Consider the following 71043-nt stretch of genomic DNA (forward strand, 5'->3'; position numbering starts at 1 on the left):
TTTTTGATCTGTTCTAAATGTACCTTAGAGGAATATTTTTCAAGTTTTTAATACTCTTATCAACATATGAGTGGACAAATATGCTTTATGCTAATGTTTATTATCATTTGAACAATGACAAATAATTCTCATGACTATTAAACATAACAACCTCTGAACATTACAAATATTCGCCTCAATTGAACCTGGAACCTCTCATACAATTGTGTGTGTGTGTGTGTGTGTGTGTGCGTGCGTGCGTGTGTGTGTGCGTGCGTGTGCGTGCGTGTGTGTGCGTGTGTGCGCGTGCGTGCGTGCATCGTTGGAGCTATGTGCAACTCAAGGCATATGCTCGAACGGGAGCTGCCTGGACGCTGCAATCATGTTGCACACTATCTGAGCTGAGTGTGCTGACTGTTCGTACAATGTCCCACTGTCTGGCTGCCTGCATAAAGTCAAGTGCTCGGCGCAGTTGTGGCGAAATGTCGCTCCTCTGTTTTCATTTAAACAGCTCCTTATATCCGTTAGCGCAGCTAGCTAGCACCAGATGCTAACAACAACAATGCAAATCTCTCTCTCGCTCGCTCGGGCCACACATACACACACCCTCCCGGTCCTCCCAATAGCCAGTCGGAGCCTGCCGGTGAGCGTGGAAGTGTGGTCTGCCACAAGCGGGCGGCAGGAACGGGGCTGTCAGCATCAGCTTGTTGATGGTATTTTAAACTCGATGCGCTCTGAAACTACGGGGCGGCCGAGGAAAAAAAAATACACATGCGTTAATCGCGTTAAAATAATTAGTGGCGTTAATTTTTATTAACGCGTTAACTTGACAGCCCTAATTATTACATTACATTACATTGCATTTAGCTGACACTTTTATCCAAAGCGACTTACAATAAGTACATTCGACCAGGAAGACACAACCTTGTAGAAAACGGAATCATATAAGTACATCAGGTTTCATAGAGCCAAACATTTCAAGTGCTACTCAACTGGCTATAGATAAGCCAGTCCTTTATTAGTATATAAGTGCTATGTTAGCAGTTCTTTGTTAGTAATTCTATCGCTCGAAGTGGAGTCGAAAGAGATGAGTTTTCAGTCTGCGCCGGAAGATGTGCAGGCTTTCTGATGTCCTGATGTCAATGGGGAGCTCATTCCACCATTTTGGAGCCAGGATAGCAAACCCACGTGTTTTTGCTGATGGGAACTTGGGTCCCCCTCGCAACGAGGGTGCAGCGAGCTGGTTGGCTGATGCAGAGCGTAGTGCACACGCTGGGGTGTACAGTTTAACCATATCCTGGATGTAGGAAGGGCCAGATCCATTCGCAGCATGGTATGCAACTACCAGTGTCTTGAAGTGGATTCTAGCAGTTACCGGAAGCCAGTGAAGGGAGCGGAGGAGCGGCGTGGTGTGGGAGAATTTAGGAAGGTTGAAGACCAGACGAGCCGCTGCATTCTGGATGAGCTGCAGAGGTCGGATGGCACATGCAGGTAGACCAGCCAGGAGGGAGTTGCAGTAGTCTAGGCATGAGGTGACGAGAGCCTGGACCAGAACCTGCGTCGCTTTCTGGGTCAGCTGGGGACGTATCCTCCTGATGTTGTAAAGCGTGTATCTGCAGCAACGGGTTGTAGCAGCGATGTTTGCAGTGAAAGACAGTTTGTTATCTAGGATCACACCCAGATTCCTTGCAGTCTGAGTCGGGGAAACAACAGAGGTGCCGATGTTGATTGTCAGGTCAAGAGTGGGACAATCTTTTCCTGGAAGGAAAAGCAGTTCAGTCTTGTCAAGTTTGAACTTGAGGTGATGAGCAGACATCCACTGAGAGATGTGTGGAGAATTGAAGATTATATCACCTGATATATAAGAAGTGTGTTACGTTTGAATGGCAGAAAGTCTTGTTGCAATTTCCAGATATGGAAGGAGGCCCCTTGAGTTTCTCTGTTAATTATCAATAGTCTGTGCAAATAACAGGGGAAGCCAAAGGGGGATTTAATGCAGTTACATTCTTGTAGTTAATGATGCATGACAGGCAGACCCATAAAAAGCCTTGAGAATTGAGTCACACAGTTAAGAGAGACAATAGTCCTTCTGAATTATCAATAAATGTATTCAGTCCAGTAAAGCAGACTCCGAGGTGAAGGGAAGTTCACAGAAGCCTTTAGGCTACAAGAACAATCAACTTCTGTTAATGATAAAGATGTGTGTGCGTTAAAGATGTTTGGGGAAGAAGTGTGTCTATTGCAGCAGCTAGATGAGATTACTGCTCAAAACGATACCTGTACTTGTGTTTTATATTGAGTTCTCGGTTTTATTCTTTCATGTGTGGGGACTAAATTGTTACAACATTATGGAGTGGTTGGCTTAATCATGTTTAATTACTCTGTATGAAATAGAAGCAGTCATGTTTTCATGACAGGAGACTAGAAATTATGGGGGAGGGGAGCAGAGAGGGAAGTCTGAAGAATGTGTGTGTGTGTACTGCAGAAATACGAGGCAGCGAACACCAGATGTTTGTCTTGCTTCAAACTAAGGGACTCTTGTTTCCAGATCATCTCGGCTGGCGAGCGCTGATACGCTACGAAAGCCCATCGTTTGTATATGGGCCAATAGATGACCTGTATGGGAGTAGCATCCACACAGCTCCTCCCGTTGTTTTTACAATATCTCCTGTTGAGTCCTTGTGTCCGGTCTCTTTTTCTCCTGCCGTCAAGATGATGAGGTTCTCCCGGCATTTGGACCAGAGCAGGGGGTGGGCCCTTTGAGAAGTGTATTGTATTCTTACCTTTTATCATTAAAACAGATTATTGTTTAACCCCTATCCTGGTTGTTTTGAGTTTTCCTTCTTTTAAAACAAACTCATATAGGATCGGCGCGGAGCAGAGATATCTGCTCCTACAGATGTCAGCTAGACAAGCAGAGATGCGTGCGACGACCTGGGTCTCTGAGCGGGGAAAGGACAGAATTAATTGGGTGTCGTCAGCTAGCAGTGGTATGAAACACCATGCGGGCTAATGACTGATCCGAGCGAGTTTGTGTACAGGGAGAAGAGGAGGGGAGAGTATTATGCTAAAAACTCAATAACTTAGATTATTATTTATAGTTTTGCTGAATAGTTTCATGTCCGCTTACCTTAGAAACGTAAAATGCGACGGCAGTGTGCAGATGGGGAGCATGTCAGCTTAGCTTGGTAGCTTCAGCTAGCTCTGGAACTTCCAGCTCGGTGGCAGCAGGTCCCGCCTCGGCTCCGCCTCTTTGCCCTTATTTGGAGCAGGCTGGAGTAGGCGGGAGTTGAACTCTGACGTCACTGTCGAGCCGTTAGTGGCCGACTCCGCCTACTCACGGCAACTCTGCAGAATCCTATGGGTGACGTCACGGACCCTACGTCCATTTATATATACAGTCTATGGTGGTAACACATCAGACATGCTCAATCATGTCTCAGTCCCCAGTGAGAGGGTTTTCTCGACGGCAGGTGACATAGTTACCGCCAACAGATCTGCCCTCACTACTGACAACGTAGACAAACTCATCTTTTTGAATAAAAACTTAAATAGAGTAAAGCTTGAGTACCTTTATTTAGGCATAATGGCCTCACACACTCACAAGTTAATTACACATGTTAGACATTGCTCCTAAAGGTACAGATTTTATTTTGTTTTATATTTATCATTGTATTTATTTTATATTTTGACATCAGCAGATGTTATACAGTTCTGTATTGCCTTTTATTGATTGTGATTCAAACACTTTCTTATTATTTATTTTAATATTTTCAAGACATTACTTTTAGTTGTACAGCTTATTTAACCTTTTTGTTTGACATCAGCCAATATAAATAATATGGCCATCTGAGTGTTACTGTTTGTGGTTTGTTTTTAACGGTTTAATACAGTTAATGATTCCAAATGTTAGAGTTCCTTATTTTCATACCAAAACTTGCACTACTGTTAAAAATAAATAACAGCAAAAAAAAATTATGCATTTGGGACTTTTTTTTGCTTTTCCTTGTTGTACTGAACCCGTACCGAACCGTGACCCCCAAACCGAGATATGAACCGAACCGTGACTTCTGTGAACCGTTACACCCCTAGCAAATATACAATAACGATGTGGAGCAGGCAATTACGAGAGGAACTCATTCAGTAAATAACACTTTAGCTGCATCTCATTAACAGAGAAACAAACCACAAATAATAAACAACATTATTTTACTCAACATCTACCTCCAGGGATTTAAGCATGCCATATTCCATTTCAGATTTCATAATGGAAGAAGTTTAGATGTGATGGTAAATGAAAATGTTATTTTCGGGAGCTTTAAATGCATCTCAAGTCTTACCCTAAAATTGGAACACATCAACAGATGGCAATTTGATAGAACCATTAAATACATTTCACATCTTATTTATGAATGCATAATCAGAATTTCTCCATTGGGTTTTCACATACAAATGTGTCTTTGTTGATCTGTGAAGCTAACTGTCCCAACTTCTTTCCAAACAACGACCAACAATTTTTCCAATGGGCTGTTTTTACATAAATCAATCAAATTGTATTCATGTAGCCCAATATCACAAATGTTACATTTGTCTCAGTGGACTTCACAGTTTGTACAGAATATCAGTATGACAATACGACACCCTCTGTCCTTAGACCCTCACATCGTACAAGGAAAAACTTCCAGAGAGAACCCCACAGTTTAAAGGTGGAAATGGGAGAAACCTCAGGGAGAGCAACAGAGGAGGGATCCCTCTCCCAGGACGGACAGACGTGCAATAGATGCCGTGTGTAAATCGAAGAGGTAATACATTTTACAGCGTAGGTAGATCAAATGTTTGGAAATGCATGTGTCTATAATAAGAAGATGAATCCACGAGGATGTCAATAATCCTGTGGGAGCCATCAGGGAAGTAGCATGGTGAGAGTCAGGCAGGACCACAGTGACAGGTTCAGCCACGACTCGAAGTCCAGGACTCAGGATCCAGGATGCAGGATCCAGGACACATGACTCAGGACCACAGCAACAGGATCAGCCACGACTCAGGATCCCGGCGTAGATAGACACCAAAAAGAAATTTGGGGGAGGCTGGGTTATGCGGAACATGAGTACACAGGTACAGACAGACAGAAGGAAGAAGTAAGGTGTCCCCCGACAGTATAGCAGCAAAACTAGGGGCTGAATCTAATCACAAATTTAGGGAGAATATCTCCTGAACTTCTCCACTCAGTCCACCAATACATGAGCAGTTGTGTAGAAGTCCAAGGCAAGGCACGGGCCGGTGCATCTCGGTCAAAGTAATCACTAGCCATCTGAACTTTGACCCTAGGAGATAGAGGACAGAGGTGGAGAGGCACAACATGTCTACGTACATGCACTCCCTAAGTAAGGGAACCCCAACATGAAAGCCCAACCCTAGCCCTAACAACTTCAGATTCAGACAAAGGTCCAATTCAAGTAGTTGTTGGATCCCACTACTTTTTATTTCATATGTCCAGTGGCACTCTTTTCCTAAATGCAAGGGAGACAAAATTGTTAGGCTTCCCGAGAAGTGACTGGAGATGAGAACCCGCTATGCAAGCACTAAAACTGAGACAGTGGTGAAGTGTAAAAAAAGGCTTTATTTTGTCCACGACACTGACAAGGAGTTGACGTTGAGCACATTGAGGGGAGACGTGGAGCTGGGCTGACCAGGAGGGAGGGCTGGACGTGGCAGGCAGAGCGGCTGGAGTATGTGGATCTGGAACAGGAAAAACAAGCAGGATAAGGAAAGAATCTCCTTTCACAAGGAGCATCAAAAAGTCCCTAGGAAAAACACTTGTAGGCCTGGACGATAGTTTACCACTGAAGAATAAACGAAGAACTGGCTAAGTCTGAGGATGGGAACCAGGGTTTTAAGCAGGTGCAGGTGAGTAGTGGCAATCAGTGAGATGAGCAGCAGCTGAGGAGGTGAGTTGGCGGGAATCGAAAGTAGGACAGCCATGCCCAGCCAGGAAGACAGACACACAGACAAACACACAAAACAAACACAGAAGGGGGAAAAGAAGGAGGTAGTACTGCAGATCCTGACAAAAATACTGAATCTGTAACATGTGTCACAACCTTAAGGAGAACCCAAATGCAGCACTCGAGAAACCAAGGAGAATTGGTAATACACTTTATTGGAGATTCCACTGGATCTGAGGAATACCAACCTAGCAGTTTAACGCACCGGAGGACAGCTGGCAGAAGGTGAGTCAGGGACAGGCAGAGAGTCAGGGAGTAAGCGAGGCGGTCAGCGTAGATACACGTAGGGTTGGATAACAGGCCAGACAAGATAGTCGAGGGACAGGCAGGATCAGGGAACAGGCAGAGCAGGCAGATCGAGGACAGGCAGGGTCGGAACCGGGTAGGCAATCTAGTATCAAACGCGGGAAAGTCAAGCATGAGGCAAAGTACAATCTGGCAAAGAGTGTGTGTAAGGTGCGGGTTTAAATACTGGCAGAAGCTAATGGGTGCAGAAGAGAAAGAGAGTGAGCTAACGAGTGGGTGTTGAAAACAGGTGAGACAGGTGAATGGAAAACTACTGGTGAATGATGGAGCAGACTATGACAGAACCCCCCCCCCTTAATGGACGGCTCCTGACGTCCCTAAATGCTAATCTACAGAGGAGGGTGGGAGGTGGGATTAATACTCATCCGAAAAAGTTCTTTCGGCCTCCCTCTCCTGCCCCCTGTGGGAATCTGCGTCCTCAACAGAAGCCGGCCCCTCGCTGTCCTCCTCTGAAGAGCTGACGGTGAGAGGAGAGACTCTCCCTGTGTCTCTGCCCGTCGACGTGACGGTCTTTGACGGTTGCTCGGGATTACGCCGATGGAACTCCCTGGTGAGCCGGGGGTCCAACACATGATGAGCTGGAACCCAAGCCCTCTCCTCAGGGCCGTAACCCTCCCAGTCCACCAGGTACTGGACTCCTCTTCCTCTGGGACAGGAACGAAGAATGTGTACGTAGGCCCGCCGTCAATCATCCGGGGGGGTGGTGGGGGAGGGACTGCAGGAACCAAGGCACTCTCTCGGACAGGTTTGATCCTGGAAACGTGGAAGGTGGGATGGATCCGCAGAGTCCGAGGCAGTCTTAGCCTTACTGCTGCGGGATTGATTATCCTGACAATCTCAAAAGGTCCAATGAATCTAGGTGCAAGCTTCTTCGAATCCACCCGTAAAGGAATATCCCGGGAGGAAAGCCATACCTTTTGGCCCACCTGGTAGACGGGTGCTTTGGAACGTCGGCGGTTGGCAGAGGAGGCGTACCGGTTGGCCGAACAAACGAGAGTTCTCCGGGCTTGATTCCAGGTCCGTCGACAACGACGGATGAAAGCCTGGATGGACGGACGGACGGGTAACCTCCCTCTCCAGGGCCGGAAACAGAGGGGGTTGAAACCCGTAAGCACACTGAAATGGGGACAGCTTGGTGGCCGAACTGACCAGAGTGTTGTGGGCGTACTCGACCCAGAGCAGTTGTTTAGCCCAGGCCGCTGGGTGCTTGGAGACTATACAGCGTAAGGTCGTCTCCATCTCCTGATTCTTTCTTTCTGTCTGACCGTTGGATTGCGGATGGAAACCGGATGACAGACTGACCGTGGCCTCAAGGAGCGTGCAGAATTCCCTCCAGAACACAGAGGTAAATTGAGGACCATGATCGGAAACCACATCAGTAGACAGCCCATGGAGCCGGAACACATGGAGCAGGACCAGCTCCGCCGTCTCTTTAGCTGAGGGGAGCTTGGGTATCGGCACAAAATGAGCCATCTTACTGAATCGGTCTACCACCGTCAAGATGGCAGTGTGTCCGTTGGACGGTGGCAGACCAGTAACAAAGTCCAAAGAAATGTGAGACCAGGGGCGATGAGGGATAGGCAGAGGTCGTAGGAGACCAGCAGGAGCTTGGTGAGAAGACTTGTTTTGATTGCAAACAGGGCAGGCATTAACAAATTCCCTGGTGTCCTCCTTAAGTGTTGCCCACCAGAACCTTTGCTGGACTACCTCCCATGTACGTTGGATCCCAGGATGGCAGGTGAGTCTGGAGTTATGAGCCCACTGGATAACATCAAACCTCAACGTCTGTGGAACGAACAGGCGGTTCGGAGGACAGGCACTGGGTCCCGGCTGGTCCTGCTGGGCGGCCTTGACCCTCTCCTCCACCTCCCAGATGAGGGCGGTGACGAGCTGAGGAGTCGGAAGGATGGTGTCCAAGCCCCTGGGAATGTTACCTCCCTCTCCAAACTGACGAGAAAGAGCGTCAGCCTTAATGTTCCGAGAACCAGGGCGGTAGGAGAGGGAGAAATTGAACCGAGTGAAGAAAAGGGCCCATCTAGCAATGAGGGATGGGCGGGGTTGTGTGCAGTGCTATTCACACGGCGCGTAATAACAGCCCTTAGCTCATTACGACCGTGTGAAGTAGGTACACCTGGGACAGAGGAAAAACCGTGTTGCCTGCTAACCGACAGGCCAGAGGCAACAGGTTTACACGTCAAGCCCCGCTGTCTAATAACCGCCTGGTTATATACAGCTGGCTTGTGCAGCGAGCCCTGCCGCCTGCTAACCGACAGGTCAGAGGCAGCCTGCTCAAACGGCAAGCCCAGCTGTCTGTTAACCGACAGGTTACAAACAGCTGGCTTATGCAGCGAACCTTGTTGTCTGTTAACCGACTGATTAACAACAACCGGCCTGACTAGTGTGGGGGAAATGTGAGAAACAGCTGCTACAGACACACTGTTGTAATTTTCAACATTTTTATTGAAAATGTACTCCCGCACATCCCCCCCAAAAAGTCACTTTCGGCTCTGCTTCCTCGGAGGCTCTCTCGGAGGAGCAGACCAGGAGCGGGGGTACTTTGTTCCTCTCCTACTCACCGCCTGTTGTGGCGGAGGAGCGGAGATATGGGATGGTGCCCCCGCAGCCGCCGAAGGGTGATTCTGGTGCCGCTGCTGATCTCGCCGCTGCCCGCGCTGCCCCTGCTGAGACTGTTGCAGGTGCTGCGGGCGCTGCTGTTGCTGCTGTTGCTGCTGTTGCTGCTGTTGCTGGGGACGTTTGACCGACTGAAGCCAGCCGACGTGACGCCGTATGTCGTCTGCTTGCTCCGATGCAGACTTCATTGACTCCACCATGGTGTGGAACTGAGGTCCAAACAATCCGTCCGGACTGATTGGAGCCTCTATCAGCTCCTTCCCTGCACCCTACGGTATAGCTCCCTGCTGCAGCCAGAGGAACCGGTGGACCTGAGTCGCCCATGTCGCAATCCGCGCCTGTGAAACTGCGACTGCCGCGCTCAGGGTGAGTGCAGTGCTGGCCGCCTTACCGATCTCCTCAGCCTCCACTGAGGACATGGTGTCGGACTGCTCAGTTATACGCACCATGGAATTCACCAGCAATGCAATGTTGTTTGCCGCCGCTGACGCCTGGTAAGCACACTGGTGCATGCTGTCGGTCTGCCGGGCGACAAACTGATCCCTAGAGGCAGTCAACATGGGTCGCCGTCCGGCAACCGTGCTGGCCTGCTTAGCTCCAACAAACGTTGTGAGACTCGGCCCAAGAGGAGGCACGGGCGGAAAACCCTTATCCGTAAATCCCTCTACCCTTGTAAGGGGAGTGTAGGTGGATATAGGGGCCCTCAATGTCCTGGGGTTCGCTGCCGCTCCCTCCTGGTATTTCCTGATGGGCGGGAAGAGTCGCCAGATCGGATCACTCTTGACCCTCTGATCCTGGGAGAACACCCCGGACATATCATCCGAATACGCGCTCTCCTGAGCTGGGGGAACGGGGAGATCTCGCCAGGCGGCCGCCTTAGCGATGATCTCCGGAAGCTCCTGGAGAATTCCGCCAATCGACGGCAGAGCCGTGACGGCGGAGAGAGAGACCACTGGTCCGTGTGCCGGACCTAGACCGGGACCCCGCTCTGCCTCCTCCGTCCGGAGGAGGGAGATGATGGGGGAACCACCTGGTGATCCATGAATGGAGGGGGCGTAGTCATCCGACTCGTGCCCTCCACACGGATCCAGGAAATCCAGGGCCTCATCCACGGAGTAAGCCTCCTGGACTGCCCAATCATCCCCGACCTCAGCTGCAGCGAGAGCGTCCGCTCTCTGCTGTCTGAGGGCCAAAGGGAGCCGGGCACATAGCGAGCATGACACCTGTGGGGAGAGAGCAGCTCTCGCATGCTTTAACCCCAAGCAGGACTCACACTGTGAGTCAAAGCTCATTATGTAGCCCGTCTCACATGAAAGGCAATTCCGGACGCAGCCCTGACTTACCTGCCCCATCTCCATCTTTCCACTAGAAACAAAGCTTTTTACGGGAGGAATCTTTGTTTTCTAATGTGCCTGCTACAGTGCTTCTGCTACTACGGAGTGCTGAAGAAAAGTGGGAGCAGTTGGACGGGCCTTCTTCCTATTTATACGGAAGTGAGGCCAGAGGTGGGGCCCACGTTATAGGTGGGCGTGGATTAAGTCTGTCAGAGCTGCACACGTGCAGTGGGATTACCCAATAGTGATAGCCTTAGAGGGCGAAGCCTCATACGAAATAGAAGGCTTTGTTACCTAATCAGAATCAGAATCAAGTTAATTTCCGGGTACGTTTACACATACAATACATTTGCTGTGGTGTCTGGTGGTGCAAACATATACAATCTGAGAAAATAAATTGCAATAGTAGGTACAAAATATAACGATATTATGAATTAACCCGGGGACAGATAATCTACCAATCACATGACTGCGGCTCATTCACTGTACAGGGCCGTTAGTTAAGGGAAAATAAATCCTTTCAAGAGTTCATTTCTTATTTAGTCGGTAATATATTTATAACTGAAGTATTGACTGTATTTTTTATAAAAGAAGAACCGAAATTTGTCAGATTATGTTCTGAAATTCTTAAAATAATTCAGATTTACAGAGCAATGAATGTGATCTAATGAATATCATTTGACAATGTAAAACAAAACTTGAACATATAAATTGCTCCTTTATTATTTAGAGATTAAAGAAAACATTTAGAAAATTGAACTACATTTTTAGATCCCTGAAATAAATACAAATGATTGCACTGCATCTTATAAATGCAACATTCAGGAACTATTAACATTGTATTTGAAGAGAAAAACATGTTATTCTAACATGGAAAATGTGTGTTCCACTGAGAACAGCTAATAATACCTGTTCATCAATGGGATAATTGAAAGCTGATCATCTCTGCAGCTTTCTTTAGAAAATATTTATTGGATTTTGTTTTCTATTTTTATATCTTTTATTTGACATTTCACTTTAACTTCTTATTAAAGTATTTTTTTGTTCTTATCTGATATCATTTACTTTATTCTATTTATTTTTATTTTATCTCTTTATGGACATTTCATTTTAACTTCTTATGTTTGTACAATTATATTTCTTTTAATGTATCTTTTTATTGCACATTCTTACTTTGACCTCACTGTTAACATAAATATGTATATTATATATATTTTTGTATTCCTTTGTTGGAGATTCTTAATTAAACTTATTATGTTTAAATAAATATTTGTATTTATGTTTTTTCCGTTTATTCTTAAATGGAGCAACTGTTACAAAACCCAATTTTCCCAATGAAAGATAAAGTATTTTGGTTCTGATTAAAAGTAACAATAAAATAACAATATCCAACTGCGCATAATAAATGCACTTATTAGTCTGAGGAGTTTCTGTTGTAAAACGCCAAAGTTTCATTTCTGCAGGTTTCCTTTGCCAACATTATAAACGTGAGATGACTGCTGCAAGCAAAATTGAACTAATACGGGATAGAAATAGGACTTTCAGTTGGTAGCAACAGTACAGTAGCTTACAATTTCAAATATAATGCTATACATTCTGAAAGAAACTACATGTATGACCCTGCTGGGAAACAAGCATTATGTATTATTTCCTTTAATCCTTAGATCAAGTGTTATTCAATCACGTTAAGTGTTAGGTTGCCAACTGTATTCTATTGTTATATTATTTCATGAATGATTAAAATAGTCGGAAGTAAACTGATGATTTATTCAATACTGGAAAAAACAATTGTCTGCAGCCTTATTTATAATGCATGATTCTATCAAAAGGCAGAAACAGAAAACATGCCCAGCACTCGGTCACAGGTGCTGGACAGGAAAGAATTTCACTTTCAGGTCCTTCATCAGCCTGACACAAGTGGCTTTTATTATTGCAACCAACTTTAAACGATGTCCTAAGAACCATTTTTCATTTGTAATCTTTTTTAAAGGATTTGAAGATATTGTTCTGGTATGAAAAAAACGAAGTTAGGACGTTTTTTGTAATGTGTTTTATTTGTATTCTTAAAAAACATTGTAAAAATTCAACATGAAAAATAAATATGGTTAAAAACACATACTGGTTGAGGGTGGCCTTATTTATTGCTTGCCGCGTAGTATATGACCACAGAGACAAATTACTTACTGAACGAATGATTCATCAATCGTGTGATCTTTCTTATAAATGCCACTGCTGTTTTGATTTACTAATATCTAAATGCCAAAGCTTTATTTATAATGAAGCCAGTTAAAATAGTTCCAAATAATGTAAACATGCAGTTGTTTATAAAACGTTTTCCTCTCTTAATACATATAATTCACAGTCCAAGAGCATAATTATGTGCAGAGTGCACACGAATGCATGCAAAGATGCACACCTTTTCACTACACTAGATATAAACAGTGTGAGTGTGTTAGGTGTGGATAGAATTAGCTATTCCTCTCTGCAGTGGCGTAAACAGCGTCTTCTTAAATCCCTGGTTAAGCCTACTAATCCATAATCCCACTGGCTCCTTTAGTCTAGGTGCAAGGCCTGTCCAACAACACACAGGTCCGGGTGTGATGCAGAGCGTAGTGTAGTTCTTAGGTTTGATTGGCTCCCCCATTGTTCTTCATATCTGGTTGGTTCATCGTCCAGCCTATAGAAATGAATGGAGAATGTTGTCAATAGCATTTAGGGAGGTGGCCAAGGTGAGTTTGTGTCCCTTATAAACAGAAAGGGTGCATGACTGGGATTAGCTTGTGAAATGCCTGAAGTCAGTGAGTCACTGTGTTATGTAAGGTGGTGTGAAACTCATTAAAATGAGACACTGCTGGATCTCCTTAAAATAAGACACTTCCGCTTTTATACATTTTGTTGACAAAATCGTTCTTGATATACTCAAAATGTACAATAATGCATTATTGACAGACATGGAAACTGCAAAATCAGTAGTGTAAAGAATGAAATACAGGGACATATCTCTTTTATCCTTGTTGTATAGTCTTTACATTTGAAGAGCATGTCATACTTCTGTCTAAATCAAGTACAGCGAAACTGTCCAATGTGCTCTTCATATGTTATGTGCACGAAGCTAAAGATAACTTCCACCAGCCCCTTGATCGGCATCAAAAGTTCATGTAGTCATTACAATTACATGTGAACTCTGTACATCAGAAATGTTTGAGGTAACTCAGCAATGTAACAGTGAGCTAGTGAAATCAACACTTTACCATACAAAAAGTTAAATAAAACCACTACAAAAGATTGAATGAGAAGTTATATTTAAGGATTTAGGAAGTGTAACATATAAACATAAACACTTACCCCTGTGAGTTTAATGATGGCTCACTCCCACAAGTCTCAGCCACCGAGATGCCTGAGGATCTTGGTGGCTGATTCAGACTTGGCCTTCGGTCCGAATGGCTACGTCGGATAAATAATCGAGGTCCTTGAGCAGACACAGGAAACCTCCCACGATTCTCAAAAGAACGTGAGAGAAAAGAAACCCTTGTAGAGGTCCACGCTTGAGGGGGATGAGGAACTGGACAAGGCTGGGCCTCAAACAGGGATGGGGATGAAGGGCCGAAGACTGAACGTGCATTACTGAGCATCCGACTACTAGTTAAATCTTCACTGCTGTTCTCCCTTGACCATCTTTGTACTTTTGGCGAAGCTGGTGGAGAAGGTGCTTTGAAAGGGTAGGAGGAGGATGAATTTGATTTAAAAAAAATCTGCTTTGTTACAGGTGGGCTGAAAAGTCTTCCCTGTGATGATGGTGGTGTATAGAGTTTCTTGTTTACAGGTGGGCTTGCTGAAGAAGGTGGAGTAGGTTGTCTTTTGACGTTATGAGGACTGGGAAGTCTTCGATGTACACTGCTTGTTGCAGAAGGTGTGGAGGGTAACATTCGCCCCCTAGACAAGGGTGGTGTTGCTGGTTGTTGGTTCCTTACCACTGTGTAAGGAGGCACTTTAGATTCAGGCACTGAAAGGTTGCCTCCATCTTGTATGTCGGCTGTTTCTTCTTGACTGGAAGATAGGTTTGTTGCTACATAATTTTTTGACAATCCTTTTGAGTCTGAAGAGTTTCTTAGGTGTACGATCTTCCTCTCTTGTTGGTACAAGGAATCCTTTTCCTTTCCCGGGTCTGCTTCCATTTGGACATCTGGCTGGCTGAACTTTGACAAAGTAGATGCATCGGGTTGATCTGGTCTATCAACTGAAATGACCTTGGAAGTTTGTGGAAGGCCTCCTTTACTTGGCAGCACTGACTGAACAGAGGCCCTCAGTCGTTGTGATAGTGGAACCCTTTTTAATGGAGGTGACTTTCCGACTTTTGTAGCGCATTCATCCGATACACCAGATGAAAGACCCTGGGCATGTTCAAAGGAATTGTCCATTAATACTTCCAGTGGAGGTGGAGGAAGGCTATCCAGATCTAAATAATTATTTTTCTCAAATGACCTGGAATCAGGTCTACAGCTGGTTATTCCGGTGCTCAGCACGGCTTCTACATTCCCTAAACCCGGTAACACAGGAACGCCACACTTCCTTACTCCTATGAGAGGCCCAAGACTTTTAAGAACTTCGAGATCCTCTATTCCTTGACTGAAGGTATCAATCAGTCTTTTCACTGACTTCCTGCCTCTGTAGAGGCCTGAAGGTGGCCGTGGTGATGCAGGAGGGCTAGGGGGTGGGGTGGCTTTTATAGGACCCTTAGATGTTTTCTTGTCCTTCAGTTTATCATCTTCCACCACACTTGCTGCCTCCAGTTTTTTACTGTTGCGCCTTGTAAGGACTGCTTTGTCATCAATTAGTTGGGAATTGCTGTTCTTTTGTAGTGAGGGATGTTTGCGATTTTTTGCTGGAGATTGTGCTGGTGAGGTTCCTTGATTTTGTTTCGGTGGGGCAGTCTTCATGTTTCCTCCTGGCTTGCTTTTACCCATTCTTTGCAACCTCTGATCTAAATCCTTCTGTGTCCTTTCTAGTTCAAGCAGAGTAGGATCTTCCGCTTTGCTCCGCAAGGATTCTTCTGATTGGGAACGTCGCTCTTTAGACACAGGGGTCTTTTTTACCGCTGCCTTCCGAGTAGGTGCTGTGGTTTGAGGCCTCCTCGGAGACCTTTCTTCGTCCGTCCACTGGCGTCTACTGTTTTTTGGGCTGCCAACTACCTTGGTTTTGGCACCAGCATTCTGCGATGGGACAAATTGTATCCTACCACTTATAGCATTTTTCATTCTTAGAGTCATTTCGACATTTTGAGGATTCTCTATTCGCTTTGGGGGTAGACGGCGTGGTTGTAGCTGTTCCCGGTTTAAAGGTGAAGAATTTGATCGCTTTCTAAATCCTACGTCTACCATGCAGCTACCTATCTGTTCATCATCATCATCATCATGATCATGATCATCATCATTGTCGTCATCCTCTCCAAAATCTAAGGAGACTGAACCTAGCAATGAGTCTCTTTTGTTATTAGCCATTATGGTACAAGTTGAACCCAGTGAGTTAAGTGATGTGAGGGAAACGCTTGGACTTATTTGACTTCCAATCTTTTGCCTGGATGCTTTGTGCCTACTGTTCATGGAGCTGTATTCCATTTGGCTGACAGGAGTCGTTCTATTTGTCCCAGATGACGCACAACTCTCTCGTCTAAGGCGTCTTTCAGATCCAGCAAGGGATTCACTCTCAGCCCCAATACCACTGTCCTCGCTAAAGAGAGCAGAATCCTCTGGCCCAGGCTTGCGCAGAGAGGCCATTTCAATACGAGACAAGACTCGCATTAGCCTGGTCTCTATTGTACGTTTAACTTTTAGTTTCTCCTCTAAAAGCTCTGAGACAGATGCAAAATATTCCACTGCCTCCTCCAAAGCAGACTCCCAAATACTGCCAACAGTCTGGCTTACATTTTGCATTCTCTGTGTAGTGTACTGAAGCAGCTGCTGCAACAAATCCGGTGGGGGCTCAATATTAGCCGAACCAGACTTTGAAGGTGGGGACAATGACAGGTTTTTAATTTGACTTGGCCAAGAAAGATGCTCTCCATTCTCTTTAAAAACTTGTTCTCCCTCATCTGCCATCTCCTCAAGACCCTGAATTATTTCCTCGTAGCGTAGAGCCATAAAAGCAACCATAGTCTGCACAGAAACCTGAGTTTGGGTTGCTTCTTCCAAAAGTCCTAGTAGAAGATCATATTTGTTTATGCTAGGATTTAAAAAGGCATAAGCAGCTTTGTGAGCTTTTACCAAAGGTTCTGGGAAGTCCACTTTCTGTTCGGTAGGTCGTTTTTCCTTGTCTTTCTTTTTAAGCCCCTTAACACCTCTGGTATTTTTCTTTTGTTTCCTGGCAGGCTTTTTTTCTGCTGCATCCTGCTTGTCAACATTTTTGTCCTTTTTCTGTGAAACTGTGTTGTTGTCCATTCCTTGACTCCCCGCTTTATCCATGTTTACTGCTTCAGGGGCTGGCTCTGTCACATATCTCTTTTTTTGTGGTGTTATACGAGCTTTTTTCTGAAGTACCTGGGTTTGTCCAGCTGCCTTTCTCTCCTTTGTATCCACATCTGTTGAACCAGTTGAATAACGCTTCTCTGCATCATCAAAGTGGGAATCTCTGGGGCTTTCTTGAGGTGCAGGGGGGAGCATTCTGCCCTTCCTCATGGGACCCAGAACCCCAAAATGGTTGCCTTTGGATGGTGAGCAGCCCATTTTGGATAACTTCAAATACAAGCCGATTTTTGTGCGTTGGATGAAACACAAACTCCGCACTGAAGTGAATGATGCAAATAATAGCCAAGGTACTTAGCCACCTGCTGTATCTGACATTTTCAGATGGCTGAGGTTGTCAAGTCCGACAAGATCCCTCTCCACTAGGATGCTACAAAAAATAAATATTGATACTTCCATTTTACAAATCTCTCCCACCTGTCAAATAGGCAAAATAAATCCAGAGCTCGATGGCCATTTTTATAAAAAAATCCACGAAGCGTGCTCTGAAACTCATCCTTCTCTGTCTTACAAAGGACACACAGCTGAACGGATTAGTGGGGCTTTCTGTGAACTCCTCAGCATGCGCATATGTCACGTTATAGCATGTAAAACTCACCTACTGGTAAGACTATAAGCTCATTTGCTTAATTAGAGCTGGCCTCAGGTGGCTTTTTATAGCCTGCAAAACAATATCTCCTTCTTTAGTTCTAGGACCATGCCAAAATAAATGTGAAAGTGTTTATTTTCAATTTCAGTGATATGCAGAAAACAGTTATGATTTAGAAAAACACATCACTGATGTTGTATTTGACAATATATCTAAAGACATTTGGTGATGTGTTGGTTTGCTTTTAATTTATACATCTAGCATTTGTTCACCAAAACAGCAAGTAATCTGTAGAAGCTACTAAAATGAAGAAATGAAAACATATAGGCCTAGTAACATTTCCTTTTGGGCCTTTTTATTTTGAAATCCTGTCACACAAATGAACAGGAAAAAAAGGAACAATTATTAAGAATATGAAAATAATAAAACATGTTTCATTGTCTACATTTTGTTTCTTTCTCACCATGAAATGCATTTTCGTTTAAGGATAACAATAAAAATGTGCTTTCTCCATTTGCAGAGGCTGCTAACTTCTATCAATATATGCTCGTTAAACACACATTCAAATCCTTACAATTCCATGGTCTATATGAAACAAATATGATAAAATATAGAACAAACTAATCCAACCAAGTGTCAACTGTTAATTAATCTGAATGATTAACATTTAAATTAGAAAAAGATAAATACTGCGTTTTTTTTCAAGACACAATTATTGCAAATTATATTAGTTTGTTATTTTAGTGTTATCTTCATCTGATTTGTGTCTATCTCATTCCTGTATTTTGTTTCATGTTCATTCATTTTAAACTGGTTTATGGTTGAGGTAGTTTCGCCATTAATTTGACGTAGAAGAAGAAGGAGAGCTACGTGATTGGTTATCACGTCTCCGCGTGCAGGTGTCCTGCTGAACGATTGGCGCGCATCCTGAAGCGCGTTACCAAACTATCATCCTCTCTGGTCCCTTTGACAACTGAGGACCAATTTATTTCTCAGTTTAGCTTTTAAACGTTGTTAGCATATTCTCCTGTACTCAGGGATATTATCTCTTGGCGCTACTCTGTTCTGCCCCGTTGTGTCACTCACACTGTTGTTAACACTGAAATCCGTCGACTTTTGATTAGTTTTCAAGTCAAGCTGACATAAGTTTATTACTAAACTCTGCTCCATTCACTGACTCCAAAAGCAATAACCGCGAAGGTAAGGACTTTGATTAGGACATTTTAAATGGTGTGTTTAACATTGAGACTGTCTTTGCCAAGGTTATTTTCCCAGAGAAAGTTCAGAAATAAAGTTTAACACGAGCTAAAGATTGAATTAGCTTCCTTCAAGCTGGAAATGGTTAGCTTTTTTGCTAGGTGGCTGACAGCTAGCTTGATATATGGGGTGAACCTCGGGATCTTGGTTAAACCTACGTAATAATCAATGGTGGAAAAAGTACTCTTGAGTCTTTACTTGAGTGAAAGTACTAATATCACACTTTAAAAATACTACATTTAAAGTAAAAGTACTGCATCAAGAGTGTTATTTAAGTGAAATTATGTAAGTTAAATTAGTTAAGGAACATGTACTTAAAGTATTACGAGTAAAAGTACTCCTGGCAGGAAAAATACAATATATAATGTTTTTATATTTTAAATCAAAAGCAGCCAAATAAATACTAGATTTTCTGTTAACCAACTCATGGCTAGTTACTTAAATATACTGTGATGTTGGATGCTTTAATCTATACCAAATAATCATATTTTGAAAGTTTTATATACATTGCTTATCAAAATCTGAATTTATAAAGCAAGTGGTAAATATATCTGTCAAACAAATGTAGTGGAGTAAAAGTTACAACATTTGCTTCAAAGATAAAGTACCATAAACTGATAATACTTTGGTAAAAGTACACATTTTGTGTACTTTTTACAGGACTTGAAGAAATGTACTTTCTACCAATGTACTTTCTACCACTGTACCTAATACATAAAACATATCATAGAGTAAGCAAATAAAATGACAAACATTAAAGGTTAAACAATGTCACACATGTTAAAATGATGTTAAAGGGTGGATATGTTCAGGTGTAGTCTGTAATGACTGCAAAAGACAACAAGCAGGAACAATATATATACTTATTAAAATAAAGAAACCATTTTAAAACGTTATTGTTTAACAGATAGAAGAAACTTTTTTTTGGTTTTATCTAAGAACAACTTTCATACTGTTAATTTTCACCTTGTACTTGTCAGAACACACCATACCACAGATGATCTGAACTAAAACATGATGAAGCACACAAGCCATTGGTGCCAGGCTACTCCATCAGTAACTGTCGGAGTCAAACCCAGCAGCACAAACTCTCTCCAAATCAGAAGAGGACTCCGTCTCAAAAGAACCAACGACCATGACGGCCAGGGCCCGCCGGAGAAAAGCCAGCCCAGCCAGCGGCGGGATGCCAAAATGGTCGTACCCCCAACTATTGTCATCCAACGGCAGGAAATGGCCTCTTTTTTTAGACTTCTTGGTAAATTAGCAGCCCAAATAAAAAACATATATTATTAATTCAGTGTTTTACTTTTAAACTGGAAATAATTAAGAATTGTAGGCATTTCGTATTGTTTTTTGTTTCTTTCCCTCCATTTTCAATTTTTTTCACTTTTTATATTAAAAAGATTATGATTTTTTTTTTACAGATGACAACGTGATCCATGACTTTCTGTGTATGGACTGTTGCTGTAAAATGGCTGACAAGGTACATTCTCATGTACATTTTTTTTTGTAAAAGTGACAAAATATCTCTATAGCTTTAAGAGGCTTACAATGAACTGCCTACAACTTTTCTCCCTAATTCCTCAGTACCTTCTAGCCATGACATTTGTGTACTTCAAACGGGCTCACTTTACCATTTCTGAATACACCAGGAAGAACTTTTTCATTGCACTGTAAGTTTCAAAAGAAAAACCAACACAATTAGTTTTTTTATCTTGTTATTCTCATATAAAAGTGAACACGCTCATGTGCTCCTTCTCTAGGTATCTTGCCAACACCATGGAGGAGGATGAAGAGGAGAGTAAATATGAGATTTTTCCATGGGCGCTGGGCAAGAACTGGAGGAAGCAGTTTCCTCGCTTCCTCAAGCAGCGAGACAGGCTGTGGGCTCGCGTGGAGTACAGAGCTGCCGTCAGCAGGCGCTGCTGCGAAGAGGTACACCAGTGTAATTGCCTGAGGAGAGTGATAGATGGGCTTTCTCCGGGAATCTTTTAAGGGTCTTGTTTTTGCTGTGCAGTGCAATTTTTATAGCTTTGGTTTAAAGCCAGAAGCTCAATCTCAGTTTTTTCTGATGGAGCTGTATTTATGTTTTTGTGTCTCCCCATCTTTGTCCTTCAGGTGATGGCCATCGTGTCCGCTCACTGTGTGTGGAAGCGCGAGCGGTCAGAGCACCACAGCGGGGCCCAGCGGCAGTACGGGGACCGAGGCCTGACCCGGATCCCCCGTGGGCCCTCCTCCTCCCCGTTCTCCTGTGCCCTCTGTGACCGCGGCGCCAGGTTAGATCCAGGCCCAGGAGCCTCTTCTCCTTTCAGAGCGTCTTCTGCACAGTCCCCAAAGCCCGCCTTACCACACCCATTCACCACGGCTCTGAGTCTGGAGATCACCCCCCCCAGGGCGGCCGGCTCTTGCAGGAAGGCGATGGAGACCAAGGTCCAGGCGCAGCATTCCTTCTGCTGCTGTGCGGAGGAGGTTCCCAGTAGGTATTTATTTTCCCAAAAAGCGAAATGATAAGTTAAACTAAAGCTAAGGATCTCGGGAACATTCTCAAATGTAAGAGTTTTCTCCCAAAATAATTGTACATTAAAAAGAATTGCTGATTTTATATGTAATTTTCTAGGGTTTAGAAATGATTTATTTAATGGAGCTTGTGTATTGCATATCTAGACGAGTAAACTTACAATTTTTCAAATGAATCGTTTAAGAATGTAAAAAAGAGATTACTGGTATAATAACTCACACATTTCGGTTTGCGCGAGGGCTTTGGAGGGACACACATTTTGTGTAGATCATACTTGTCGATCAACTGTCTATCAACTAGTTATTCCTGGTGAGTCAACACAGCTGACTTCTCATCCGTCTGCTCGTGTCTCTCTAATTTTGGGAAGAAACAAATGTACACATGCATGTGGCACTTCATAGTTCTAAGGTAATACATACGTGTGTTTTTAAATAATGTATTAAGTAGCTCATACATGTTTCATCAATCATTTTGCTCATGTTTAAAACTTTGTGCAAATCTAAGTGGTCTCTGAAAAGAAGTAAGTTAATAAGAATGAACTCATGATATTGCAACAGAAAAGTCAAAATATAGAATAAAGTCTTCATTTAAATAAGAATCGACTGGTGAGATGTAGAGAATCATCTGTAAGCGGCTCTTTATCAGATGTGGAAAACCTAAACCAACTATAAACCTATAAATCATATTATTTAAACTTTTCACCCCTGAAAAATGAAATGTGAGCGAGCTGGACAAAGTCAAACTGGGAAAGATGGTGATTTAGTACGCACTGTATATACCATGTTATATTGCTTTAATATTGACTCCTTCTAATACAATTTGAGGTTGATTTTGTTTCATTTCCTTCCTTCTCTATTAGGAGTTGAGTCTTCCACCAACGACACCTCCATGGACTGGATCAGTGAGGAGTAGAGCCTCGGAGCCTCAGCATGCTGACCCTGCGCTTCTGTGTTGTTGTCTCTCCTCAATAATACTTTAACAATGAAGTAAAGGTCTAAATACCAAGTGTGCCTCTAGTTTGTGTTTCTCTTTGAATGCAAACACTTTGAAGTGAAAGAAAGAAAGGAGCTAATGTCATCCCATGGTCACACTCATGGAAACGTTCAAAAACACTGATGTATTGTAAATATTTGTTACACCTTCGCTGAGCTCTTTATTTATTTATTTATGTACTAAAGCACTTTGGGATTGTTGTTGACCACCACTTGTTTATACACAGAAGTTAAAGGAATTGGCAAAAGGAAAATAAGTGTGACATTTAGGATCAAAGTTAGCCACTGCATTCTGGGATTCTCCGGCTGTGTTTTTACTATTGTTGTGTGCCTGTTCAATAACCCAACACTGCCTCTTGAGTTCTCAATAAAGGCTTCAATTTGATATGTTCTGAGTCTTTATTACAAAGTTATTTTATGCTCTAATGTTCAACATCAACGTCTCTTATAAAAAAAATTTAGAAACTAAATCTTTTTACCAGTGGTGAGCTCCGTGGCGAATTACCATTTTAAAGGTTGTTTTCCCTCAACAATTCAGATTCAAGGGTACTTTATACTCCACTACACGTTTTAAAAACTAGCCATTTTGTAGGATCAGATTAATTTAGAAAAAAAATAAACATTATTGTATAATATATTGTTATGAGTTAGATAATCTTCGTTGATCCCTTGGTGGAATTCCCAAGCTACCCGTCTGTGTATATATATTAATAAGAAGCTCCTCTTTCCATTTAAAAGTGATTTATGATCTATTCTATTCTAAAATGGGCCATTGTGCAAAATTAGTACTTTTACCTTTTGTTATTTATGTAGATTGATGCTAATCCCTTTGTACTTTCATGAAATGGTGGAAAGTAATTAAGTATATTTACTTAACTACATTTTTGAAGTAAATCTGCTTTACTATATCCATTTATTTCAATTTTAGGCTACTCCACTATTTTTTGTCATTTTCACTGATGAGAATAGTTACTTTTGTAGGTTAATATTAATAATACAAATATAATTAAACTATTATGATATAATCCTTTACCAGCTGCAAATTAAAATGATGTGCACATGAATGCAACACTGATTATAATCCAGTGGAACAAGATACTCCAAAAATGGCTACTTTGGATCATGAGTACTTTAAGATTTGGTCCTTACATTTATTTTGTTGCTAAATACCATTTTAAATGCGGGACATATCCTTGTAAAGGAATATTTCCGTAATGTGGAAATATTACTCTTACTTCAGTGAGTATTTCATCCATCTCTACATAGAGGCAGTCAGTCACTTTTTTTTTCACAGTGCATAATGATGATATACACACAGCCAATTACATTAAAAAACATTTATTTTTAATTATGTACAGTTACAATTTGGTTGATGTGTAAGGACGTTTTGCCTGAGGTTCCTTACAGGCAGACCAGCTACCGCTCACACTTCCTCAGTTTCACCAGGAAAGCTACAAATAAAACAGACATTGAGAATTTATTTATAAAATCAAACTGTTGGACTCAGACTGGAAATGTGAGTCACTATCTGTACCTGTGTGGCCCATCTGTTCAGGATGAGGCCGGGCAATGTAAGGAAAACTCCCAAAGGCTGCTGGTTCCTCTGTGATCGTCTCCTCTGAAATATATCAGTAAAGAAAGGCTGGAAAAGATGATCCTTTATGACGAGCACATTGATCTTTGTGTCACATTATACAAACCTGTTTCTGTCTCCTCCCTCTGCTCTCCCTCCGGGACCGGGGCCTTCCTTACACAGTACTTCCCGTCTTTCTGCAGGGCCGGAGCCACCAGCCATTCTCGGACCGGGACCTCGATGATGCGTTCACAGAGCAGAGGGAGCGCCAAACACCGCAGCCCCTCCAGCAGGTCGATGACCTGAGTGATGCTGAGGTACAGGGAGGGAACGTCAATGATTGGGAAACCATCATGAAAGGTTCAGGTTGGGTTTCACTGTCACTGTCACTAATCAAATTATTGAAAATCTCCTTTTCATTCGGCCTTGAATCATGTAAAATGTAATGTAACTTAAATCAAGACACATCTTACTTTAAATAGGTTGTCAAATTGTATTTTTGTTGCTATTCTTGTAGAGTTCGAAGAGAACAAACACCATTCTCATTTCTGAGAGGAAAATATACATCCAGATTCAGCAGCTAGCTAGCTTAGCTTAGCACAAAGACTTAAAACAGGTGGAAACAGCTAGCCTGGCTCTGTCGTCTACATCGCACTAGTAAACAGCTTATATTTTGTTTTATTTGTAGTAAAGAGTGTAAAAACGACATATTGTGGATGGGTAATTGCATATTTTTACAAAATATATAAAACATTTAACAATATGTTATTGTTAACGGCTTCCAGTTGAGACCAAAACTTGGCAGTTTTACACTTAAAGGAAATGTATGAGATTTAAAATGTTAGGTAGGGCCTTTTACAGAAGCTGGCTGGTTATGCTACCTTTGGACAGACTCATACAAGCCTTTTCCAGTCTTTGTGCTAAGGCTGCTAAGCTAATATAACCCCAAGGTGGCTGTAACTCTATATCTTCAGCCATATATTAACTACTATATCCCGTGTTATCAATCTTCTCATCCAACTCTCAGAAAGACAGCAATTCAACATATTTTCAAAAACGTTCAAAACTATTCTTTTACACAAAGAGGCAAATGCACTTTTGCCCTATCTTAGGTCTGGTTTTAAAGGAGAGAGTGAGACACTGGAGATACACACTTGGCGAGGTAGACGGCACACACAGCTCCAGTGTGCAGATGTGGAATCACAGTAGGTAGGACCAGGTGAGGGCTGACCATGTCAAGGGCAACCTGCAACACACACAATGCAGGTGTCACAAAGTCTAATTCCAGGAGTGTTAGTACATATAATCAGGTGTTTCTGTACACTGACCGCATTGAACCCCTGACCGGTGATGAGCGAGGAGGCGGTGCAGAGGTCGGCTCTGTGAAATTGGACGTTGTCGGGCCACTCCTCCCTTTGCCGCAGACTCCATGCTATCCTCCAGCGGTTGTAGTTCAGCACCGCTCTCTTGTGGTGGTCCTCCCTGACCTCCACGCTCAGCACGCTGCCCTTACAGCCCACTGGGAGAAACAAACGGGGAAAGGGGAAGGTCAATTCTGCTACAGCAATATAGCACACAGTGTTCCAGGAATTGCTCAAATAGTTTTCCTATATAATATTAATAATGATGAGTGTTGAGGATATTTGCCATAGAGATGTCTGCCTTCTCTCCAATACGATGGAACTATATGGCACTTGGCTTGTGGTGCTTAAAGCGCCCAAAAAAACACATTTGAAAAACGTAACTTAAATGTCTCTTCCCAGAAATCATGACCATGTTACTCAAGAATATCCACAGACTTGGGTGAGAGCAGTTTTATATAGGAGCTATTTTCTTTCCCCTACTTAACGTATCACTGTGCAGAACAAACTGACATCTAATCAGCTATCTAAAGTTACACTTCAGCCAAAGATGATGCCATTAGTGTTTATATCTCATGCTCTGTTCCTTCTGTGCTGTAATACATTTAGTAACATGGCAGGTAAGAGGAAAAGTATCTACTTTTGATACTGATGTGAACTGTCACTTAAAGGTAAGACACGTGCATGTAAATAGGGTCATTCTTTTCACAAATAGATATCATCATGAAACTTAACTTACAATGTGATGGGCATTTTATCATTTGATATGTTCTAATTCCCACACATTTCCAGAACAGGACTTAATTGGAGATATCTGCCTTAGGAAACAACACATTTTGAGAAAACTTCCCTAAAACATATGTATTGTAAAATGTTGCCGAACACTACGGGTAAAAAGGGTAAAGATAACTGATAGATATCACAATGAAACTTGTTGGTAAACTGGTCTAAAAAGAAAAAACATGAATGCAAAATAGCCCAAGCTCTTAAATTAGATGACATGAAAATGTTGCTTGTGAAGTGAGATAAAGACAGTATGATGGGTGACCTGCTCTGGACAGGAACAGAGACATGGCCCCGGACCCAGATCCTGACTCCAACACGCAGTCTCCTTCGGAGACATCCATCATCATCATCATAGTAGCTGCATCCTGGGGAAAGAGAGAGAAAGAGACAAACCTGTAAGAAGAAAAGGTCAATACCACCTTGAGACACTCAGGACTGCTAGGTGTGTACCTTAGGGTAGGCGATGGCAGGCCCCCTCTTCATGCACAGCACATAATCCTCCAGACTGGGCCTCCGTATGAGGATGGGAGTCCCCCTGCCCGTCTTCAGGAAGCGACCCGCGGGCTGCCCGGCTATGTCATCGTGCAGGATCATCCCCCAGTTGCTGTTCAGACGTGCCCCCGCCTCAAGGCCAAACATCTTTTTGAACTCCAACCTGTTTTTCTTACGAAACTCGGCCACCAGCAGCTCCCCGAACACCAGCAAGCTCTCCCCAGGGAGGGTGGGTCGTATCGAACCTTTGTCCTCCTCCTGTTCGTCTGTCTCCATAGCTGCATCTGATGCATGATGGATCTCTGAGTCCTCCTCTTTAGGGATAGCCTCATGTTCCTCTTGTGTGTGGATGTTTGCTTCTTCTTCTGGGTCTTCCTGGTTCTGCTCGTCCCTCAGCTGCATCACCTCGGGGCTCATGGCTTCCTGGGGCATCAGGCTGCTGATCCTCTCCAGGGGGGACAGGGATCGCCTTTTGGACAATAAGGCTTGCCTGAAGGTCAGGTTGGAGCTCAGGGGTGAGGGGTCCGAGTCGTCTCCCTTGTTCTCGTTACAATTTACAAAGGCAGTTGAAAAAGTCCTTGTTTGCCTCCTGTTACATGTATGCAGTATGAATCTGCTACTGAGTTGTCGTTGACTGCTAATTCTCACCAGTCTGTGCATCAACAGGAGTCCAGCAAAGGACATTTGCATAGCCATTACTTCAGATTATAGCAAAACCAATTAATCACAAGGAAAGGATATGTCTGGAGATGCCACCCAGAGGCAGATAAACACTAGAAAATGACATATGTAGTTGTTAAATAAATTACAAATGCATAATAAATTATAAATCAAAGTGATTATAACTTAAATCCTGGTTGAAATTCCACTTACTGCATTTACAGTAGAACCACCAACAATTCGTCTTCATTTATCCTATGCTCGGCTGTGTTTACTGCTCAAGGAGGTCACCATGCCGGAAAAGACACGTGAAAAAACGTCATAACTGAGCGCCAGGTGTAGTAATTGAATTCCACCAGCAGATGGCGTTATTATACACAATTCATATTCATAATGGTGCCAAAACTCTCATTGTCATTTCGTGTTCTGTCATAATGGCTTAATGGAGCCACAGAACAGCAACGTCGGCTTATTCATGAAACTGCCCAGTTTTAGGGAGTGAACCCGCAAACGGGCAAAAAGTGTAAAAGGGGTTCTTCTACATTTGAAGGTTGAAAACGTCATACATTGTTGATGCGTTCAAATGCTGTAATAAAAAAACAAATGCTTGGGTTAAATACAATAACGATGCAGACAGGGTTTGAAGTGATTTCAAAAATATTCATAGGCTTGTTTGTATTTCTATCTACCTCGTTGATTTATCCGGAATAGCAATATACAATAAAAAGGTGCCTAGTTAATAACATTCACTTAATGGACATTACAATTCAGTAAACACTGAAAGGAACCTGTGGGAGCCATCGTGGGAGCTCAATCAAAAACGAAACCACATTATTTGAATGTGACTGGTAACTTACATATTTAAAACAATTCTGAATAAACACATAAATTATATTTATTAATTGATTGAGTAATATAATTCAATATTTAACCATAAAAAGAGTGATTTATTTGTGTTTAAACTATACGTCGGAAGTCTATGGTCGGAATGCAAATTAGGGTCCGGAGCTATGGTCCGGAGCTAAAAGAGCTTGTCAACAAAAACTATTGGTTTGGCATCATTTCAACTGATACAATGCATTTTAACAAAATAGTATCCCACCAGACTAATTAAATACATATGCAGAGAAGGCATAATTTCCAAACTCTACTGTATAATACCCTTTGTTATATAGTTATTCAAAATCTAAGTACTACAGACCATCTATTATACGAGGAGGACTTGAAGGCAGCATGAGTCCTGCTTGTTGTCTGGCAGCAGCCAATGGGAGGGCCGGTCCTTCTGACGTGCTAACGCGCATGTGCGTAGCGGTCCACACGTGGGGTCTGTGTAATCCACGCACGCAGACGCAAGCAGCGGCTCAGAAATGGCGGCCGATGTAGGTAGCTCTTCGCTGCAGTTACCCTGCGTATTTTCACCTAAATCACGACAATACTTAGCGTTGTGTGCCCAGGATGGCAGGCTTCGCATTTGGAACACAGATAGCAAAACACTTCACCAAGAATACGTGCCTTCAGCCCATTTGAGTGCCACCTGTATCTGCATAGCCTGGGGACCATGCCGGACAGTCAAGGTACGTGAGGCCCAAGCAAGCTGCCTATGCTACTTTCCTGTTAAAGTACACGCAATAAGACGGGTAAAAGCGTCACTTTAAAAAAAAATATTCTCACAGAAAGCTTTGAACCTTCGCCTATGTGTTAACGCACGCATTAATTTTTCTGACACACATATAGCGTAGCCACGTTAGCAGTTAGCTAGCTTCCAACAGCTGCGCAGGACGCACATGTTAGTCCCACATGGTAGTGAAGAAAAGAAGGACAATGTCTTACTTTTTTATTTCAGTGCGAACTAAGTCTTAGGAATACTTAAAGCTGCTCCAGTAGTCTTACCACTTATTTTCTAAGCATATATAGACCTGTTAGTACTGCAAATAAACTCGTTATTGAAGTTAGCATTAGCCCACCAAAGCTCAGTAGCGTGTGCCACCATGACACTTCTGAGTGGAGAGGTTCACAAAGTGTTGCCTCTGTGGCAATTTATAAAACCGTTTCACAAAAGTATATGTGTGTAGTTTATGACTAATAATGTGTATGCCAAGTAATTATGCTTTTAATAATACATGGAATGTGTTATTATGTCCAGGATGTTTTACTCTAATTATTTCTACTACTCAGTAGGTTGTTGAGTAACCTCATTTGATAGCACTAGCAGTATTTGCTTTTATCAGCTTTCAATGCATTTTTGGTATAATATCAAAACAGTTATTGATGTAACAGACTGAGATTTAAATGCAAGTGAATTAATTGCAACCAAGTGATCCAAGCATGCACTATCTTTTTATAATACATAATGTTTTGGTTGATGTTTAGGTAGTTATACATGACAAATATGCTGTGTTTTCAGGAGGGACCTCAGAGGAAGAAGAGGAAATCGGAGGCAGTGCAGGAGGAGAAGGCAGACCTGTTGGCTATGGGCACAGCAGCAGGCAGTGTGCTTATCTACAGTACAGCAAAGGGAGCACTGCACTGTACACTGGTGAGTGAAACCTGTATCATGGCCTGTAAACTACTTCCTATGTTTTTCCAAGTGCAAAAGTGTACTTTATTGCCAAAATGTTGTTGTGGCATGTGAAGGACCTTTTTAATCTAAGAACTATTTTTTTGTTATCAAAATATGCTTCTGTTAAAGCTGTGTTGACTTAAAAACAACATTTTGTCATCTTCACCACGCCTAAGTGAAAAACAACAAATCAGACCCAAGGAGACTAATGCAGTGCCAATTACTGCTATGGATCTGTTTTAAAGCTAATCGGCTTTGATCAATTAAGTTAATCATTTTATTTATCAAGATTATGTTACTGCATTTTTTTGGTGACCTGTCCAGCATGTTGAAAAAGATTTGAGCAAAACCCAATCACTGGCCGGGGACATTTCTTTAACAGCTTTTATTTATTGTTCACTAGAATTTGAGTAATGTTGCTTAGTTTGACCTAGTGTGGAGGATATGAATTTTGCAAATGTTACCAGGGATACAGAAGGAGTTAGAGAAAATATATTTTCCATAACTATTCAGGTTTATGTACTACTGTCAGGATATAATGATAGCAAATCTTAGGCAAGGCTGTCTTTGAAAAAAGTTATCAATTGTAGCTTTTAAGTGAAAGCTATATTTATTCCTTTTATTTGTGTTTAGTTTGAAAGAATAGGATACCTTGTTAACATCTAGTAACTACTGTTTTCTGTCCCTTGCAGGATGGAGGCCACAGTGGGGGAGTGAACTGTGTCCAGTGGCACCCTGAAGACGGTTTATTATACAGCGGCTCAGATGATACTAACATTGTAGAGTGGGACCTGCAGACGGGCAAGGCCAGAAGGTCAGTATTTGGTTTATAAGAAGATTATAGGAATAAGAAAAAGCCTTTAATTAACAAAAGCCATTTGTGTGATTTTGCAACTAACCTGAAGGCTGTAATCATCCATTTACATGATTATTTAACTCAATTTGAATTGGCAGAATCGAGCAAATGAATACTTATTTCAAAAGAAATATGTCACACAATACATAAGGACTTTGACATTAGTTCAACACTTTAACCTCTTCAATTTCTGTTGCTAGTGTAAGTTTATTGTTTAATACTGAAATGGTGTCCCGATCTTACAAATTGCAACTTTTTTTTTATTGTCTCCTGTACATTTTACATTCTGGAAAAATAACAAATACTTAATTATATATATATAACCTGGGAACAAATGTTATCTTGTTACATTTCCCCTTTATTTTGCCCACTTCATAGTTTATACACGAACCAAAAATGGTGTCTTATTTAACTGTCTTTTCTGAAGTGGAGGCTGACGTATTGCAGACAGAGAGCCTTAATGCCAGATGAAATGGGGAATAGGAATGAATCACCTCTGAAAGTGTCTCAGGCTGTGAGGATGTGCTCTCTGTTGTTATTAAGGATAATGCTTCCAGGAACAAGCTTCAACTTATGCCTCTTTTAGATTTTATTGTAATTTTCTCAGAGCCTCATCTGCTGGTCCTATTACTATAAAAACCAAGAGGCAAACTCTGGGGAAGAGCCGGGACGCCAATATGGAAGTGCCACACGCTGCAGTTCATATATTGGCCGATAGGCGATGGCTGCAGAAAGGACACATTTCCATAGACCCCCATGTTAAAATGCCCAACTTTACAGCAGAAAAAAACATGTTTCTACCCCTGGCTCCATACATTTGTATTATCGATATAGTTAGATTCCACCTTCATGATTATGGATCTGTGAGTGAATTGTTTTCTAACACGACCCTTTTATTTATATTAGGCCTTAAAGTTTTTGCATAAATTAGGGCGTGGTCACTTTGATGGACAGTACATGCCTCACTGTCAGCTAACAGCAACTTGTCCGCTCTGCTAGGCTACAACCATAGAGGCTACAACGTTAGTTAGTCATAGTACTGTACTTGACCCTTTTAGCTTTAGCCGTGTTCGTGGTGATTGTGCCTTTTAGGGAATATTGTTACAAATACCAGACAATTCAAATGTCGTGCTGTGCGCTTGAATGTACCAACAGAACTTCCAAGAAGTCTAAAATGATAATATTATACATGTTAACCCCGTTTGTGTACTTGGTAGCTTAGCTTGTTACTTATTAGCCAGCTAAGGACGTAACCCTTTATGCATACATATTAGGGCTGTCAAACGATTACAAATTTTAATCAGATTAATCACAGCTTTAAAATGAATGAATCATGATTAATCACCATTTGAACCATGTCCAAAATATGTCATTTATTTATGTATATTGTTGTGGGAATGGAAAGATAAATGAAAGAAGGCGGATATATCCATTTAACATACAGTATCTATGTTTATTATAACATTTTTCCGCGTGTCAAAATGAAAGACAACCCACACACACCTATCAATCATCAAACCGTGGGGTCTTAATTCATTACGTGTTGATTTCTATCAACGGGGGAGTACTTCAGGAAAGTCGACAGAGGGGGGGGGCGGCGGCTAGTGGAGTACTTCGAGTGTGAACGTTGTGATCAGCTGTTTTAGCGCAGTTCTCCAGTGAAGAGGGGACTGGAGTCTCCCTCCGCAGCCGGTTGGCGTAGTTTTGGCACAGTTCCGTTGTACAGACCGACGTTAACAGCAGCCCTGTCTGTGCACACGGAGACCGACTCTGTCGTCCGGTGATCTAACCGCCTTCTGGAAAAGCTCCACAAGTACGCCGGTACGCAAATGCGCTTTGTGACACAAGTGACGGTACGCATTTCAGATTAGGCACATACCCTGCGTACCAGTTATGTGCACCCCTGTACTACAGCAAAAGTATTCTCCGTCGGGACTTCCTGCAACAACACCACGCCGTTATCAAAGATGTTCTATTGAGAAGACGATCACTACGTAAGTTTTCAAAACCGTGGCTACTGAAATCAATCTTACTACCTGCTGTCTGTGCAATTTACTCGCGTGAGTTGGCAGACTTTATTTTGCTTACTTTAACATCATTTTTCATGGTGGGGCTAAGCCATTTCTTGGTATGGGTGTAGCCTACCCCAGCCATACCCTGGCGCTGCCACTAGTGGCACGTATGGGGCGGGCCATTCTGCACATGCGTTAAATATTTTAACGCAATTAATTCAAAAAATTAATTACCGCCGTTAACGCGATAATTTTGACAGCACTAATACATATACATTTTAGTTTATGATTCAGCCTTGGGTAAGACTTTTATAGTCTATGGCTATGACGCCCATAATGCTAACCGGGAGCAAATGTTAATAGGGGACCCAATTATCCCAGTGGTGGCCGCCGGAGCTGCAGGGGGCTAGCTCCAGCCGGCGTCCCGGAGCTAGCCCACTGCGGCTCCGTTAGGTCCGGGCGGTGGAGTCCGTCGTTATAACTGGAGATCAAGGAATGCAGCGAAACGCAGACTTGGTTCGCCTGCTGTAGTATTGGCTAAATAAATGATGTTGAACAAGGCTTATTAAGCTGAACATCGGCACAATTGTTCTGCTCTGTATCGGTACTTATTTTCTTAACGTGTGAATGACAAGCATTAAGATAACAAAATATAGCTAATTCTCTTGCAGATTGTCTCATTTGATTATGAATGTAACGTTTATATAGGGGAACTACACTGTTAGCAGTAACTTGGTATGCATGTATTTCATGTTAGCTTAGCTTCTTAGCCTGAGCTAGCTCTGTTTACTTCCAGTTCGGAGGCAGCAGGTCCCACCTCGGATTAGACTCTGACGTTGCTGTCAAGCAGTTAGTGGCCGACTCCGCCTACTAAGGGCTTCACGGCAACTCTGCAGAATCCTATGGGTGACGTCACGGACACTACGCCCATTTATATATACAGTCTATGATAAAAACCCAGTCTGATCAGCTATTAGCTTGTATTACAGAGCTCGTCTTTTCAAGCTCGTCTTATCTTTGACCAGTACAGACACAGGCTCACTGAGAGAACAGGAACCAGACAACAGCCAACTTTCCCTTTGACTGTTTATTAGGGGTGTAACTAGGGATGTCTCGATCACCTTTTTTTGCTCCCGATCCGATTCCGATCATTTGATTTTGACAATCTACCGATTTTTCCCGAGCCGATCTTTATGCAATGCATTAAGAGGAAAAAAAAGGTAACAGATAATGGCTGGTCATCCAACGCGATGAATTCAGCTATCTTGGCTGTTATTGTGTTGGCCTTTTCACTGTTCTGGGGCAGTTTCTCTTTCCTTTTAAAAGTCTCTGAAAGTGTCGGTTGTTTCAGTGCCGTTACCTGAGTGGCCGCTGTGTACTCGCCGTGTTGTTGGTGTTTGTTTCTCAGGTGGCGTGTTAGATTGGTCGCGTTGAACGTAGCTCTGTTCTTTCCACCACGCGGAACCTCCTTCTTGCAAACATTGCATCTGGCTGTTACACTGCCTTCGCTTTCAATTTTATAATACTTCCAAACTCATTTATTTATTTGAATGAATATTCACAGTTTAATGATAATTAAAAACCCAAAACAAATATGTTATGTTTTGTGAGAACTAGTACAGTAAAGTTCAAATACAGATTATTTCAGTTCATTGAAATGCTGCACCTTAATGTTTATTTTATTTTGTATTTATTTAAGTGAATACATTATTCACAGTTTAATAATAATTAAAATCCCCAACAAAAATATTTTATGTTTTCTGATAATTTTTTCTGCTTTACCGAACCGTGACCTAAAAACCGAGATACGTACCGAACTGAAATGTTTGTGAACCGTTACACCCCTACTGTTTATAGAATTAACATCAATTGTTGACGGGTGACATGACCTGCTGCTGGTGACATTTGTCATTGTAAACAAACTGTTACAAAAAGTCGCAGTCCGCTAAAAACAAAACCATTTATTTCTCTCTTCCAACTCCACTGTGAATGATTGAACTGCTTATCCACCCCTTGCTCTCTTGTAAAACCCAGCAACTAATTGTATTCAACCCAATATGCTGCATTAAATACTAGGGTTGCCAGAAACTGACCATGATCAAAATCGATTATTCGGCAGCCCTGGCGAATAATAATCGATTATTCGACCGACCCTTTGTTCATCTCGCATGCGTGAGGGAGAGGGGGGGGGGGGTGGCGTGCTGCAGCAGCAGTCTGCTCTGCACGCAGGCTTCCTCCAAGTTTACAGTAAAACAAACTGGTGGTGTGACCAATGACCATTTACAATTATTAATACTATTACTATTATTAGCATATATATATTTTGGTTGAAACTAAGCCAGAAAGAAAAAAAACATAAAATAAATAAAATCGATTTCAATTCATGTTCACTCCCTTTTTTATACCATTATTATAATTAGGGATGCTCCGATCGATCAGCTGCCGATCGTTATCGGCCGATATTCACTCTCGGCCGATCGATCGGTGCTCTCTATAAAGGCCGATCAGGAGAGCCGATCACATGACGTAAAATACATGACACTTTTCTCTGTGCGCGGCAAAACAAGCTCGCCAAAATGGCTTCACCGGTCTGGCAGTAGTTTCAGGTGTCCGAAAAAGAAAATAGTGGTATGCAACATGTGTGAAGCATAGATCCTGCAGCTCCACCCGCTGTGACGGACCGGTGAGCGGAGCGACACACTAAGAGTTAGACCTAACGCACTTAGCTATTTTATCTACCTGACTTGCTCTTATCTGTATTCAGTGATGTCATCTATTGTAAATATGTACAATGGTATAACAATGTTGTGGTATTTTTATTATTGCTTTTAGGATGTCTATCACCATCTGGCAAAGGGACTATCGATGAAAACTAGCCTTTTGGCTAATTCGAGTACTTTTACATGTTTTTAGTATGTTGATTAATGTACACTGTCCCTTGTTTTATATAAATTAATTCAATACCTTTGGAACAAGCTAAACTAGTTATACATATAGTTATTCTTCACTTTCGGGTCACTCATTACTGGATCATTGAGCTGCATGAGATACTGACGGGCTGTCAGGGGAGGGAGGGAGAGAGGAAAAGAGAGCGCTTAATTTCTCCCGTGTTATTATCCAAAGTTAATGTAAACTTGAATAATGTACTTCATTTGAATGTAATAATTATGTTTGTTGTTTGTGGACGAGCACCATGTATTGAAAAATGAATCTGAACTTTTCGATCCGTTACGATTATAAACTGAAGCAATATAAAAATGAGCCCCATTAACTGAGTTTTAAACATCACTTTAAATGGAAGATCCCCATAGCCACCACCCACCCGATCGGATCGGTATCGGCCGATACTGATTTCGGCGATCAGCTCCAAAATTCCTGATCGGAGCATCACTAATTATAATACTAGAGAAACTCTACCAACACCCAAATCAGGTTAAATCCATAGTTAACTGCCAGCTGGGGTTTATTTTCCAAACAGGTCCCTGGTTCACTTAACCAGAGGAGTAAGCAGCCATAATGCTGCATGCATTGTTCTCACATGCACTTTCCCAGGAAAGTTAAGTCTCTACCTCATCTATTAGTTTGGCCGCTAGGACTGGGTGAAGTATCTCTGTCCTGTCTGCCCTTTGCTGATTAAAGTGACTAACCCGGAAGTTAGCAACAACTTTAGCTCAGGCTAACCCTCTAGGGTGGACAATCTATTTCCATTTTATTGACAAGCAATTCCGTTTTGTCAGATTTTGTTTAAGTGAAACGGATAACCGGTAAAGATTTGTGATGTTTAAACATGGCACTATTATTTTGTCAAAGAGGAAATGTGTTTGTTCAATCACAGGTATAAATATGTGCTGTCCAAAAAGCCAAATCAGAAGAGGCCAAAACTCCATCCCTTCTGTCCATCATGATGCAGAATGTTTTATGGTCCCTGTCATGGACTTCTTTTGGGCCAGGACTAGTGTTGGACCGGGACCAATATACCTTATTTTACCACTAGGTGTCACACTTTACTTAGCAGCGGACCTTTCCTTTTTATCTTCCAGTGTAAAGTGTTTTTTCTGTTTTGTAGTGGTGATCAAAAATGGCAGAAATCAAAGGGGCAGAGTCCGGAATCTTTAGTTCTCTTTGAGACTAACTTCTAGTCCCCCCTCCCCAAAAAACACATACTTTCTAGTAAAAAAGCATTATAATTGTAATGACATTGTTTTACTTTTTAAAGGTGTGCATTCAAACAGGACAAAACACTTGATCTAATGAACTGACACTTTACTCAAAAACACTGAAATACACCAACAAGCCGTAACATTGAAGGCCCCACCATCATGCGTTTATCACTGTATTTCATCATAGACACCTTTTCTCTGTGATTTAGTGGCAGCCCAGTTAGTGGGTAAAATCATGAGCCGTAATGTCACCATGAATCCTCACTACAGCCCATTTGTGGTCCTCAAAATGCTTTTGGAAAATGGTGAGTGTCTTTCCACTTTTCTTTCTGCGATCAGGTGGTAAATTGTATGCTGTTGAATGCAGCTGTACGATTTCAGTCCATTCACCTTGATATAAAAAAGAAAAACACGGATTACAAAACTCAATAGAGGATACTGGAGTTCAAAACAGGTGCTGCTGGTGCACGTTGGAAAATGATGTTGATTAAAATAAATGGAATCCCTTAAAGATGCTGTTAGACTAAAAATAAACACAGGCACCAAGAGTACTCATGGTGTCTTTATTTGTTTACTCAGCAAGTGGAAGGCGGACCGTGCAGCAGTGACCAGTTTGAGCGTGAGCCCTGATGGAAAACTGCTGCTGTCAGCAGGTCAGATCATCAAGATGTGGGACTTGGACACCAAGGAGATTTACAGAGTGAGTGCCAGCTGATCTACTTCATAGTTATTGATTTATTCGACTAGGCTCAAATATTATGGGCTTTCAGAAGTTACTCTTAGAGTTGAAAAAGCCCGACCTAATGTAGTTAAAGTAAAACAATATGGTTATGAATAGGAATCCATGGTATCTGTTCATCTTTATTTTCCTTATGTTTATAAATGTCTAGCCTAATCCAAGTTATTTCTGTGTATTTATTTAAGAATTTCTTGTAGTGAAGGGGAATTATATGCCATTAAATGTATTATTATTATTATTATTATTATTATTTTTAAACACTGAAAATAGCGGATTATGAGAGACAATGAGAAAATCCTACTGGCTGTTGGTACTTAAAATCTTGAGTAGGTAATTGTTTAGGTGCCTCAAGAGCATACTTGCCAACCCTCCCGATTTTCGCGGGAGACTCCCGATCTCATTGCCCCCTCTCGGTTTCCCCCCGGGGTCATGTTTCTCCCGATTTCTGACAAAATCAGATTTCCTCAGGACTGTTTCCACTCGGACTTTAATACAGCTACACCATTGTTTGGTTTCCATGGTAGCGCGTCTCTTTAGTAGCGTGCGCAACTGAAAGTCTGAGAGGGAGAGAAAGATAGTCACAGAACAAGAATGGACAACTCGACCCTCTGCTCACCCCTTTCCTGTAAAATACAGTTCCAGCCCACACATATGCTCCATCAAGGATGGTGCTACAGGCCGCAAGGCAGTGCACTTACAACTACAATATGCATGTTAATCTAATACAGCTCCGGCGATCCACTAGCACGCCCCCCCCCGGGAAATGCTCCCGGTTTCTGAGGTCTCAAGTTTGGCAAGTATGCTCAATAGGCTTTGGAAAAATGTGCTTATTCAAAGTTAGTGTGATGGGCTTAAAGGCACTTCATAATTTTAAAACTAAATATACTTCTGTTTCCCCTGCACTAAATGGAAATGAAAACAGAAGGACATTGTGATCAGCCATTTTGTTATGAAATGTGTAATCCTAAATCACTAATTATAAACCAGTCTAACTTTGGTCTGATATTTTCAGCAGGGGTGATTAAAATGTCCTGCTCTGTCATTGGTCCCTCTGCAGAAGTTCACAGGCCACTCCTCTGCGGTGACGACCCTACGTTTTGCCACCACACGACCTCCAGACAGCAACGGTCTCTACTTCCTGTCCGGTGCTGCACACGAACGGCTGCTCAGTGTTTGGTGAGTGCTCAAAGAAAACCCAGAGCCCTATTGTCTTCAGTGATGCCGTTTCACCTGGCATCTTTTGACATATATTGCCGTAGTCTGCTTTTGCAGTGTGTATTTCCTTGAACTTACCGGAAATTGTCTCATTACAGGCAAGTACGGCAAGATGGAAAGGACAAGAACTCAGTGGTTTCCTTCACACTGACGGACGAGCCGCAACACATCGACCTCGTCCAGTCCAACAACAAGGAAGAGGTCAGAGTGGACAAATAACATTTAATTCATTTGGAAAAATGTATTCTGAAAAGAAGCCTTGTTTGAGACGACAGGATAAAGTCTGGAAATTGACCAATAAAAAACATAATTGGTATTGACTAATATGTTCAGTATGTTCTAATGACAAAAAATACACATTTTACACTTAAGGGAGAAAACATTGGAACTAAAGTAAAAAAAAAAAGTTTAGTCCTCTAATCAAAACTGGACTAGAGTTTTCAACTAAATCTGAATAATACAATTTGACAAACTAATAAGCATGGCTTTCTAAAGAATAAGGCTATATGTGACCCGCTCTATCAAAATCAGTCGGACGTCGCGATGGCTCATTAAAAAAATCCGGAGTTTGTGTGTTTTTGTTTGATTTTAAACAAACAAAGTGTTGGCTTTCAGAATATGAAACTTTTATTTTCTAAATCACACGATAAATAAATGTTCTAAGCTTGTAAAGGGAAGATGACAGCTCGCGTCTCCCTCGCCACTCTGCTGTTCCTCAGTGCCGCTTCCCCTCCCGCCGCTGACATTATGAATGTAAGGTGTATAGCAGTGACCGCCACATCCGGCCCGCCAGACATTCTCATCCGGCCCGCACGACGGGGGTGACTGGCGTTGGCGGAGTGGTTACTGCGTTCGCCCCCCACCCATTTCTTTGTTTACAACATCTCGTGAGTAAGGTGCAGTACCGGAGTCCAACAGAGAGGCAGCAGCTGCGGGACAGTAGACTGCGTACTGCGAAACCTTCCCTCCCCTGAAGAAGAAGTGATCCTTCGTTGTGAAGAGTCTGGTTAATGCGCTCCGCACCACAGCAGTAGCCCCGCTGCGACAGAGTCCAACAGAGAGGCTGGAGCTGCGGGACAGTAGCCTAGAAGCAGGGTTGGGTTGTAACGGAAAACATAACGGCGTAACGTAATCAGAATACAAAAATCAAGTAGGCTAACTGTATTCAGCTGGCGTTACATTTGAAAAACGAGTAATCTGATTACAGTTACTTTCGTAAACCTGAAGTGAATACATTTTGGAATACTTATTGGAATTATTGGTAGAACATTTGCCTCACAAAATGTAATATTCTTTACCGGCAGAACTGTGTGCACACTGCACAGCGCTGCAGCATGTCTGTGAGCGAGAGAGAGATGCAGCGTGTCTGTGAGGCCCCGCCCCCGCACGCAAATGAGAGAGATCTCTTTTAAAATATATTGAAAGTTAGAAACGGAGATGGTTAGATAAAATTTGCAAGATAACGTTTATGTAGCATTTCTTTATTGTCGAAATGATGACATTTCATAACGGGATGAAATCAAAGTGAATGGCCTGCTGCTGCTGAATGCATGGGGCAAGTGACTGGAAAAAGTTTTAAAAGTTATTGCATCGTTTCAGATAATAATGATAATTCATTCTATTTAGGGGCGCCTTTCAAAGCACCCAAGGATACCTTACAATTCATAACATATTCCAAGGAAAGGTTTTAAGACGGTACAAAGAATGCAGTCCGGGTGATGTTTTTTATGTGGGGTGCAGATGAGAGAGCTGTCCAGAATGACACCAAGATGTTGTGTTTGAGTTCTTGATAAGCCATGAAAACAGTAAAATAAGTGTCTCCTGTGCACCAAAACATACCCATCTGTTATGGAAAAAGAAAGTATTCCAAAAGTAATCTGAATACTATATTATACAATTCTGGGCCCTTGGACAAATGTAGTTGGTGATCCCTGGTGTATAGTAATCATAGAGAACACGGCAGGGTCCGTTACAGTTTGTTTTCATCTGATTTCAATTAAACAAAGTCTTGGCTTTTAGAATATTAAACTTGTTTCGGCAAATTCAGAGGATAAATACAGCTTTGAAGCTTCGGCATAATTACAAGCGGAGAACGGAGTAACTTAACGTCACAGCAGGCACAACAACAGCCGGTGTTTCTCACGAGTGTTTTCCACGGGAAACAAACACAATACACACACGTATATACACACTCGCGAGCTTCCCCCAGACCAGTAATCCAAACGAAAATATCTTCTCTCCGTACAATTTTGATAATTTGCTCCGCTAATAATCAATCAGATCGATGGATTCCAGAGAAGAGAAAACTTTGAAGGCCTTTTTCTCAAAATGATGACTCGGTGACAGTCATTATATAATGTGACATATTTTGCTTAATATTTGGAGTACAACAACAATCCTGATATCATTAGAAAGCTATAGGAATCCCCTCTTTCCAACAGTGTATACAACTCAAAATGTGTCTTCGGGTCAATGGGACTGATTTCGATAGAGCAGGTCACATATATATATATATATATATATATATATATATATATATATATATATATATAATCGCTGCCAAAACTAACGCTGCGCTACATGTAGACTAGGATTGTAACCATTACATTTATTTGAAAAGAGCTTGAGATTTATGCTCTTGCTTCAAGCTCTGCTAAAGTGTTCCTCCCTGTGGTGTAATTATGTTGGAGCTATACAGACACATTTATGGCCTGTTAAGCAACCTATGTACTTTATCCAAATGTTTGTTTATTTGTTCTACACAGGCGGTGAGGCTGGCAGTGGTGTGTAAGGATGGGCAACTGCATCTGTTTGAGCACTTTTTAAATGGGTAAGCCCTTAAAGCACTGTATACAGAACTAGGCAGCATATGGCAGCGCAAGGTAACTGTATGAAACATTCAAGCCCCTAGGAAAGCAATTACCTTTTCGTTTTTAGAGACATTTTGCATTCTACTCGTACAAACTTTTTTTCTGTTCATACTATAAACCAAACATTTAAACAAAGCAAGCTGGCGCAGTCAAACACTTTAAACCTGTATATTTTTGATGTACAGCAGAACCTCTTTAAATAATATCTTCACTTGCTCACATTGGGTGTGTTTGCTCCCTAATGGCTGTTTAGGGACAGATCAGGAAGCATTTACGTCTCTCTACTTCTAAATGTGTTGAATACAAAATGTAATTTAACAGATTGTAATCAACATCGTATACTAGCCGCACTCAAGGCCTGTTGAACGTCTGTCCCCACAGTCCCTGTAAGAAGCCGCTGTCGCCCTCGTGTTCAGTTCAGATGTCGGACACAAAGGACTCACCTGTGCCAATCCCACTGCTGGCTGCCGCCCTGACTGCTGACAAACTGTCCGTGCAGCTGGCCTACGGGAACCACCTGCAGCCGGTGATGGAGAGAGTGGTGAGTACACAGGAGACTTTGTTTTAAATCATCTTTGGTATCTTCCTAGAAATGTTGGTCGGCCGAATTGTGCTTACCTGCCATGCTTTGCCCTCCCAGGAGATCAACACTGCAGAGAGACACATCTGTTTGACCCGGGATGTTCAGACCAGCTTGTCCCTTACCATGGAGACCAGCATATCCAAGGTAACAATCAAGTCTTCCTTTTCATTCTGAGTCAAGAAGACCAAGCTAACCTGGGCATGTTCTCCAGACCTTTTAATCAGGGTTCCCGTGGGGTCTTAAAAAGTCTTAAATTTGATCATCTAAATTTAAGGCCTTAAAAAAGTCTTAAATATGACCAAAAAATTAAGAAAGGTCTTAAATATGATTTAGAAGGTCTTAAAAATGATGGGATTTGAAGTACTTCTGTGTAGCGATCGCGTCTAAATGTGTTTTGGGGGAAATGTCCGGGCTGCAAAGTAACCAGTACGGTAAGAGCCTTTCAGTTCCCCCCAACAATCTGTATTGAAATATATCAACATGGAACCAGTGATCACTAACTTTGTTTCTCCCGGCCCCTTATTGGAGAACATCCAGCTAGTAACCTAGCAACCAAGCTTCAGCTAGCGGCAGTCAGAAACTCGGGTATCTTCTAATCTACTTATAAATAAATATGGTAAGTGTAAATTCAATTTGGTTGGAAAACATCAAATTTAGTGCTTGGTTGAAACCAGTGGAGGGAACGTGTTTGAAGCCCGCTGCACCTTTTGCAAAATAAATGTGCGTTTGTTTTGCTAATGCATCGTTAGCTAGTGCAGCAGCTCCCGCAACAACACCGGGGGACCTCCGGGAGACATTTGGGTCTACGTCTACCCTAAAAGCGGAGGTGCTGTAGACGCTAAATACCGTAGCTAAACACCAATCATACAACCGCAACGATGAAAGATTGTAGCCAAGGTAGCAGAGCTCTGAATATAGCTCTTGTTACTTTCTCTCTATCTCTCTCACACACACACACACACACACACACACACACACACACACACACACACACTAGGGCTGCTCGATTATGGCAAAAGTCATAATCACGATTATTTTTGTCAATAATTGATATCACGATTATTAAATACGATTATTCATTGACTTTGAAAACATCCATTTATTGAACTTCAAAACGTATAATATTTTGAACAGTATCTCTTTAACTGTTGATTACCCTGAACGTATAATTCAACTGAAAAAGCAATACAAAAATAAATGATACATTTTAAATAAATAATATCAAAATAATAAACAAAATCAACAAATATTTGAGCGCACTTCCACAAGCTACTATGATAAATAAAAATTAATTAGACTAAAATTAATTGGATCAAATACGTTGTAGTACACTGTCACAACCTAGCAAAGCAAAAATAATGTTTTCGTAATTGTGGCAGGCCAAAATCGTAATTGCGATTAAAATATGATGAATTGCACAGCCCTAACACACACACTTTTTGTCTAACACGCTAACACAGTTCTGTACTGTTATGCTGTTATGTTCAGTCATTGTTCTTATGTTGAACATGAATACATTTACTTTGTAAGTAATTATGGGACGTATTTCTTCTTTCATAGCAATTTTCCTTCATACTTTCTTGCTGTGAAATAGGTCTTAAATTCTATTCAAAGTGGTCTTAAAAAGTCTTAAATTTGAGTTGGCGAAACCTGCTGGAACCCTGGAATGGTCTATTTTCAATCCTGTGACTGAAGATGAAAAGCTGACATTCTGTTTTGTGTTCCAGGTGAAGACCCCTATTGTCAACAACAAGAGCAAAGTGCTGGTGCCAGGGCTCCCTGGCCACCAGGCCCCAGTCAAAGGAACATCAGAGAAGAGGAAAAAAGACACAGACACCAAAGAGGTGGGTCCAGTATTCAGTGCACCTTTCTCACTCTGCTGGCTTTATGGCTCTGCCTCCAAACAAATAAACACATCACATGTTACTTGTTAGACGCTTTTATCCAAAGCGACTTACTGTGGGAAATCCCCACAGGAGCAATTTGGGGTGAAGTGTCTTGCCCAAGGAAACGACATGGCGTGGGGTTTGAACCTGAAACACAATTTGTCAACCAAAATTCTTCAGGGTTTCCATTATAGAAACCCTTTAGTAAAATATGTCTTAATATGTAATCAAATGGGCACTGTTTTAACTGTAACATCAGTGTTCTTGGGCACAATATGTCTTCATTGGTTCACTCTTTTTCACATCTTGAACATGTTAATTTCTGACTTTAGTTTTAGTTTTCTTCAAAATGATGGCAAATAAAGTCTCACTCGGACAGTATCAGGATATGATGTGGAATTTCAACATTAAAGTCAAACATGGGCTGTGATCCCTCTATACTCTTATTTTAACAAAAAAATCATATTGGAACAATTACACACAATTACGGGTTAAATCAATCCGTTATATTTAGGAGAAAATATCGAGACATACATCATAGCCTTAACATATCGCTCTAATCATGATCGCAAAGCACTACCACTTAGTAACAACTCACTCATTCATCCTAAGCATAGTATTTTATTTCTGCATGCTTTCAACTAGTGTTGTGTTGTTGGTGTTAAACCTGGGAAAGTCAATACATTAAGCGTGTGTTGAGATTCCTGTTATCTAATACATCTCTGTTCTCCTACAGATTTCAATAGTAGAGCGACTCGGTGAGATCGATCTGTCTAAAGTCCCCAGCGAGAAGGGGGCTCCTAAAGGGACGGCCTCTCTACAGACGGACAACTTTGCAGTGCTGCTGGTGCAGGGCCTGGAGAGCAACGACGCCAGCATCCTAAATGTAAGAGTCTGAAGTCAAACACGGGTTTTGAGAATTGGAAATACCAAAGTGAATGCCTTCTGTTGTTTTTCCCCACAGATTTGAAAAGATGATTTTAATTTGGAATTTGTTTAACTCGATCACAAATAGATATTTTTACACCAAGGCTGAATGTTTAGTATTCAGAGTTCAAACTTGTACAAGCTTCTACAATTTCCTGGATGTTCAGCTCATCTCCGTTCAAACACAAGCCTCTACTTTAAATGTGTAAAATCTTCTTTCCTCTACCACAGAAAGTTTTTCAGACTCGTAAAGAGATGGTGATCAAGAAGACGGTTGCTCGGTTACCCCTCCCTGCTGTTTTACCCTTGGTGGAGGAGGTGAGGTTTAATTTTCTTTCACATTCCTTTTTGACACATGCCAAGGCTTTTTTTATCCTTTCTTCACCCTTAACCTGCCCAGATCTTGTGTCTCCGTCACCATTTTTTAAGTGAAGCTGTTAACTCTCTGCTATGATTTACTGCAGTTTTTATAATCGGCTCTTTATCTCCTCTCCTGTAGCTCACAAAGAGGCTCCAAGGGCACCCTTTCACGTAAGTTGGTGCCTGACAGATCAACTGTCAGCATTTAATTGGTTTCAGTTGACAGTGTTTGACCAATGCAGACCTCACTGTTTGTGCTGCTGCTTTTTAACTTATCCATTAAAAACATAAAAAACAATGAGCCCCATCATGTGGATATACACAATCATGCAGTTCTGGGCCCCACTTGACAGCTTATGAATGTGTTCCTTCCTACAGTGCCGTTCTAATGGTGCGGTGGCTCAAGGCTGTGCTCATGCACCACACATCATACCTGGCATCGGTGAGTCCGCTTTCCCAGCATCACATTATGTCTGTAATGCTTATGTGCAGCCACCACACCCCAGATTGTTGCGCTTTCTTTGGTGCAGGGATGCGTACCTTTGTAAAACAACCCAGGAATTAGCATTGCAAGGGCTCCCTCGACAAAAAGCCAATCGAATATTTGTATTGGACATTGGAATATAGCAGAAAATGAGCTCCCTGACTAACAAATGTTTATTATAACCAGGGGTGCACATAACTGGTACGCATGCACGGCAAACATCTGAAATGCGTACCGTCACTTGTCTCACTAAGTGCATTTGCGTACCGGCGGACTTGTGAAGCATTTCCAGAAGGCGCTTCGATCACTGGACGACAGAGCCGGTCGCCGTGCGCACAGACGGGGCTGCTGTTAACGTCGGTGTGTAAAACAGAATTGTGCCACAACTTCCACTAGCGCCCACCTCCCGTCGACGTTCAATACATAACACACTTCAGGCTTTCCCCCACCTGAACACTGCATAATGTGACTCCCTTTAACCTGTTAAGCCCAAGAGCCTCCTGTACAGGGGGCTGCAGGGTGTTTTTTCACAAAACTGTGTCTTAGGGCTTCTTAATATTTAAAAACCTATTAATGTGTCATACCCATTTAACCGGAAGAAACTCAGCTAACTGACAATACGAATCATTTTTACCGAAACAAAACACAAGTCTCACAAGAAGCGTCTAAATTAGCCCCGAGCGGGAAAATGCTGTCGCACTTAGCACAGAAGGTAAAAATACCCTTATTACTTATCGTAACTGCACATACAAGATATCCGATTAAAGATGAGACTCCACAGATTATATAGGTATTGGTATCATCACTGAGCGATCAGAACTCGTGACAGGGGAAGCAAACACAGACATCACAACACGTAGCATTCACGGGAGATCGTCTCACCTTAGCTGTTATTCTGATCAAAAGACAGGTTCAATGGCATTAAAACGATAAAAACGCTGCTGAAGGTTAATCCAATGGTTAATCTGTGTCTTTGTCACTTTGAAATGATTACTGATAATCCATCATTACATTTTTTTGTCAAAAACTGAGATTTCATATTAGCTGCTAATGATAGCCAGCTGTATCACAGCTTCTGGTTCCGGGGCATTCTGGCTGCGCATCACTCATTCACAAATGGGTAATGTTTAGATGGATTTTAGGAACTTCCCCTCGATTCTATTGGCTCCAACGGTTAAAAAGAGGTGTCAATCATAAAAATCGAACGAGGGGGGCCATAGATATGGAAAATGCACACAAATGACCCCAGAAGTGTTTTTGTTTTTTTATCTCTCTAAAAAGGTCAAATGTCACTTGTTTTGAATCAATCTTGATACAGGGTACTTATTATGTTATAGTTTGGATTCCTAAAGCTTTTAGTCTACTATCCCATCATTCAAGGGTGGTTTTCACTAAAAGTACACTATAATTCACTTTTTTTTTTTACTATGTTCAATCTCAATTTACGTTAAAATAATTTAAAAAAAAAGATCTTTATTGATTTTGACTTTTGTACATCCAACTCACAGGTTTATCATTGCTTTGAGAAAAAGGATTATTAATTTCCCCCTTTTTAGAAGTGACGATAGTCATTTGTTCTGGGTAGGGATGCTCCGATCGATATCGGCCGATATTCACTCTCCGCCGATCGATCGGTGCTCTCTATAAAGGCCGATCACATGACCTAAAAATACATGACACTTTTCTCTGTGCGCGGCAAAACAAGCTCGCCAAAATACTGCCAGTATTTTAAGGTGTCCGAAAAAGACAATAAAATAGCGGTATGCAACATGTGTGAAGCAGAAATCCTGCAGCTCCGCCCACTGTGACGGACCGGTGAGCGGAGCGAAACACACTAAGAGTTAGACCTAACACACTTAACTATTTTATCTACCTTTGGAACTAGCTAAACTAGTTATAAAATATGTTTATTCTTCACTGTCGGGTCACTCATTACTGGATCAGCGAGCTAAATCAGACGGATACTGACAGGAGGGAGAAAGGAAAAGAGAGCACTTCTGCAAATTTCTCCCATGTTATTATCCAAAGTTAATGTAAACTTGAATAATGTACTTAATTTGAATGTAATAATTATGTTCGTTGTTGTTTCTGGAAGCGCCAGTGAATGAGCCCCATTAACTGAGTTTTAAACATCACTTTAAATGGAAGATCCCAATAGCCCCCACTCGATCGGATCGGCGATCGGTATCTGCTGATTCCGGCGATCGGCCCCAAAATTGGAGATCGGAGCATCCCTAGTTCTGGGAATGTCATTTTCGAGCCTGAGACCTGAAAAACAGGCTCAGGGGCCTCATTTATAACGCCGTGCGTAGGATTCACGTGGGAAGGTTGCTTACGTAGTAGAACTCCAAAAAATAGGTACAGAAATGTTCGGACATTTTCTGATTCACCAAACATTGCGTACCGGCGATGAAAGTGCGTACGGCACTTCCTACGCCGGTTTCCCTTTTATAAATCACAATCGTCTCGAAATGCGGTGCAGCTTTTGCGGGCTTCACTTAACGCCCATATTTGCCTATAAACAGTCAAATAAACGCCCATTCATTCATTTTGATTGACTTTATGAAGAAGATCGCAGGAAATGATGACGGAACAGCTAAAAAACACACCGTGTCAGATTTTGGTTATTTTGGGGAGGTGGAGATAAATCATATTGTTTGGTGGATGCAGTTTGAACCAGAGTAGCAGCATGGAGGTCGGATCGTCACCAAAATAAATAAATAAGTGGTCCGAAAAAGGTTAATGACAAAAAAAATACACATAGTCTTCCTCAGGCAGTGTGTTTGTACCGGGGACAGGAGACACACCCTTGATGAGAAACTGTAAGAAATGATCGGGGAATCCCTCCGGAGTGGAGTCATGACGACTGGATCTGAATTATGTTTTTGTATTTGGTGGTTTGTGTTCCAGCTGTCGATCAGCTGTGCGCAGTCTCCACTGCAGTCTGTGCATTTCACCCCCCTCCCCACAGCAACTCTATATCCACCAGTTAAAGGAAATACAACTAATGTGTTGTTATATTAGCTGTACAATTTACCACATATGGTGTTCTTAGCTTCCATTCCTGTGTTTTTCTTTTACGAGCGACTTATCAAGTCTTGGCAAACGGCATAAAACAGGATTACACATGATGGTATATAAAACCATGCTCATATCTACAACCTATAGAAATGCAAAACGGCGTCAGTTTAGACGTAATTCTGTCCTCCTGCTTACCGCATCATTTATGAGAAAACATTTCATAACATTAACACAACATATCCAAGTTATGTTTTTGTGTGCACTGAGGAGTCTCAAACAGGCGTTTGTTTAATCATTTTAAGATTGGCTTTAATCAATATTTGAAAATGAATTCTTCATATATGATAAATGAGAGGTAACATTTTGTTTATGGTATTATTTCCACATATTTCTCTCCATTCTTCCTTCTGCCAACGGTGTCGCAGTTTCTCGTCTCTCCCGTTTTTGTGCTTAGTGCGTACGCATGGGTTAGAGTTTGCGTGGAGGACCGCACATTTCCCCGTCAAGTTAGTATTTTATAAATCGCAAACATTGTGTAGAAACTGCTGTACGCTATTTTTTGAGCGTATAGCCCTTTATAAATGAGGCCCCAGGGCTTAACAAGTTAAAAGTTCTTGTTTGAGTTTTCTGCTGCAGACATTTTTTTAACTCGGACTGATCCATCTGTTATCCCAACAGCTGCCAGACCTGGTTACCCAGCTGGGAGTGCTTTATCACATGATCGAGAGCAGAGTGAAGATGTTCCACAAGCTGACCAAGCTGCACGGGAAACTCTATCTCCTCATGACACAGGTAGGTGTCGACAATTACAGAAACAACAGCCGTTTCTTTGCTTTTAAATGACTCGGATGTTTAAGGTGTGAATTCACAGGTAGGTAAGGCTTTGATTCCCTTCTGGATGATAATGTAGTTCCCAGAACTCAACTCCACAGTCTGATGGACCTGTTGGAGACCCCTAATCAAACCATTTAGACCTCACCCAATAACGATTGAGTGCCGACTAATCAATGCCCCTTCTCCTTCCTCCCCTTAGGGGAAATGAACAGGGTCGTTTCCCATGTATAAAGTTTGACCAACAGCTTGACAAATGTTACAAAAAATTTACAAAATCTACGCATATTATTGGACTTTCTATCGACCCTTTGCACAAGGTTTATTTCGATATATAACTGACTCAAGGTATTTATTTCTAACCTCGAGTTAAGACTTGTGCTTCCACCCCAGCACTCCGGTGCCTCAGTCACACAAGGACAATAGTTTTGAAAATGCAAAGTTGATTCTGTAGCCTTGTGCTAAAAGTTTTTCAGTCCCCATTGCCTGGACTGGAACAATCTGTTGATGAAAGTGGACAGGATTATTTTTCTATGCCCCTTACATTTGCATCACAACCAAAATGCACCTGTGGATTTTACAAAGACGAGAACCTACAGGGATTATTATCAATTTGCACAATGCATAGTTGACAGCTTCTGACCTTGTTGAGAAGGCAGGTGAAAAGTCATGCTTCCTTAGAAACACACAATGAATTCAATGACATTTGGATGTATATTGTCACTGTCCAATTCCATAATATACACTGAGCTACAGAAAACTGCAGTGCTGGGTAAAGGTGCATTCTAATACATCTTGAAAACAAAGTGCATTTTCCACTAGTGCTGATGAGTAAAAAAGTCTACAATTCTTTGAATCTCTAATGGCAATCTTCCCTTTTACCACTAGGTGGCGACAAGTGACAGCAGCAACACAGTGACAGAGGTTGACCACACAGCTAAGCTGGTGTATGAAGAAGGTGAGTGTTTCTGTTGTGTCCCTTGTTCTCTAAACTCTTGACTTGTGTCCCCAGCAGCCTTTGTTCTTTAAAACCTTCCTTAACCCTCTGGAGTCTAAGGGTGCGTTCACACCTGCCTTGTATAGTCCGGTTGAATCGAACCCTGGTGCGTTTAGCCGCTTGGTGCGGTTCATTTGGGTTGGTGTGAACGCAGTCCGAGACCTCTTAAGTGAACTAAACAACCAGACTCTGGTCCGCTAAAATAGGTGGTCTCGGAGCGCTTGCTTGCGAACTCTGGAGCGGTTCATTGCTGGTGTGAACGCAGTCCGCACCAAAACATAGGAAGCGCAGTATGTACGTGTCACAAGAATGCGGATATCTTCAAAAATCCTTAGTGAAAGAGTCTTTCAAGACATCCGCGGTTGTTTAGTTAAAGAGTGAAGCTGAATTAAGTGTTGAACAGTGTCGTGTAAAGTAAAAATTCTCCGTCAGCTACATAAAAGTAAGAACACCTGTCGTCGGTGAAACGCCCCTCCTCTGCAGAACGTCTTTCATGGATAATGCTGCACATTATCCCGTTTATTACATGGCCACATTCTCAACAAAGTAACGACATGACTCCCGTTACTTCTCTTCTTACTTCTATAAGAATAAAACACGAGGTCCAATACTCCTGTCGGCGGGCCAGGATGTAAAGGTTTCAACAAAAAAAGTTCATGATGGGAGCTGATGAACATGAGGCTGCTGCTGGGCTTATCGCGGGTCCAGTGAGGGAATCTGACAGGGAGTTGTCAGTATAGTCAGTCAATGAGTGATTTAAATGTAGGTGCAAACGACACTTAATGCGCTCTAATAGTACAGGTTGTTGCATGTGTAGGTAGCATGAGTCTCACACTGATGTGCCATACTGCGGCATGAGCCGGAACAATTAGAGTAGCTGCGGAAACATCTGTCAGAATACAGGATTAGATTTAGGCCAGTCAGGTAATGGGGCTCCCAGATAGGAAATTGGACATGTTACAGAGAAACTAATTGTCTGCGAGCGCTCATAAAGCCTTGCTACTCATTATGAACATTCTCAGTGTGTCAAGCTATGCCGTGCTTGGTCCTTTTAAATTTGACGGAACAGCACCTGGAGAGTCTTGAATTTGATGTTTAAGGAGCATGTTGCAACATTTCTTTTTTTTACTTCAAATCTCATTAAGTTGATGGGTCTCTTACGATCAAGGAAAAGGCTCTACGGTTGACATGTTTCATCCCTATTGTAGTCCTGCCACTTGACTTTGAAATGAAAGTCTGTACATGTTATGTTGGTGAAATGAATCTTGAATTGTCAATTAGCCTGCTTGATGTAATTTCTAAGGAAGAAAAAAATCTCCATGTCCTCTTGCATGCATAAACTAAAATCTTGTTTTGTATATTTATTATTAAACAATTTCATTGAATAAACGACAATGTAATGCTATCAAACGTTTCTTATCCTGAAAGATAACGTGTAAGACTGAATTATGATGTATAACAAGAGTCAAACACAACTAGGTTTGCAAAGGGGCGGAAAGTTTCCATGGGAAGTTAAGCTGTGGAATTTTGGAAATATTCGATGCAAAATTAAACACAAAACATGACATTTCAACAGAATTATTTTTTTAAGTAAAACGGAACAAGTTTTAATTATTCTATTGAACAATTATTTGTTTCATTGAAGAACGAAAACAGGAATGTTGAGTTAAATATTACTCATCCCCCCCAACCCCACTCATTAAAAAATGAACAAAAATGCAACCCCATCCAAAAATCCCCACAAAGTCCCATTCAAAATGTTGAATGAAAAGAGCCCCTCTCCCTCCAAAAAGTTCCATCAAACAAAAGCAAATCTTCCTTCAAGCAATCCTCTGCATTTTTGCTTAAACCCTTTCAGTTAATGGGCTCTTCCTAGGCCTCATCAACATCCAACAACATGTCCTCTTCAGTGTCACTGTCCAGCCTTGTTGAGGATGGCTCTGTGTCAGGTTCAAAGAGCCTTAGGTTTGCCCAAATGCCAACCAGTTTTTCCACTCTCACATTTGTTAGCCTGTTGCGAACCTTTGTGTGGTCTCAATAGCCATGCAGTAAGCAGTGGACGGCATGGATATGCCATTCAAGTACACTTGAATGGCATCTGTTTGTTTTAGTCAAGATTAGGGATGGGTATCGTTAGGATTTTATCGATACCGGTACTGCTTATCGGTATCGGTATTTTTCGATACTCTTATCGATACTTTTCAATAATTTGGTGCTCAAAATTATAGACATGAATACAAGATGTGAAGATTAAACAGTCATTTTATTGTAATTTTCTTGCAGAAGTAACTGTATAACTTATACATTAGCTTCTCAGAAGCAGACAAAAATAAATAAAATAACTTAAAGGGGCCTGGCTCGCCCTATCATGCTTTTTGGGGTTTTCCCTCGGACAGAGGATGAAAAGAGGCCTTTTTTTGGTTTATCTTCATCCAGACATTTCAAACTGACAACCTAGCTCGACAAGAGATCCTTAACCATTGTCCTACAGTGACATCATGCAAAACTGTGATATGAAGACATTGGTAAAAAGGCTAAGATGACAAAAAGATAAAGGCGAGTGCGTATATTATTCTGGATTGTACTTTTAAATCATCACAAAATAAATGATGTGCTGAACTGAAACACGTCAAAATATGTCTGAAGGTTTAAACATAGAACAAAGTATTTGAGCTTAAAATATGTCAATTCCTTGAAAACGACCAACAATTGCTGAACCATACATTGAAACGTTGACCTTTAACGTGTTAGGCCCCAAGCCTGTTTTTCGAAAATGACATTCTCAGAACAAATGACCATATCTTCCCTTCTAAAAGGGTTAAATTAATCTTTTTTCTCAAAGTAATGATACACCTGTGAGTTGGATGTAGAAAAGTCTGAATCAATATAGATGTTTTTTATTTTAAAGAAAATTCAGATTGAACATGGATAAAAAAACTGTAAATTATAGTGTCCGTACAATATTTTGTACTTATAGTGAAAACTAACCTTGGATGATTGGTTAGTAGACTAAAAGCTTTAGGAATCCAAAGTACAATATATAATAAGTACCCTGTATCAAGATTGATGCAAAACAAGTGATATTTGACCTTTTTAGAGAGATTTAGCAAAAAAAACCTCTTCTATGGCCATTTGGGTGGATTTGACCTATCTCTGGCCCCCCTTGCTTGATTTTGACATGTGCCATCTCTTCCTGACCGTAAGAGCCCATAGACTCATGTTAAAAAATAAAGCTTGCGTCTTTGCACATGCAATCATGTTGCATGCAATCTTGTTGCATGCAATTTTGTTGCAGAGCGTAGGAATATCCCTGCTCTGACTTCTAGAAACGGATAGCAGTTTTATTGCTTATAGATTATCAGAACATTTCAAAGGGGACAGTCACATTGGATATTAACCTATGGATTAACTACACCATCGTTTTTATCGTTTTAATGCCATTGAAGACCAGTTTTGACCAAGGAGCCATGTTAGCGGTTGTGGCTACCTTGCGCCACATGTTTTGATGTACGTTTTTGTTGACAACATCGTGAGTTTGTATCTTTCAGTGTTGAGGTGGGCACCGTTAGATTCTGTGTCTTTACGATCATAAACGATGTGTTGGATGTGCACCTAGGATAAGTAATGAGGGAGCTAGGAGTGATTTTCGGTGCAGTAATAGGTTAGCATTTTTTGCTCGGGCTAATTCAGAGGGTCAGTGTTAGCATTGTGTGAAAAGATCTGTTAAATTTGTTTTTTTCCGTTATATGGATATAAAACATTCATAGTTTATTCAATATTAAGGTTCCTTAGACGTTGTTTTCTGCAAATCACGCGATTTCGGCCCCGGAACCGGGTCCGTGGGGCTTAAGAGGTTAACAACATTTAAATGCAGTTTTCCAATTCACAATGACATCTGTAAGTTTAACTGGTTTATAAAGCATTCAATGAAAGGCCAAATTATTATAGGTGTAGGAGCTCACATTAATACACTGTCAGTGTTAATAAACTAAAAAAAGACAAGTCGATGTGCCTGCAAGACTTCACTCAGGTGAACAAAACATATTGGAAAGTTTCCATCTTTGAAAATTCCCGAAATGTTGCAACCCTAAACACAACCACTGACTGTTGGTACTCAAAATCTTCTCATTGAGTTGTAAGGTGTAGGCTTCAGACGCTCTTCTTTTTAAAGTATTTTTTATGCATTTCTGTAAATTCTAAGTAATTGTGAAGGGTGGGAAAAAAGTATTCTTTAAAATAAAATGTATTCGCATGATTATTATTATTTTTTGCTGGCACAAAAAGTGAACAAATAACATCTGCACATTGGTGTCCCCGTTATTGTATTGAAATGTAAATATCTGCCATCTCTCGCATGATATTTATTTATTAAGTGAAAGCACATTGTTTTCTCATGTTGAGGTTGTACCAGCATTGATGTAGTGGAGACAGTTTTACAGCAAATGGATTTGTTTCTTTACAGAATCATCTGACGAGGATGAGGCCTCTGGTGACGAAGCTCTTCGTGATGACGAGGACTCTGATGTAAGTCACTCAGATCTTACAAGTGTCTATAAAGACTGTTAATGTTCATACCCAAACTGCAGACGGTTATCAGGCTGTGAATTTTAAAATGAGCACTAAGATTAATTTGTTGTGGTCCTTCTCAGAACTGGGAAGAGGACGAGGTGCTGGAGGAGAAGATGGAGGAGGAACAAGTGGACAAGGAAGAGGGCGACCCCGACATCAGGAGAGACTCCAAAGAGAACGGAGAGGAAGACATGGAGCACGGGAACGAGAGCGAAGAGGAGTGAGGCGCAGAACAAGAAACACACGATCATACACAAACGGACCTGAAAGCGTTATATATATACTTTCATTTTATTTTCTTCGATTTTATTATCTGAACCAAATGTGGTTTTACAAAAAAAAAATCAAGGGGCACGTGGTGTTGCAACGTGGGTGGCCCAGACACCCAGCCCCCTTCCACCTCCCTGTCTTTTCATCAGAGGAACAGATGCAGCAGAAACATTCTGCAGAATGATAATTGATGAAAGTTCCCTCAGTCTGCATCCCAGCTCTGACACCTTAGCGTTCATAGAGACGGAAAATATAATTTCCCGGCGTTCCATTTTGCCTAAACTGCATTCCAAATTTTATGTTATGTATTAAATAGCTATTAGGGTATATTGAATGAGCAGCTTTACAGTAGAAAATACGGATGTGTTGATTCTAAGAAGTCTGGAACCCGCCTTACTGACTCGAACGCAGCGCAGGGTGCAGCTGGGATGCAGGCTGTTTGTTGTACAGAAGACTGCTACATCATGTCCCCACACAATGTAAATCTGTATGTACAGTGAAGTGTTTGTACGAGCTCTTCCCTCTACACTTAACCCCCCTCCCCAGAAATGCTTGGGATTAAATGAACTCCTGTAAAGTCTCTTGTTTATTTTTTTAATTCCGGATTTGTTGCAGCATCTTGTTTTAAATTTGTCTGTAACTTTGTACGTATGATACCCGGGCATGTCCACTGCCCTGGACCCTTAGTCAGTGACGGCAAAGTAAAAGAAAATGTGAACGTGTGAAAATAAATGGGTAAATAAATGGGTTTTCAAACGGCTCGCTCTGTCTGATGAAGTGGTGGGGTGGCTTCAGTGAGAGGTAAAATAATCTATTCTGATTTGTTTGGGGTTTTAACTTTCTCCAGTGTGTTGTATAGGTGTTTGCATTTAAATGGTCTGCAAAGGTTTAAATCCAGAGTGAAACTTCTCCATTGGAACCTCAGGGATGCAAACTTGTCACCTTTTGGTGAAATTTGCCGTTTTGAATCCAAAACAGGTCATGTGTGTGATTCATGTAGATCTGCAATACAAATATTTTTGGGGTATGGGGGGCATCTGGGACCCGGAGTAATCTGCGGCCGCGGGCTGTTATGTGCCATCATGACACGCATGGTGTTTTTTTAATATACTATAATGAAGCCCGAGCTGTGTGCTCGAGTCTTTCTGCTCATGGATGTATAATAAGGCTCTGCTGCTCCGCGATGATGGTCTAGCTTAAGCAGCTACATTACCTACGGGTGCGTTTGGCTAGAGTGATAGGCTAAGGGGTGGGAAACCTAAAAGCAGTTGACCAATCACAACAGCCGTTCAGCCAACCAATCTGAGCAGGCTGGGCTCTGGTTTCAGACAGAGGGTGAAAAGAGGTGCTGCAGCACAGGCAGTATGAGAAAAATAAAGAGCTTTTTGAACATTAAAGCATGGAGACACGTCACAGTAGAGACACAACATACAAATAAGAACCTGAAAATGAGCTAAATAGGGCCCTTTTAAAAGTAATTCAGTCTGCCTGTTAAATGCGTAGGAATAACCAAGTGAAATTGCTTGCTTTTATTCACATGCAGTAGGTGATATGGATACACATCTAGTGTAATTTAATTGTATTGTTGTATTGATATATTTTGTGGCAGTATATTTTCCGACGTTAAAATCAAATAATGTACACGCACCTAATGGTACCCAGTAAATTACAGGGATTAACGGTTGATACCTTTATATTGTCTCACAGTATATTGTCCAAGCTTGCTAAGACTCCCATAAGATTTCAATAACAATTTTTCCTGAGCTGTAAACATGCAGCAAGAACATAAGACTTGCCTCAGTTGGGAACAATCTGTTGTCTTCCATTGACGTATTTTCTTTGTAAACCCAAAAAGAAACAGTTTGGGAACTACAATTGCCCAAGTAAATGACTTCAAATGATTTGAAATGAGCGTCAGTAAAAGCTCAGTGTAATCAGCACTGCTGTGTTAAACATTGCTCTTTAAATTGGGGCATCAAAATGTCTGCTTTGAAAAAAGTCTATTATTGGTGGGAGTAGATAAAGAGTATTACATACAGGGGTTTAAGATGAGACTCTACAGGCAAAAACATTAAAAAAACAAACGGGCTATTTTGCTTTCAGACTAGTGAAAAGAGAACATCCAAAATATACTTTGAGGGGTTTAATTTACTACACTTTGCTTTTGTGTGGCTGTAGATTTCTAAAAAAATGACCAAAAGTTAGAATTAAATTCCTAGTTCAAATAATATGTAATAAAATGATTGTCTTGATGTAAGTAATAAACTGGGGAAGTTGTATAGTGGTCTATTAGTTATATTTTTGCTATTCCTCTGGTGTCTTGTACAATGTATGGAATTGTACAATACACCTGCAGAACAGTAGAGGCTGGTTTCCTCATAAGGAGAAAACTACACATCAGTAGCACTTAGACCAAATTCTCCGGTTTTACATCTATATTCTGAAGGTTGTCACTGGGTGGTTTGTTCATAGCCTGAGTTATGGAACATTTAGTCCTGAAGACATGGCTGGAATTTATTTTTATTTTGAAAAGGCTTCTGACGTTATTTTCAGATTTATGGGGTGATAAAAAGAGGTATCCAAAATTACCTGTGGAAAAACCTTTGACTCTAAAATCTCAACAAAACATGTCTTTATCGAACGTTCAGATTTCCGTACTGGAAATGCACATAAATACAACTCCTCGTTTAATTATTAAACAATAAATTGAGTACACTTACCAATAAAGTAATGAAAAATAATTTTCTTAATGTAAGGGTAACTTCAAATCATCATTTTGTTGTAGTTGACTTTGTTTGTGTTCACGTCTGCCTTACAATTTTACCTCGTAAGTTCTTGTTAACGTACCTGTCTGTACAATATCAGAATTTAATTTGGAAAATTGAGTGAATTTATGCCCGGTAGGGGAAGAGGACATTTTTCAGTCCTGCAGCACCACTTTGTGATTAAGCTTGACAAGACGGGTGGGAAGCTCCGCATGCCAAGCAAAGTGCCTCTCCGGTTCTGTCCATTGTATACAGTGTCGACTATCCATCATGCACTCACCTGCTGATCCTAGTTATTCTCTTGAGGACCCTGGGCTGCATACCAACCATCAAATTCTGCTACACAGAATACGGGAAAGTGCACTAATGTCTTGGACATCTTTTCGCGTTAAGTAGCACTTGTTTACTCAGAAAGCAATCTTTGACATGAGTGAAGGGCATGTATGACTGAGCTTTGATTTAAACAGAAAATAGCTGTTTCTCTGCTGCTCACATCCAGGCTTTCTACAGTGCACACAGCGTCATCCATGATGGAGGCATACATTCTTGCTACTCTAGTGGAGGTCCACAACTGTGAGAAGAAGACTTGTTGTTCAGTTAATAATTATCTACTCACTTCTAACAATAGTAGAGACAGGAAACCAGGGACATCAGGGTTATTTCCATTAAATTCAGTTTAATAAAGAAAGGTTGGCAATTACACAAAGGAGTAGGTCTTGTTCAATATGGATACCCACGGTGTCAGCCAAGGACGTGCACATGTACGGGCTAATGTTGCCCGGGCAACGGCCCGTTTGGCCATTTTGGCTGACCTGCCCCTCTGGAGAGAGCGAGAGTTTCTTTTTCTTTTTTCTGTTGATGATACATGATAAGCCCACAATTAATATTGTAGCGTCTCGCTGCGGGAAACACACTTTTTCAGCGCTGTCATCTGCCGGTGCGTTAAGACCACCTCAGTGTCGGATTTTGGAAACCTGATTTTGAGTTGTCTCATCATGGCAGTTAGGGTATAAGGGACAAACCAGGGGACTTTACTTCCTCTTGATACCGTCGGTTATTTACAAAAAAACACCGAAATATACTTGTTGCTGTGCTTCTGTCTTTCTGTGTCTTTTCATCTGTAAACTCCCTCAACGCGCCGTTCGCTCTCTTTTCTTGATTGCCCTCTCACGTGTGAACAGTTCACTGTCCCGCTTCATTGTAGGATTTCTGCCTTGTCTCTCCCACTTTAGTTTGACCATCTCTGTTACTAAGTTATGGAATACTAAATAAATAATTAGATACCTTACCGTTACTGCGCTCATAAAGAATGATAAGAATAAGAATAATGCGTATTGAACTGGTTTAATTAGTTAGTTTATTTAAGGTAATTAGTTAGAGGCCCTATTGTATCAGTATGTCTGGACTGCACAGCAGTTACAATGGTCAAACTACATTAGAACAGAATTGTCCCCATTTTGTCTTTAATAGTTACTAACATTAGATATTTTAATGAGATATGGACAGCAAAACAACATTTTCCCTGGTTTTCATTTTTAAAATCAAGTCACCGAATGCAAGTAGTCGCCTTAGCTTATTCTGATGTGAATTACTGTTCAATTTAGTTGATGTAATAATCGTTTGGTTTATTTTACATTAAAAACAAGTTACAATTTTCAAAAGGTCTTGTGTTTTTTTTCGGGGGGAGGCCCTTTTTCCAGTTTAGAGCAATAGCACCTCTTTGAGTTATCTTAATTAACCCTAACAAACGAGATCTCGCCATGGTCCTACGACCCTGCTTATCAACTCGGTAAATCAAGCCAGGGTTTCTTTCTCCAGCTGAGAGCGTGAAAGGGGGCGGGGTTAGCTACATTTGACAAATCACAAACAGGGACAAGTGTCCTGACAGCGCAGCGTCATACTTCATTAATGAAAAGTAAACTAATATTAGACAAATATGAACTTTAACCATCCATGACTTAAACATATAATCCAGGATATAAGCCACATAGTTGCACCTGCAAGGTGAATATAGAACAACTGTTAACTGTTAACAGTTTTATGATATCACTGCCCTGAGTGGATCTGACTTTAATTACATTTGAGTTGAGTGTTTCGTCAACCTAATGTGTTGCTTAAAATAATACTTCTGCATACAATATGTGACACTGTAAGTGTTGCAAACTGCAAACAAAAGTAACACTTTTGTTTGTGCGAAACCGCTCAATGAACTACATCTCCCGTCTCGCACCAACACCAAGACGGCCGTCACGCTGGCACATTTCACTTCTTTCTTTCAGAATGAGGGGAAAAGTATTGAAAGAGGTGAAAATCACTACAAGTCTGGGCATGTTGAGAGCTGTACATACACACAAGTGGAGTTAGTCGGTTCCGTAAGAGCCAGCATGCAGGACCGGGATTCTGGGATTTGTAGTCTTTCTAGTTGCATATTTTTCATAGTCTTATATTTCAACAGTTTTACGACAAACTGACTTTTTTGACATGGAAATAATTGTTTAAGATTGACAAACATCATAAGTGCAATTCATGCCACATTTCAAACGGGATCGAAAGATACGTTTTCTCTCCCCATTGACTTCAATACATAATTTTTCCGAAATAAGGTCCCATGGGTCGGAAGTAGATGGGCGGGACTTCGCCTCTCTATGACTTGATAGATTTAAACTCCGCACACTGAGCTCTGATTGGTCAGCAGGCGGTGCTTTCACTGAGTTGATCTCTTTTCTATCCTCCTGGGACCCAGCCCATTGAAAATGTCCACTGTAGTGGACATTTTGTTAACATGCATCTCCTTTTACTCTTTTGAGCTACTCTATCAATCCCTGATGTACTGTACAGAGGACATCCTGGTATTTCCAGTGATATGTCATTGGTTAAAATTGCATGCTGGGAAGTTCCTCTTTCTTTTCATCCATAATGGCTGGCATACGAAAAACAAAATTGTATAGAAGCAGGAGGAGAAGTCAAATATTGTTGAATAATTGTCATTTTTACAATGAAAATCATATATGTTCTTGTTTATTAACATGTGAGGAACTATATAATTAGTTCTGAAAGTAATTAAATAATTCAAATGTTCAAATAACAGCTCTTTTATAAATGTCCATTCTAGTGGACGTCAGGACTATCTTCATGGACTTTATGACTCAATATTGTTGCAGGAGACGGAACTGAAGCAGACATTTTCTGTACCAGATAGTTCAGGGAGATTAAGATTTAGAGCTCTCAGATGATGAGAGAGATGAGGCTTTCACACCTGGGATAGAAGAGGGTCAAGAAGAAGGGGGGGAAAGATGCAGGATGCTCCATGAGCGCACAGATAGATACATAGAGACAGATAGGGACGAGCTGGAAAGACATGGCCCCCTGTGGGCCAAGAGTAGCACGTATGTCTTATTGTTGTTTTTATTTTAAGTGGAGCCTTGAAAAATGAGAGTTGCCTCAGGAATGCAAGCTTTGTTTCTATGAGCAGGTCAAATGGAGAACACATCCATCAAACTAGTCAAGATGACCCTACAGCCCGTGCTGACTGGAGTCAATGAGGTACTTTCCCACTACGTCGACTACAAAGTCTTTGAAGATCTGGAAAGATTCACCAAAAAACAAGCTAGTTTTGTATTGACCAAATAAACAGCAATTTTCAGATCAATTACTTATTCATGTTTTAAATAAAGGTGAATGTATTATTGTATTAATATCACTCTATAACCATAATACGTTATATAGTCCATCTGTTAATTTTGGCTGTCTTTTCAAACTAATATGGTCCCGACCTCCTCTACAGTGGACATACTGTAACATTTTAAAATAAAATAAAATGAAAAAAGTCTAAATTGCAAGATGTTTTTTTAACCCTAAATAGGTAGGAAATCACCAAAAAAAGGAAATTGGAAGACACTTTTTTTCCTCGGGTCCCATGCCGGAAGCGGGTAGCGTCAGGTAAACAAATTATTTAGCCTTCCCAAACCTGAGCCTCACGCGCCGCCTATGGCCAGTAGCTATAGCTTTAGCTAATATGGCGCTATTAAAAACCATTGCAGATATGCACTTCCTCTTCTCGATATTGGCTGTTTAGCAGCATACAACCATAGCTTGCTCAAACATGACGTGTAGGACTACGAAAACATGAATGCTTCGATATAAAAGTATTGTTGTCATCTATTTACAAGCTAATTTGGCGCAAATTATAAAGCTAGACCTTCATCAAACAAAATACGATGGGTTTCCGATAATACGTTCCGGTCAATGCGTTTTTACTTTTCTGCTCTCAACATGGGCAGTTTAGCTGCATACAACCAAAACCTGCTCAAACGTGATCAATACTTCTCAGTCAGACTACAAAAGAGGTTGCTTCGAATACTAAAATCATGTCTTGTTGCACATAAATTCTGCGTTCCTATGCAGAGATTATCTTCACTTTGACTCAACGTATTTTTTATACAACCCACTGGTCAATTTCTTCCTGCATCCGTAAACCCCTCACTGGCATTTGTCAAGCCTAATTTGGATAAGATGGCATTTCATCTTGGTGCAAATCACCATGGGACTTGACAGATTTACTGGGTAGTTGCCACATTTTCTTTGACCTTGGACACACCCCGGGGGTCTCTAAGATCAGGGGAGCTTTATAATGTATTGATTAAAGCACCCAAGAGAGACGTTACCCTGTTATGGTATTGACCACCTCCTGGCCTGTATAACTGTAGATAGAGAGAAGAGATGTTGGCTCATTAACAGGGCTCCCGGGTTAAACTGAGGTTAGACAAGTTCAGCCGAGGAAAGCAAAAGAATGTCGCTTTTCTCCAAATGATCTGGGATGACTGTTTGCCCGGAGTCACCAGGATCCGTGATTAACCATTCATGAACTCTTGTATAAAATGTCAGTGTTCCACTAAAGTAATTTTTTAAACAACACCAGACTTTTTGCACATTGAATAATGCATTTATGAGTGTGAATGCATAATGAACAGCATGCATAATTAAATGCGCGACTACAATAGTTCAAACTTTTCAACAGTGCAATGTTTTAAAGCAGGCACGATTTGTCATCACATTTTACCTCAGTGTGACAGAGCTGAGCGGGACATCTTGACCTGAAACTGAGGGTATGTATAGAAAGTAAAAACAGTGTAATTCCAAACAATCTGGATGAGTTAAATCCAGTAACCTTTGAACAAAGCAACGGATGTTCATTCTTACACTTGAGCTGATAAATTGCATGCAGGTATGGCAATAAAGAGTGAGACTAATATATTAGAAAACATTTAGAAAAGGATAGAAAGTTTGAGTATATGAAAATAAACCAAACTGAATGGATGAATGTAAATATTTTTAAACTTTGATTTTGGCGGGAAAATGTGTGGCAGAGACAATGCTCATCAATTAAATTGCACTGTGATGATGGTGGTTGATAATTCAGATCACATGGATGGATTCAACAGCAAGGGGACCTCAAATAACAATCAGTTGATGTGCTTCTACCAAACCTGTTTTTGATCCAATCCACAATGTGTACAATTTTTCTATTTATGACTCAGAAGAACAAAGTTATACAATATTTTATTACATTTTTTGCCATCACGTCTGCCAAAAGCAGTTGTGTCTACTCATACACAATTGCTTTTGGTATTGTTTTGTTACAAGGACCATTTGATGCATTGAACATTGGCTTAGAGTAGCGGTTCCCAACCTTTTTCAACTCAGGGCCCACATTCAACCATAAACAATACGGAGGCTAAATAATGTTCTGATTGGTCAATTCAGAACATGTGACACGTTGTAAATCCAGTAGAACAGACCTGTAATGACCGTTGCTAAGGAGGATCAAGAAAGATAAAGGAAAGCTAGGTTAAAATAAAAAAAATCGGAATAATGAAAATGTTTCCACACAAATCGTGTTTTGCAAATCATTTGGCGGCAAATAATAAATACAATTATTCTTCTGGCTAAAATACATATTTTTAAAAGGAGTAATCTTTATGTAAAGGTGGGGTAGGTAATTTTAGAGAAACCAGAATGCGCTAGAATTTCAAAATACACAACCGGAAAACATCTGCCACTTCCTTACAGAGCCCCTCCTCCAACACACACGAACGCGCACATGACCAATGAGGGCACGAGATAAGTTTGAGCAGCACAGATGGAAGGCTGACAGGCAGGTAGGCCATCCAGTTACTTTAGCCGGGCCGGCTCAGATGATTGGTCGTGCTTTTTACAGTACTACGGCTTCCACAGATGACATTTTTGTATGAATTTTTTGTCAAAGCACTTAAGATATTCATTGCTATCGGGATGTTAAGAAAATTCCATGGAATATAACAAAAAGTGTCAAGATGTTTGAAGAGTAGATTAAAAATACTATTTATTTTGGAAAAAAGTATTGCCACAAAAAATCAAAGGGTGGCTCAACACGCCATGAAATGGGAAATAATTAGCTCTAACGAAGAGTGGGATTAAAGGAACAATAAATATGCTTGACATGTTGTGTTTTTGGTGGTTTTTGGTTGTCAACCTATTTTTGTTTGTGAAATGTTGAAGTGATCCTACTGACTGTATCTTTATTTCTTCTGTTTTTGTTTTTGTCTGAGATGGGAATGTCATCTCCTATATGTTATTGTTGTGTCCATGTTTGTGTCTTTAGCCTGTACAAAATAAAAAAATTAAACATTTTAATTAAAAAAAAAATATTTGGCAGACCACTTGCAAGGGCCACTGGTTGGGAACCACTCGCTTAGAGTTTCATACCTCTTCAGGGTTACCTGTTCATTGTGTTGTGTCATTGTTTTTCTTCAATTCGGTGGGCGATGGCCGAACGGCAAGCTTTTGCGTGAGTATCCCTTTCCACCAAATGCTGCGCTCTAGATTTGAATGATTTAAACTTTGACCTTGGTTGTTGCTAACCATTGAAAAGGCAGCTGTGTGCGATGTAGCCAAAGTCTAAGGCTGCGGCCACACGAGGACGAAAACGGCTAAACGCATAGGATTAACGCAAACGCAATCGCAAACAAGCTTCCGTCCACACGCAATAGTTATCCGGATAGTGTCTGTCTACACGAGACCGCTCCGTTTAGCTCCAACCGCTGGAGAAGCTGCAGTACATATGCAGGAGCCTGTACGTGGCGCTGTAACTTCCTCCACAAAAGCAGCGAAGAAGCATGGTTGTCATGGTTGCCCTTCTGTTTATTCTCCGCGGTGGGGGCCGAGGGAACCGGGCAGAGTTTTTCGCCAGTCAACGTGTATTAAAGTTTAAATCTTCCGGACAAAATTATAAAAGTGCCGGTCAAAGGTCTTCTTTGTTATTTATTGAGCTTTAAAACAAATGAATAACGACTCTATATAATATAATAATAAAATACACGGAGCCTCTCTTTTTCCTCCCTCTCTTCGGACAGCGTCAGAGTCTGTCTCATGCAGCAGCTCATCCAGTAATCAGTGACCCGGCCGACTGTAAAAATAAACATATTTATAACTAGTTTAGGTAGTTTGAGAGGTAATTAAAATAGCTAAGGGTGATGATCTGACTTGAAGTGTGTGTTTTGCTGCAGCGGGAGGAGCTGCAGGTGAGCAGAGCTGCGTGTCTCCGTCCTGTCAGATTAGACTTCACTCGCGAGAGAAAGATAAATAATCTGAATTCAGGGTGCAGTTTACTTTGACGTGGGGGTGAGCAGCAGAGGTGGGGAGAGGCAGGGCTATTGCCTCATCCTTATTGCTGTAGATGTTGCACAAACAACTGTAGCATGGTCAATAGCGTCCGAAGCACGATAGCAACTCTGCGATCCGCCATTGTTGTTGTTGTTTGTGGCGAAACACTTCAGCAATGGCGCGGGGTAAGCGGAGGTGAGCAGAAGAGGTGGGGAGAGGCGGGGCTATTGCGCAATCACTATCAGTGATCTGAAAATGTTCGGATAGGGCGTACACACGGAGCCGTTTGACCCCCCCAGAGAGTTGCGTATGCCTTTCTATCCACCTTGGGACCCGTATCGTTTCCTCAGTCGTTTAGTGCCGTATTCGGTCGTCCTTGTGTGGCCGAACGGTCTATATGACACTAAACAGTAACGCAAATGACCAAATTCGTCCTCGTGTGGCCGCAGCCTAATGCTGTAAGGAAAAACACCTGCAACCAGCCATTAAGACCATGCATGTAATGCGGGTAGTAATATATTCGGTGAAAAGTAGGGTCATTTTTGTATAGACTTCTCTACAAATGGATTCCTTTTTGCAAATAATTCCAGTTTAAGTCACTTCCCATTGGATTCCCCTTTCAGACACAAATGATGCTACCTGATTTGCGTGTCTCTTACTGCTTTAAGTGGTCTTCTTTAAAACCTGAAGTGCACCTTTTATCTTACTGACTCTGCACTCAAGATGATATATGGCCTCTGTTATTTCATATTTGCTTTTCATCTTTTTTGGTGGCAGCAGTTGATACATTTTGTGAAATGCAGGTAAAAAAACATAGAGCTCAATTAATTTGAGAGCTGGGTTCAGTGTAGGCACAATAAATATAAAGAGTGGTGTGCACACTAGAGATGGCATAATCTGTTTCTGGTCATAGTGTGTGAAAACCCCTTTATGTACCTTGCAGTAAATACTTCCAACTTTTACTGAATATATTTGTGCTTTGGTTTCACTGCCTATCTTAAACCAAAACGCTAGGAGTCTCTGTCCGCAGTACAGTATGTGCTTCAATTTTCCTCAACAACCGTTAATCTAATCGACTTTGCACTTGGTGGTTGTATTGCTGAAGAAAAGCAGTGTCGAGTGTGAGCCCTTGATATGGGTTATATGTGTATTTGTAGTGTGTTATGTTCACTATGTTTAAGTAGTGTATTGAACTCTCTTTCTGTCCCACACTACAATAGAATGCTGCAGGACAGTCATTTTATTCGTAGGGCAACAGCAAATAAAGACTTTATGATACTTACGCGTTTTGTTCAGCAATACAATTTTCACAAATTATTCTCGGAGGCGTTTATTTAATGACCAGAAGTGAAAAGCTAATGTTAAGTTATAAACAAACGACACCACGGTCGCTCGTCAACACCGAGCTAAAGACTAAGCTAAAGGCTGAGGGACTGGTGTTTGGTGTGATGTCGTTTGATGAAGAAATCGGAAACAATACCGAAGGGGAAAAAAACTGTGCGCTATTCTTTTTTTGTGTGCTCTTTTCTTTTTATTGTATTTTTTTTCAGAAAAATAAAAACATACATACCGTACTTTTCGGACTATAAGCCGCGACTTTTTCCCCCATTTTTCTTGTACAGCTAACGGCCACTAGGGAACCTCCTAAATCCATGGATTTTACAGGTAAAATTAACCACCTTTAACACTATGGGCTCTATGACCGGTCCGCGCCCGCCACCTTTAAGCGGCGGGCTCCAGCAGGAAAAGCTGGAGGCCGGAAAAGAGTGAGACAGGTAGCGCGCCAAAGTAAAAGTGAAACCGAGAGACAGAACGAGAGTAAGACAGACGGACAATTTAGCTGCTGCGGCTTATATGCAGGTGCGCTTTATAGTCCGAAAAGTACGGTACATACATACTAAAGTAACGTGTTATAGCAGAAAGTTTAATACAGCGTATATTTCTGGTATATTCATTTTTATGTCACCTGATATATAGGATGTGTGTTAAACTTATATATATTCCTAAAATGATGTCCCATTTTAAATAGAAGTAGATTAGCGCAAATGGTCTTTTCTTCCACTTTTGTGTTATAATCAAAAGGTGTTTTTTTGGCTATTTGTGAGTAGGTAAGGTACAGTACAACCTGTGATTTCTGCCTTGAGTAAAATGGTTATCCGTTGATAAGTATTTTTCAGAAAGTCATTTTGGGCTTTCAAGGGCGGAACTCAGTAGGTTATCTGTAAGAGTTTTTTGTATGATCTGGAAACTTAAATTAATAAAAGGAGGAATATTATGTCAATTCTTGGACCTTCTCAATATAACTATACTTTAATTACAGTTTCCAGATGTTAGAAGAGGCCATGAGACGATTGGGTCACACACAAGTTAGAGAGACAATTGTCACGATCTGTCTTTATGGTGTTTTGTCTTGTCTATATCTGTTTTTGGTTTTCTGTCTGCGTTGTGTTTTGTCTTGTTTAGATCTGTCTGTGGTTCCCTGTCGTTAGTTTCCCTGGTGTCTGATTACCCGATTGTGTTCACCTGTGGCCCCTGTGTTTTCTCCTCCCTCCTCACCTGTGTCTTGTTTGTGTGATTAGTCTTGTGTGTATTTAAGTTCTGGTATTTCAACACACCGTAACATTACGAACCGACCACAAATGGACCCAGCGGATGATCCATGGGAGGTTGAATTACAGCATTTAACCTTCTATCTGGCTTGCTGCTTCGATTGGTAGAAGGGAGCGTCCAGTGTTCAGCAGAAGAGGGCCGCTCTGGTAGAGGCGCTCCGGTTGGCAGCAGAGAAACCATGTTTTGTTGAGTTCTTACCTGACTGGATTTTGGACTTCCTTCAAGCATGTGATTCCCGGCCTGCTAGCCCTAGGCATGCTAGCTCCATGTCTCCCAATTCCCAATCTGGCACCATACGCCTTGGTGGGTTCCGCCTGAAGTCAACCCGTGCTTCTGCCCCAGTTCCTGCTCCTGTCCAGGAGTCGTATTCCGGAACTCGTCTGGCTTATGGAGGTCCACGGAGTATTCAGGCGGCTGCTAAGAGGAGTCGTCGCAAGGCCAGGCTAGCAGCCCGAGCCCCAACAGCCATGGTTCCGGCTCCAGTGCCGGCCCCAGCAGCCATGGTTCCGGCTCCAGTACAGGCCCCAGAAGCCATGGTTCCAGCCCCAGCAGCCATGGTTCCAGCCCCAGTTCTGGCCCCAGCAGCCATGGTTCCAGCCTCAGTCCTGGCCCCAACAGCCATGGTTTCGACTCCAGCCCCTCGTCTCCGGCCGACGCCAGCTCCCCGTGTCCTGTCGGCGTACCGTCCGACTCCAGCACCTTGTCTCCTGCTGGCTCTCCAGCCGACGCCAGCTCCCCGAGTCCTGTCAGCATTCCGGCCGACTCCAGCACCTCGTCTCCTGCTGGCTCTCCAGCCGACGCCAGCTCTCCGAGTCCTGTCAGCATACCGGCCGACTCCAGCACCTCGTCTCCTGCTGGCTCTCCAGCCGACGCCAGCTCCCCGAGTCCTGTCGGCGTACCGGCCGACTCCAGCACCTCGTCTCCTGCTGGCTCTCCAGCCGACGCCAGCTCCCCGAGTCCTGTCGGCGTACCGGCCGACTCCAGCACCTCGTCTCCTGCTGGCTCTCCAGCCGACGCCAGCTCCCCGTGTCCTGTCGGCGTACCGACCGACACAAGTCCCCTCTCAGGTCCCCTGTCGAGTTCCCTCTCCAGTTCCCTCTCCAGTTCCCTCTCATGTACCCTCTCCAGTTCCCACTCCAGTTCCCTCTCAGGTACCCTCTCGAGTTCCCTCTCGAGTCCCCTCTCAAGTCCCCTCTCGAGTCCCCTCTCGAGTTCCCTCTCGAGCTCCCTCTCGAGTCTCCTCTGGAGTTCCCTCTCGAGTCCCCTCTCGAGTCATCTCTCAAGTTTCCTCTCCAGTTCCCTCTCGAGTCTCCTCTCGAGTCTCTTTTCAAGACACCCCTCCAGTTCCCTCTCGAGTCCCCTGTCGAGTTCCCTCTCCGGTTCCCTCTCAGGTACCATCTCGAGTCCCTTCTCGAGTTCCATCTCGAGTCCCCTCTCCAGTCCCCTCTCGAGCTCCCTCTCGAGTCTCCTCTCCAGTCCCCTCTCGAGTCCCTGTTCAAGACACTTCTCAAGTCCCCTCTCGAGTTCCCTCTCGAGTCTCTTCTCAAGTTCCTTCTCGAGTCTCCTCTCGAGTCACCTCTCGAGTTCTCTCTCGAGTCCCCTCTCAAATCACCTCTCGAGTTACCTCTCAAGTTTCCTCTCGAGTTCCCTCTCTCGAGTTCCCACTCAAGTCCCTACTCAAGTACCGTTGGAGGTTCCGCTGGGGGTCCTGCCAACCCTTTGTCCTGTCCCGTTGGAGGTCCCGCCGTCTACTCTTCTGCCGGGGGTCCTGCCAGCTCCTTGTCCTGTCTCGTTGGAGGCTCCGCCGACTACTCTTCTGCCGGGGGTCCTGCCAACCCTATGTCCTGTCCCGTTGGAGGTCCCGCCGTCTACTCTCCTGCCGGGGGTCCTGCCAGTCCTGTGTCCTGTGCCGTTGGAGGCCCCGCCGACAACTCTCCTGCCGGGGGTCCTGCCAATCCTATGTCCTGTGCCGTTGGAGGCCCCGCCGACTACTCTCCTGCCGGGGGTCCTGCCAACCCTGTGTCCTGTCTCGTTGGAGGTCCCGCCGTCAACTCTCCTGCCTTGCCCCCGGGCCGTCCGCCCAAATTCCCCTTTTTGAACTCTGCTTTGCCCCCGGGCCGTCCGCCCGAGATCCCTTCCTGGTCCTCTGCTGTGCCCCTGGGTTGTCAGCCCAGACCCGTCCTCCGGACCCCCTCCACCCACCCTGGTGGCCCTAGTCTTGTGTGTATTTAAGTTCTGGTTTTTCTGTCTGTCTTTGTCAGTTCGTCTTGTGTCATGACTCATGACTAGTTCGTCGGTGAGTGTTCTGTTTTGGTCTTTGTTTATCACCTAGCCTTGAAATAAAAGAATTTTCACTTTATTCTGCATTTGGGTCCTGCCTGCTTCACACACCGTAACAACAATGGTCCTTCTGAGTTATCAATAGATGTATTCATTCTAAGTGAGCGGACTTCGAGGTAGTTCAGAGAAGGCCTTAGGGTATAAGAACAGTTAACCTTTGTTAGTTAACTAATCCTAAGGATGTCATTAGACGATGACGTTTAAACATATACAAGTATAGCTTTCAGTAAGAAAAACATGTGACATTTGTGTGATAGGCTACATGATAAAATGTGTGTGTGTGTGATCCCAGCTATACATTGGTTATCTGTTAACATCTCCTTGTAAGAAAATGGAGCGGAGTCAA

The 71043-nt window shown here is 41.9% G+C and overlaps 5 protein-coding genes across 5 annotated transcripts; 2 read left to right on the forward strand and 3 right to left on the reverse strand.

Annotated features, from left to right (window-relative positions):
* Positions 1-12808: 12808 nt before the first annotated feature.
* On the reverse strand, positions 12809-14430 carry LOC117442668 (photoreceptor cilium actin regulator). Its single transcript, XM_034078626.2, has 2 exons — positions 13601-14430; positions 12809-12932 (listed from the first exon to the last, which is right to left on the reverse strand). The coding sequence occupies exons 1-2, from the start codon at positions 14428-14430 to the stop codon at positions 12809-12811; spliced, it is 954 nt and encodes a 317-aa protein (XP_033934517.2).
* A 190-nt stretch (positions 14431-14620) lies between these two features.
* On the reverse strand, positions 14621-16974 carry LOC139433436 (photoreceptor cilium actin regulator-like). The gene is made up of 2 exons (XM_071202457.1): positions 14754-16974; positions 14621-14646 (listed from the first exon to the last, which is right to left on the reverse strand). Exons 1-2 carry the CDS (start codon positions 16972-16974, stop codon positions 14621-14623), a joined length of 2247 nt encoding a protein of 748 aa, XP_071058558.1.
* A 1321-nt stretch (positions 16975-18295) lies between these two features.
* Positions 18296-22514, forward strand: spdya (speedy/RINGO cell cycle regulator family member A). Its single transcript, XM_034078625.1, has 7 exons — positions 18296-18562; positions 19600-19874; positions 20044-20102; positions 20207-20292; positions 20383-20554; positions 20738-21095; positions 21997-22514. Exons 2-7 carry the CDS (start codon positions 19634-19636, stop codon positions 22047-22049), a joined length of 969 nt encoding a protein of 322 aa, XP_033934516.1. The 5' UTR covers positions 18296-18562; positions 19600-19633; the 3' UTR covers positions 22050-22514.
* A 963-nt stretch (positions 22515-23477) lies between these two features.
* trmt61b (tRNA methyltransferase 61B) lies at positions 23478-28259 on the reverse strand. The gene is made up of 9 exons (XM_034078624.2): positions 28203-28259; positions 27215-27587; positions 26300-27114; positions 26112-26214; positions 25031-25221; positions 24857-24948; positions 23830-24014; positions 23664-23747; positions 23478-23580 (listed from the first exon to the last, which is right to left on the reverse strand). Exons 3-9 carry the CDS (start codon positions 27035-27037, stop codon positions 23546-23548), a joined length of 1428 nt encoding a protein of 475 aa, XP_033934515.1. The 5' UTR covers positions 27038-27114; positions 27215-27587; positions 28203-28259; the 3' UTR covers positions 23478-23545.
* Positions 28260-28319: 60 nt separating this feature from the next.
* On the forward strand, positions 28320-55921 carry wdr43 (WD repeat domain 43). Its single transcript, XM_034078623.2, has 18 exons — positions 28320-28575; positions 29406-29537; positions 30254-30375; positions 37169-37289; positions 38386-38504; positions 38642-38744; positions 41309-41373; positions 41795-41954; positions 42054-42140; positions 43724-43840; positions 44619-44768; positions 45041-45127; positions 45309-45340; positions 45548-45611; positions 49353-49466; positions 50394-50463; positions 54965-55026; positions 55152-55921. Exons 1-18 carry the CDS (start codon positions 28369-28371, stop codon positions 55293-55295), a joined length of 1956 nt encoding a protein of 651 aa, XP_033934514.1. The 5' UTR covers positions 28320-28368; the 3' UTR covers positions 55296-55921.
* The last annotated feature ends 15122 nt before the right edge of the window (positions 55922-71043 follow it).

This window comes from Pseudochaenichthys georgianus, unplaced genomic scaffold (assembly GCF_902827115.2).
Source record: "Pseudochaenichthys georgianus unplaced genomic scaffold, fPseGeo1.2 scaffold_450_arrow_ctg1, whole genome shotgun sequence".
Lineage (NCBI taxonomy): Eukaryota > Metazoa > Chordata > Actinopteri > Perciformes > Channichthyidae > Pseudochaenichthys > Pseudochaenichthys georgianus.

Coding starts and splice junctions, on each gene's coding strand:
- trmt61b (XM_034078624.2), bottom strand. CDS start 27,037: ATGGCTATGCAAATGTCCTTTGCTGGACTCCTGTTGATGCACAGACTG. Junction 24,949..25,030: donor CCGGTCAGGGGTTCAATGCG/GTCAGTGTACAG, acceptor TGTGTGTTGCAG/GTTGCCCTTGACATGGTCAG. Junction 23,748..23,829: donor GAGGGAGGAGACAGAAACAG/GTTTGTATAATG, acceptor GATATATTTCAG/AGGAGACGATCACAGAGGAA.
- wdr43 (XM_034078623.2), top strand. CDS start 28,369: ATGGCGGCCGATGTAGGTAGCTCTTCGCTGCAGTTACCCTGCGTATTT. Junction 45,341..45,547: donor CTCCAAGGGCACCCTTTCAC/GTAAGTTGGTGC, acceptor TCCTTCCTACAG/TGCCGTTCTAATGGTGCGGT. Junction 49,467..50,393: donor TCTATCTCCTCATGACACAG/GTAGGTGTCGAC, acceptor TTTTACCACTAG/GTGGCGACAAGTGACAGCAG.
- LOC139433436 (XM_071202457.1), bottom strand. CDS start 16,974: ATGGGCTGCTCACCATCCAAAGGCAACCATTTTGGGGTTCTGGGTCCC. Junction 14,647..14,753: donor GAGCACCGGAATAACCAGCT/GTAGACCTGATT, acceptor GAACATGCCCAG/GGTCTTTCATCTGGTGTATC.
- LOC117442668 (XM_034078626.2), bottom strand. CDS start 14,430: ATGGAAGCAGACCCGGGAAAGGAAAAGGATTCCTTGTACCAACAAGAG. Junction 12,933..13,600: donor CCATCATTAAACTCACAGGG/GTAAGTGTTTAT, acceptor TCATTTCTATAG/GCTGGACGATGAACCAACCA.
- spdya (XM_034078625.1), top strand. CDS start 19,634: ATGATGAAGCACACAAGCCATTGGTGCCAGGCTACTCCATCAGTAACT. Junction 19,875..20,043: donor CTCTTTTTTTAGACTTCTTG/GTAAATTAGCAG, acceptor TTTTTTTTACAG/ATGACAACGTGATCCATGAC. Junction 21,096..21,996: donor CTGTGCGGAGGAGGTTCCCA/GTAGGTATTTAT, acceptor CTTCTCTATTAG/GAGTTGAGTCTTCCACCAAC.